We start from the raw sequence: 72,089 nt of genomic DNA on the forward strand, positions 1-72,089 counted from the left end.
TGCATGAATGATTATGTAACTTAAAAAACATAATCATGTTGATATTATTCAAATACGTTTTAGATTAGATACCCCAAATAAATGGCAGCTCTTGGTTATTCAACTTTAGGCACTAATTCAAGCTTTATTCCTGACAGACAATGGAAGCTTTTGGCATTTGGGAAAAGATATCATGCATGCTTTCTTTACAGAGGTGTTGAAATGGATAGACAGTAGATTAACATTACAGTCAACATATGATAGTCTGCAGGGGTTATTTGTTGGTATCGTGGACAAGATTTTTAGCGGATCATTCGTATGCAAATACAGTATAAAAAGTTGAGAACAATCAATGAAAGTTATAGTTATTCTGAGTAAGGCATTTTTAGAAAGTCCTCGTTGCATATACGATTTAGATTTAGAAATGTTTAAATCGTGGTGAAGATGGCTAAACTGTTGTTCTAATTCCTGCAGTATTGGACAACTGTACCATACCTAGAATTCTAAAACCACTTAATGTGTTTGACATTTCAGAAAACGAAAGCACATGGCTTTCTAAACAAGACTGAGGTATAGAAAGTAATGATAGATTTAGTTCTTTTGCAGAAGATTACAGCCGAAGTGCAGAAAACGAAATAGAGGAAGCAGCTTCATCATTATGTCAAAAATTGGGCACCAGTTTATGAAGTCTTCTCAATTTTTTTTAGCAAAACCAAAAGCAAATGATCTGTTACATTTTTTTGTCACAACACTCAGACTTGAGATTTTTTCGTCTGCCATGAATACTTGTGGTATTACATTTAAAGATAATCAGGTATCTTTAACTATGAAAACATGTTCACAGTTTATAGAGAAGCCATATCAAATAGCACATTGCTTCAAAGAATTTACTAAGAAATTAAACATTAAAAAAAGAAGTTTAATTCTGGAAAAACAAGCCAATATTCTACATAGAGATGATATCAAGGAAACAAACGAATTTGATTAACTAGTAAGGTGTGTTCTAAAGCCACCCAAGAACGAACTTTGGGGTATAATGTGGAAGATGAAAGGAACTGAAACTAAGACGATCCGTAACGAATGTAGAAGTTTAGTTCATGATGCACTGATAGAAAATCAAAATATACAAACAGTTTCCCATTCGAAATTCATCTCTAGATGCAAGAATTGATTTGTTTGTGAACTGGCAAAAAAATAAAGAACCCAAAAAGGAAACGTTGGCAGGAGCTGGCTAATTTTATGACCCTAAAAATACCATTCTTCGTTACTTTTATTGCGATGGTGTGTCATGGGATCTCAAACCTGACGATGGGCAAGACATGCAAAGTGGTATTTTAACTGTCCATACGTACGTGCTTCTAAAATGAAGAATTTATAAATAAGTGTAGATTTTCAAAATTGAAACAAAATGATGTTTACAATGTGGAGTATAAAGAGCATGACAACCGATTGAAAACATTTGATAACTGGCCAATTAAATCATGTCATTACCCAGGTAATTTGGCAAGAGCTGGGTTTTATTTTACACATTTAGAAGATAAGTGGTGTGTTACCATTGTGGTTATGGTGTAAGAAACTGGAAAAAAGATGATAATCCTTGGTATAAACATGCCTGGTGGTCGCCCGATTGTAGTTTTCTTCGTCGTTACAAGAGTAGCAACTTTATTGACAAGGTTCGGGAAGAAAGAGCAAATTTAGAACCATTGGACATGTGTATTTTAACATACTATCTTGATATACGGGAAACTAAATAAAATATTTCTTTTTATTTTTAATTAAGAAAGCATAGGTTTTGCCTTCTTCTAGTGAAATATTCGTCTTGTAGTTTAAACAATGTATGCAGACAATAATATTAAGGGAGCAGTCTAAAAAAAGGTAAAATGACAAAAATACCAAACTCCGATGAAAATTTAAAACGGAAAATCCCTAATCAGATGGCAAAATAAAAAGCTCAAACACATCAAACGAATTCATAGCAACTGTCATATTCCTGACTTCATTAGTACAGACACTTTCTTATGCAGAAAATGGTTTGGTATACCTAATTTTATAGCCAGATAAACCTCTCACTTGTATGACAGTCGAATACAATTTCTTTATATTGACAACACTTTGTGAACAAACATAAACATACTAGTAGGAATTTCTCGCTACATTGAAGACCTGTTGGTGACCCTCTGCTGTTGTTTTTTATTTGGTCGGGTTGTTGTCTCTTTGACACATTCCCCATTTCCATTCTCAATTTTAGTAATAAGAAAAAATGTCAAAAATAGGGGTACAGCAGTCATCATTGAACACGATTACTCCAGTGTGGATAAACGGAGAATAGAGACTACTCCTACGATACAAGTTATCATATGACATTCATTTAAAAAGGCAACCAATTGTGCACACAATACTGCTGTTTTCCATTCGTTTGATGAGTTTGAACTTCATGCCATGCGATAAAGGACTTTACGTTTAAATTTGTATTGAACACTGGCATGGATTAACCTCTTTGTGAGCGTTCAACCGATGATATAAGTGTAAAACATAAAATAAGAGCAACCTTATCGTCAGTAAGTTCATAACTCCATGACCTGCAGGTATCAGATCGATACCAAGCACAAAACATATGGCGACAAGACAAAAGATATAAAGTAACGATCTGAGAATACTAGTATTCGGCATAACCCAAAGCTAGTTCAAACCTTAATTCTAACTAAAGTAGAAATCAAGTATAAGAATGCGGTATCAAATATTGTTAAAATTAGTGATAAAGGGAAACATATAATGGGAAGTAAAAATTATTTCAATTGTTAGTTAATGTGTGTTCTTATTATGTTATTTGAATGGAAACAACTTGTGTAAGTAATTGTGGTATGTAATTGTGCTTGCATAATCTGGACATTATTTTAACATTTCCTCTCAGTCAACATAAATCTACTGAAATTGCACAAAACACATACGAACGTCGGCAAGTTACGATAGAGAAAGAGATTCCTTGATTGCAGGAAGAAAACAAAAACAAAATCAGCACCTTACCGCCCACAAAACAACAGAAACTACATTTTTCACCGAAATCTGAAAACAGAATTGTAAAGAATTATTAAGAAACAAATGCCTATCAATAGTTTAGGGTGCATTCCGCGGGTGACATTTGATGTCACTCATGTTTTAGATAGGGCTCAAACCAATTTAACTTTTTTTTTAATTACAGACTATCGTTTGTCTACACATCCGTTTTGTTATTGTCTCTAGACATCTTTGGTGCCAATAAACGGTTTTGTAAAATAGTAATCACAGGTCACATAACTTGTTATTTTGCTAGTCTCATAAATAAAACCGGTTTTCCCTCTTTAAATAGTCTGTTTTTCTGGGTTTTTTTTCAAATGACTAACATGATCTGAATGAAAAGAAATGTTTAAATTTGCAAGTTCGAAATAACATTGACTTTGCTATCAATTGGTTACTCTTGATAATCTTTCTATTTCACAATACTCATACTGAAATATCAGTTTTCTATGATCTTATATATTTATTTTTTTTCATATGCAAATACGCATGGTGCTATGTCTTTAAAATATCCATTGATATTATGTGCATGCCATGACACACCTTATATTTAAAATTTCTCTAAATATATCGTCCACGTCTGATAATAATATGATAAAATATTGACGCATAATTAAATATTAAAAAGTAAACATCAACTAAAACAATTTAATACAACATGTAAATTTCAAACGTCCGAGGCGCTTTTCTGGATTACCTTCATCAGGAACACTCAAAGCGAAATATATGAAAGCCAAGGATGTATAATGATCGAAAAGAAATAAATGAAGAACTTTGTTATTAAAAAGTAATCAAAGGTACCAGGATTATAATTCAATACGCCAGACGCGCGTTTCGTCTACATAAGAAGCGAAATATTTGAAAGCCAAGGATGTATAATGATCGAAAAGAAATAAATGAAGAACTTTGTTATCAAAAAGTAATCAAAGGTACCAGGATTATAATTCAATACGCCAGACGCCGTTTCGTCTACATAAGAAGCGAAATATTTGAAAGCCAAGGATGTATAATGATCGAAAAGAAATAAATGAAGAACTTTGTTATCAAAAAGTAATCAAAGGTACCAGGATTATAATTCAATACGCCAGACGCGCGTTTCGTCTTCATTAGACTCATCAGTGACGCTCAGATCATAATAGTTATAAAGACAAACAAGTACAAAGTTGAAAAGCATTGAGGACCCAAAATTCAAAAAAGTTGTGCCAAAATATGGCAAAGGTAAAAGGAACCTAAAAATTCGCCTAATACACTTAATGTAAACTTTTCTGAGGTAGTTGATCAAATATCCGTTTGAAAATATGGCAAACACCCGATTAACTTCACGAGAAAGCTGTATTGGCGTATTAATCATGTCATTTTATTATGCTTCCATCCAATCACACAACCAAAATATGAGATCTTTCCATACCATAAAGAATTAGAGTAATTTACCTTCAAATACTTCTCTAACATATGTTTGATATATCAATTTCCTCTTAAAAAACCAAGCACCATAATGAGGAATAAACCCATCTAGGAACAATAAGTGTTGCTTTGACGTTGAAGTTAATCAGATGTTTGATTAGCATATCTCTAGCATACATGCCAATTCTGATCAATTTTATGTAAATGCATTCACGACTGCTGATTTCGAATCCCCAAATAAAGAATTAAATTAGTCCAGTTTATTGTTCATAGAACTACCAAATCTATCCTCTGTGTTCGGACCCATAAAGAATCAATAAATATATATATACAGAATTTATTTGACCCGACCAAATGGTCGTGATCAATCACTTTACTTATATGGTAAGCTTTGGAATTCTTTGAAAGAGGAATCTACTGAAGTAAAAGTGATATATGAAAATTGTATTCGAAATTCGTCTATGAAAACATACTTTGCAGGAAAATAGTATTGAATAAGTTATTTTTCGTTTTTAAAAGTTTGCCCCTTGATGATAACAACAATCAATATTCTGCGAACAAAACACTTATCGGTATTTATTATATCGTTTGGTATAAGCCCTTTTCAACATCTCTCGACACCTACAATTGAGAACGACTACGACAGGTAAAATGTGAAGGGTCGTCTCAAAAATAAAAAAAAATTGAGATCATTATTGATTTATTGCTTTCAATCATTGACAATAATAAAACTTTCCTACAGAGTCCAAATGACATGTTTTTTTTAAAATTTATTATAAAGAAAATGATAGACTTTAAGTCACATTTCATCTTTTAGACGTTTATCTTCTAGCTGTTCTGGTTGAATTTGGAAAACGAAAAGAACAAATCATGTTTTATTGTAGTTGATATTTATTAAACAATGATTATGTCGGTTGACAAGGGTGGCACATGTCTGTTAGTTTTGGCCTTGAATGCCTCCATAATGTACTCAATAATTTGTATCATTTCAATTCATCAATTTGGTGTTCCACTAGAATTCTGTATTCACCAATCACTGCTTAAATGTTGTAACATTAAAACGAGGGGTCAATTAGTTATTGGCATGCGGCAAATATTTGGCGAAAGACTCACATAATCACAAAAGTGAAGAGAAAATGGGTTAGGGTTTTGAATGATTGGAATATTTGTTTAATCAATTTAACATGAAATGTCGTGCAGATACATACGAAATAAGAATATTATATGTATGGTGGACGGATGCGGACGTTTCCCCTTTTCGTGTTTTCGGGGAATTCGAGAAATCGAGAAAGCGAAATCGAGAAATTGAGAAATCGAGAAATTGAGAAATCGAGAAATCAAGAAATTGGGAATAGAGAAAGCAAAAACGCAAAATCGAGAATTCATTTCGTGTTTTCGCGTTTTCGTGTTTTCTCTTATGTGTTTTGGCGTTTTTGCTTTCTTGATTTCTCGATTTCTCGATTTCCCGATCTCATCTATTTCCCAATTTCTCGATTTCCCTATATCTCGATTTCCCGATTTCTCAATTTCTCGATTTTGATTTCTCGAATTTTCGAATTCCCAATTTCGCGTTTGCAAAATGAAAGAAGAAGTAACGAAAACACGAAAAAGCGAAATAAATGGCCGCATCCGGCCTCCATACATATATTTATTTATTTATTTGGTTGATATATATTCTTAAACTATATAGTCAAAACAGTATAAAACAGCCAATCCCATATGTTAAGTAATGATAATCATGATGATTTTTTGTCTTTGAGACGACCCATCCATTTTACCTGTAAACTGTAGGTGTCATTAGTCGGTGTCGAGAGATGTTTAAAAGGTCTAATAAATTAATATGTGTTTAGAATTAAAGTCGCTAAATTTAATCACGTGATCAATTTATATATTTTGTTATCAGATCATGGTAACATAAGTTTAGATGAAAGTAAATATACATTCTAACAATCAGGAAGTATTTAAATTGAAATCGCTTATACTGACAAATGGATAACATGTTCGTTTTCATAGTTTTGTGTTTTACATTAGTTTATCCGTATAGAAATGTGCTTGCAAAATGCAAATTCACAGGAAATGTTGCTAACAAGGAAGCTTTGTGCAAATACCAAGGATATACATCAGTTCCGAGGAATTTACCACGTGACATAAAGAAACTGGATTTAAGTTATAATCGACTGACAAGACTGGATGCCGACGAATTTTATAGATATAAATATTTAGAAGAGCTAATAATTGATAGTAACGTCATCAGAATGTTGCATTCTAATGCTTTTTATGGCTTATCATTATTGAGACATTTGTCTTTGTCCAAAAATAATCTAGATGTATCTAAATCGTATCATCATAAAGTGTTTGAGTCTCTACAGAATTTATCAGTTTTAGACATAAGTAAAAATATGAAACGTTCAAAAAACAGCCCGTATAAAGTTCCTATCAGTAAACTCAGTACATTGCATGAGCTGAGTATCGATCTTGTATATAATGCAACGTTTGGACGGCAGTTCAAGAAGTTGTACAATTTACAAATATTGAGATTTGATTATTGCCATGTAAATTATTTATACAATGAAACATTCTTAGAAATGCCGATAAATTTAAAGGAATTCCACATGACCACTTGTAAAAACTTTGTCGTCATTGAAGGTGGCGTCTTAGTTCCATTTCAACATCTAAAAGTCCTGAATCTTACTAGCAGCAATATTCACTTAACACAGGCTCTGAATATTTTACATCCATTTCAGAATAAATCCATGGACGCACTTCTCTTTCGTGGAATAACTTTTGCTGATTATAAACATGGATTAGACGCAGTAATTCTTACGCCTGAGATGATGAAATATATAAAAAACATATGTATAAAAACAGTTGATCTTTCCGACAATGACATTATACTAGTTAAAAACATGTCGTTAATAAGTTTTCAACATCGACAGTGCTTTGAAAATATTATGTTGTCTGCGAACAGTTTCAGTTTGGATAACTGGGCAGTTGATTTCTTCATTTTCTTATTCACGCTGACGAACATTAAAATGATTGATTATTCATATTTTCCATTACGGTTTAAAAATCCAGTTTTCCTTGACGTCATAACAAGAAATAATCATACAACAGTGGAACATGTTCAGGGCAAATGGAGGCGAAAGGTCATACCAATAACAGTACTCATTCCGAGTCAAATTCAGTTTGTGAGAATAACGCATGTTATGGGTATAAATGCATTTAGGGAAATAAAAACAATAAACAGCTCTCTTCGTCACCTTGAAATATCCTACTTTGAAACACATATCTTTCCACTCTTAACCGTTGATGGATTCAATAGTTTGGAGCATTTAGATTTGTCAGGAATCAGTTCAGTATTAACTATTGGAGAAAGCAAGATTCCAGTTTTAATCCATCTTGAAACACTTATCTTGAAAGATACAAACTTGTATGACATTTTACAAACTAATACAACAATATTCAGGTTTTGTCCAAATATAATGAATTTGGATATATCATTTAATTATATCTGGAAAATCAAAGCAAATTCACTTGGGCAACTTCTTAATTTGAAACAGCTCAATGTATCTCATAATTTGCTTGAAACTGTTCCGGATGTAGTTACATCGTTTAATAACATGGTCGAACTCGATTTATCATACAATCAATTAACAACAATTGGAAAGAATATACTAGAGTGGATTAATTCCCAGAATCACACACATGGAACGTTTAAATTATATCTAAGTCATAACCCATTAATATGTTCTTGTGACACCAGGCCATTTCTACGTTGGATTTTGACAATAAAAGTATTAGATTATAATGGTAATTACTCTTGTTGGGTTTCTTCAAGAAAAAGTATCAACTATACAAGAAATGTCGCTGAAGACTTTCATCATTATTTCGTTGAATGTGATACTACCGTCTGGATCAAGTTAGGCATGTCATTATTAGTGTGTGTCTTATCTAGTGTACTTTGTATTGCTCTTTTATACAATTTTAGATGGAGAATAGTTTTCTTTTTCTTTCGAAATTTTCGGAGATTTGCTGAGAAAGGTCTCGAGCTAACTTTTGATTATGACGTTTATGTTTCATATTCCGATGACTGCGTTTCTTTCGTGAAAGAATTACAAGAGAAGGTAGAGAACGAATGGGGATTCAAAATCTGCTTTGAAGATAGAGATTTCATTATAGGCGAATCAATTGCTAGTGAAAGAGCTACGTCTATTAACAGATGTAGACACATAATATTTCTAGTAACGCCGTCAATTGTAAAAAATGAATGGACTCGATTTGAAATTGAGCGGGCAAAGTATGAAAAGTTTACCAAAAATCTGCAAAAGATTGTTGTTATTACAAGAGATATCCCTTTAGATGATATTCCAATGGAATTTTCCGCTATTTGGAAAGATGTACTTTTAATCCAATGGCCGATCGAGAAGGACGATGTTCAAATGGCTTGGCAAAAGCTTCGACTTTGGTTCTTTTGAATAGTGTATGAAGAAACCGGATTTAACAAAATGTTTATTATACGTCGCATAATATACTTATGAACTACTTATGTAATTGGATTACATTCGTACATTTTATTTATTTTAAGTGTCTTCTCTCGTATGTTTTTTCAAGTAAAGCTAGATAAGAATGCACATAACTGAGTGTATTGTAGATTCTTCCTCAAAAGCGTTTTTTGTAAAGACATGATGCTCATGAGATCTATTTTCAATAATTGATAATGAATCATTGTAGATGCTCTGATTTCATTGTTTTACAGTGAGTGAATAAAAAAGGGTTATAAAATATTCCAGCCAGATAAAAGGGTGACATAATAAACAATAAAAGAATCAGAAAACCATGAATAGTAAACACACAGCACAATCACCAAAAATACCATAAGTATCAAATTTTCTTTTTTTTATTGGATACCTATAACAAAGAGAACAAAAATATTGCTAGAATAACACATATGGTTTTACCACTATAATTCTGAGTTATTCCATATTGTCCGACGAATATCACTTTAAACAAGTAAAACTGACGAATAATGGAAAAATAGAATGCAGTACTCAGCGATCCTTTCGTGATCATAGACGAGAACTTTTGGAGAACAAAATTTGATGAACATAGTTCCTTATCTAAACGATTGTTATGGAATCGCATTTCTATTTAGCAACATGTGTAGTGTATACCGCCCAGTTGACACAATACTTTATACCTTGTATTTCCTAAGTGATTTTCTTGATAGAGGCTTTCTGCTCATAAGGAAGCTGACAAACCAAGAATTTCAGTTGTTTAAGTTTAAATCCTACCTGACAATTTAACGGACTACATCACGAGTTGGTTATACTGCACTCGTTCTATTTGAGCAGTCAAAATGCGTTGGCTGTATATTTCTATGTTATATACAGTCACTGACTCGATGTCACTTTTTCTCATGAATATTTAAATAGAAGTTGCCTAAAATATTTAATAATGCATACGTCCTCTTCAACCTGTTCTTGTTTCCAATGTATACAACGACTCGAACTGATTTGTTTTTCAATTTTGGGAAAATCATATTTCATTGGTTAATATGTTTTGTTTGAAACCTATAAATCATTATGTTTTATGCTTACTGTTGATATTTTACTCCATACTAAAAAACGAATTCGTACACCATCGATTGCGGGTTTCAACAGGTAATGTACATTTCATTGTGTTGTATATTTCTCCGCTTGGTATGAGGCCTCTTTAAAGAGAATATTTTCCCAATATTTATATCAAATAAGTAACATTAGCACATTAAACAACAATTGAAAACGTTTTTTTTTTCTAGATTGCAGTATAAAGACAATACTAGTGCATTGACTTGACATATCAACGGTTATATAAGGTTTCGGCCCGAAACCGAGAAAAAGCCTCGCATTTCCCCGTTTCTAAGCCTCATCCTTATATCGTTGATATGTCAAGTCAATGCACTATTATTGTCTATATACTTCACAGATAACGACGGATATGTTCAAATTGTCATACCCACAATACCACACTCTTTCCCTCGAATGATACCTACTGAATTAGACTCATCACTGGGTTTTTACTCAATTGAGGTACACGATTGGTGCAACATGTTGAGAAGGACCCGCTTTCACTCCAAGAGAAGAGACCATCCCCGTTACTTTAAGGATTCGTGAAGCTGAGTTTTAATCAATATTGTATTTTGTATACTTTTATTTGTCTTTTGATCGTTTTCCTTTTTTACCATGGCGTTGTCAAGTTTATTTTCGACTTAGTTTGAATGCTTTTTAATATATTTTGTCTCGTTTTTTAATAGTTGAGTATTATATGGAAGTCCTCCGAAGTATTAATATTATAAATCCTTGATAGAGGAATGCGTGATGTGCTGAATGGTTTCGATACGATGTTTGAACTAATCCTTTTAGAATGAAATTCAAAACAGTGTAGCTGTGGCCATTGATTGACACATTAAATTCATTCATTGACTGGGAAAATTTAGGTAAACGTTTGTATGTAACGACCACTGCTCACTATGTACATTTTAAAGACACTTAAACTATGAGGTCACCAAAGGTTCTCAACACCTAAATAAAGTAATTCGAAAAATTAATCAGAAATAACACGATGTTTTAATTAACATCAATTATATAAATCAAAACATAAAGGTTATTCCTGATTAATTTTTCGAATTATTTTATATTTAAAGGCGTTAAGAAACCTTTGGTGTCCCCACAGTTTAAATGTCTATCGTAGGTACGTCGTGAACAGTGGTCGTTTCAGACAAACGTTCACCTTAATTGTCCCAGTCAATGGATGAATTTAATGTGTCAATCAATGGCCACAGCCACACTGTTTTGAATTTCATTCTAGTTAGCACAAGTAAGGGACGACATCAAAAGTTCAATGTAGGATAAATTAACTTAATTCGTATAGTTTTTTAGTTACTGACCCCCGCCTACCCCCTACCCTCCTCTTAACTTAATTTGGGAAAAAATGATTGACCAATAAGATTATGTAAAACCGATGTAAGTTAAACAAAACTTGCAGCAATTTTTACCCCAAATTATTTGAATTAAGTTGTAGTATCCTTCATTGATGTTTTTTTTTATCGTCCCTTATTGGAAGAGTTATATCATTGTAACGTGTTTTGGAAAATCTAACAATCCATGTGACACGGTATTGTTGTAGGATGATTGGATACCGTACAGTAGAGGGTAAACTGTTATCTCTAGAATATTCTCAGTTATAATTAGAGGAACAGAATTCCGGAAACAAGATGTTGAGAAATTTAGAATACCCCACTTAGTAAGGGTTTAATCACCGGATTAAAGAAATGCAAGAATAACTAAATGTCTATACCTTAATCAACCCTGTGTTCCATGGCCAAAAGAAAAGATAGGGTCACCGTGCGCTTTTTTCGGCTAAAAATCAAAAGAGCAAAATTCCAAAAATGCGCGGTGACCTATCATTTTTATTATATGTTTGATCATTTATCAGTATACACTACGTTTTGTCAAAATATGAACAAATTCCATCATTTCTAATTTAGACTTCCATACCACCTTAAAAAGCGTGATGTGATTTTTGTAATGAATTGATTAAAATACTTATAGATCGTCGTTGATCATTTCAACGAGATTGATTTTCTTGCTTGAGCCAGTACGGCGAAAGCGAGAAAAGCACTCGAGTTGAGATGACCAATGATAATCTGCTTATCGCTATTTTACCCATGACGACGTTTTCATGTCAATTTCATTAGCAACGCCACGTGCCACCTTAGTTTCTAGCGATAATTTTCCATCTCAAGCGAGTAGCATGATATTAAAAAAGATCATAAAAAAAGATCAAAGGAAAAATGCACAAAATGGCGATAATATATAATATCGAAAAATACAGATACATTACATAAACAATAAAGACAATTTTTATTAATTAATCGATTGTTTCCTGCTCCAGCTTGACATTTTGGCTGGGTGTGAATTGTCTTGGCGGTTGATGCATGCACAGCAGAAGACACTTTCCCAGTGTTTGTGCGTTACCTTTAACGAGATTTGGAAATCGCCTTACTATAATATAGTCTTATTCAAGTTTATATGCTCGATTTATTTAATGCAATCTCTGCATTTATTTTGCAGAAATCTCCCAAATGTCTGAATTAAGCTTTAAAGCTTGAGGAGAATCGCTGGTGACTAAAAAATCGAGTTTATCTCATTGCTTATTCAACAAACAAAATACACAACATAAAGCTTTATGGCTCTGGCAAGTCTGAGATTTCGTGTTACTGCATTACATCTATAGGATGTATTATTTTCTATCACAATTTAGGCAACTGTTAGTGTGTTCCTACATTTGATAATATGCATTGTAAGTGTGGTTTCTGAAAACGATAGAAATTCAGTATGGAATCCATACATGTAAAAAATAAGTTATCATTCAGCAGATATCTAGTAATTAAGAAATGGCTTTCAATATTTATAGGTTTACATGCATTTTTTATAGAACAATTTCCTTGTTAACTTTTCCAAAGTGTCTTTATTATACATTTCTTTACGAAGCCGTTGGGTGAGATAATTTTTTTAACAAGTAACCTTGATATATTTGGGGCGGAATTTCAAGATATGGGATAGACGTGCAAGTGATAATATTCTACATGTAAAGGAGTAAAATCTATATAATAACTCTGTATAAACGCCCAAGATCTTGAAACCAAGAGCATACTCGTACCACGAAGGATCCACAACAACCATGTATAGCACACAAGGTTAGATCCAATTGCAACAAATGCAAACATTTTATTAGTCCAAGGGCAACAACTCTAATATGTTTTTGTTTTCATTTAAACCGTTAAACCTTTTTATAAATAGGCGTGAGATCTCTCACAATGATTACTCCTGTAAAAATGGTTGGACAACACTAATTTTCAATCTCGTCCAAGAAATTGCTGATACAAGCCTTTGATGGTATAAATTTTATAAAAATAAGACAAGAAGAAAAGGAGCTTAGAGAACACATACAATGCAATTTCCAATAGAATTAATATTCCAAGGGACATCAAAAATTAAAATTAGTCCAGGAAATTGCTGATATATCCTTAGATATCAATTTAATAAAATTCAGACAAGAAATTGAGATTTGAGAACGCTTGATATGAAATGTTACATACACTATGATTAACATAAAGTTACATTTCCATTGGCACAACTTATATTTTTTAAAGTATTAAATCGGCCCCGATATTAGAGCTTGTTCGAAACATTGCACAAAACCATCTGTGTTATTGATTTCTTAAACATCTGACACTGAAGATTCGTACACGAAGAGCGCTGGCAAGACCGAACGGAATGACGCTTGCACAGACGTCCAGTATCTATGTCCGTCCCACCTGCAAATTAGTGCGGCGCGGGTGACAAGGCAAGCACCCAAAATCCATAAAAAGAAACAAGTACTGTTTATCTTATTCTTTGATGTGTAAAGGCAAGGGGTTAACGTGTTTACGAATGCTGCTATTCCCTTTAATTCATGAAGCAACTGCGGTAGTGGTTATTTTAACCACATTCCTGTCTAAACTTAAATTAAACCTCTAATGAATTTTGCACAGTAGATACCACTTCGGTGTTGACATGAATATCAATTATATGGTAATTTTAATAAATTTCCTGTTGACAAAACTTTAAATTTTTCGAAAAAGTAAGAATTTTAGTATCCCAGGAATAGATTACTTTAGCCGTATTTGGCACAACATTTTGGAATTTTGGGTCATTAATGCTCCTCAACTTTGTACTTGTTTGGCTTTATAAATATTTTGATCTGGGCGTCACTGATGAGTCTTATTTAGACGAAACGCGCGTCTGACGAATTAAATTATAATCCTGGTACCTTTGATAACTATTAGAAGAAGAAAATGTATGATTTTATAGACGTCATGTGTTTTGCTTGTTGAATCACTGGAAAATCGTAAAACACTCGAGGTTTTTTTCGTTGTCATTTTCCGTTCTAAACGTAATAGTTTGAAAAGCTCAAAACTGAATTATGGACTATAATGGGACTGTCTAAGATATGTAATTAGATATAGGAAGATGTGGAATGAGTGACAATGAAACAACTCTCCATCCAATTAGATATGGGAAGAAGTGGTATGAGTTCCAATGAGACAACTCTCCATCCAAGTCACAATTGACATGAATGTTTCTCAGCTTTTTTCAAAATTATTATTAAACGAATATATTTGGGTATACGTAAAAAGAGATAAATTTAAAAGGCAACGTATACGCAATTTGGAAATATTTCGTATGTTTATGAAATTGTGTATACATCTAAAACCTGAGAAAAAAATATATATCAATAATGACCCCAAAGATATAAAAAAAATCAAGATAAAATTTGTAAAATGGATCTTTAACTGTATTTTATTATCTTTAAAAAGCGTTTTATCGAAAATCCGTCCTCAATATGTATTTAAAACAAAGCTGGTATGGTTGAAAATATGTAGTTTTAAATAATCATGAAAATATTGAGGATCTCAATATTCTTAAACCTCTCACTTGTATGACAATCGCATGAAATACCATTATATTGACAACGATGAATGAAAAAAACCAAACAGACATAATAAGTAAAAAAGTAAAAAAATAGGGGTACAGTAATCAACGTTGTGATATTATCTTAATCACTATATAAAAAATAGATATACAAACAAACATTTACCATGACAGTACACAATGACGGGATGTATAAGTACAGAGCCACGTCACATGCAAGAAAGAAAAACACAAAAAGGCACACAGACAAATCACATTTGCAAAAACGAAAGACAAGAATACAGAAATGTATCGTAGAACAATAACACATGAAGGGATGTTTAAGTACAGAACCACGTAATATGTAACGAAGAAACATAAAAAGGCATTCAGAAAAAGCATATTAGCAAAAAGGAAAGACAAGAATATAAAAGATATCATATAACAATAACACAATGACGGGATGTACAAGTACTGAGCCACGTCAAACGGATACCTCCAAAACAACAGATTAAACAGTAAAAGGATTGTAAAACATATTTATAAAGACAATCATGCTGATAATTTTTATTTTTTTCAGTTTTTTTTCACCTTACAACTACCTTAAAGGATGTTTACAGCCAAATCGAAAGCCATGTCGCTCTTTATTCCGAATTGGTAAAATGAAAATGTCAACAGCTCCGAAATTTTGTGAACTCTTTCTGTGGTCGAACAAATAAGAAATATCGCATTTAAAGTGAAGGAGACTGTAGATGCAAACGGCATCAACCGCCATACGCATCAATATATATTCTCAAACAAAATGTCACAATAAGAAAATAGCCACTCGATTGAAGTCTGAAGTCATAAAACTTTGGAGCACAAAAATAATGCTTGAAACATGAAATTAAACATTTTGATTGGTTGATTTTACAGTATGAGTACAAAAAAATGACTCGAAATGTTTTATGACTTCAAAACCAGACTACTTTTCTGAGATCTAAAGATCTCTAAGACCGCGAAAAACATGTCTTTTGTGAATCGAGACAGACACATCGTATCGGTTAACCATTTCCGGTTCATCCTCATACCATGCTGGGTTGTAATCGGCTTTGAACTAGCTTTCGGAAACTGCAAATTCTCTTATTTCGATGTTTTGTGTCCACTTTTTATGTTAGTGGTTTTGTGTCTCGTAAAGATCTTTTTAGTCAAATTTCAACTGATTTTTACACTTTGTTTTGCTGTTATAAAACTATCCCAGGTAATTATAAGGGGTGAGCGCTCAAAAAATAGGTTTACTCCGCCACATTCTTTGTGTGTCTTTCCCAAGTCGTGAATCTGTAGTATAGAGTTTGTCATTGTTTCATGCCGTCATATTTGCTTTCGTAAATGTTTGTTATAAAAGAGGAACAAGATACCAGAGGGACAGTCAAACTCATAGATTGAACTCATAAACTGACAACGCCATGAACTCATAAACTGACAACGCCATGGCTATATACAAATAAAGACAAACAGACAAATAATAGTACAGAAGACACAACATAGAAAACTAAATACTAAGCAACCCCACCACAAAATGGGGTGATCTCAGGTACTCCGGAAGAGAGACATATAGGCCATTAGTTTCCTTGCTTGAATTGTTGCACAGTTTTCATGTCGAGGCATTTTAAAGTCGACTTTACGGTACGGGTTTTTCCCATATTTGAAGGTCGTATGATGGTTTACAACTGTTTACCACCACTTCATTTTATCTCTGGTGGTTAGTTGTGTCATTGGCAATCATACCACATCTCATTTCTATACGGAACTGTTTTTTTAAACAAGTAGAGCCCTATTAATACAGGGATTATAATGTATGACCAAGTTGCGTTATCTGTGACATGCATGTACGTGCTATACATATATATATGTTCTTTTTTTGTGTTTACGCCGGGGAGTCGGATTTTGGGTGTGATGTTTTTCTGTCAAATATCTTTAAGATAACTCTGATTATCTTAGATGCGTTAATCATTCATTTATTGTTTGCACCTGTCCTAAGTCGGGAATCTGATGTTCAGTGGTTGTCGTCTATTTATATGGCTCATAAATGTTTCTCGTTTTTTGTTTTTATATAGGTAAGATAAGACCGTTGGTTTTCCCGTTTGAATGGTTTTACATCAGTAATTTTTCTGGCCCTTTATAGCTTGCTGTTTGGTGTGAGCCAAAGCTCCGTGTTGAAGGCCGTACCTTGACCTATAATGATTTACTTTTGTAGATTGTTGCTGGGATACAGAGCTGTCTCATTGACACTCATACCAAATCTTCTTATATCTATTTATATCTACATAACGTTGTTTTCTTCATTTAGCAGTTCAAACTTAACGCAATGCATGAATGCATGTCGACAGATGTGCATTGTTGAATCAGATATCGATGATAGTGAACTAATCTTGTCTTGTTTACACTCAATGAGGTGGAAGAATTTGTATAAATATAGTGGTAGTTAAATTATCTCTTAAATAGTTTAATTTCCACAAGGGTGATACCGATTGCAAATCACAAAAAAAAAATAAAAAAATATCTCGATAATTGGGCACAATTGAAGGAAAGTTGGCAGGAAGGTTGGAAAATTACGTGAAAACAAATTGTTCACATAATTTGTTCACATAACTTTACTTGAATGTAATATCACCATAAATATTTAGAGTTTGGTCTTATTAATTATCGTTGATTAATTAGCGTTTCAGGTTACACTATTCACATACTGACCTTTATCTATCCTTCAAAGCAGTTAAGTACAAGGACAATAAAATCATTATAAGTAACAGCACGCAATCTTTACTGTTGTGACTTTTGCAGCGTTAACGTTGGGTAGCTGTCTCAATTATCATCGGTTCAATAAACATACCAGAGACATGTATATCGTACCATAAATGTCTGTTTATATCTTTGATGTGTTTGTTGTACATACAAGGTGTTTTATCAATTTAATAATCATACATCGTAGCTGTTAAATTGCAGATATCTGAGTATTACCTGTAATTGCTACAATCACAAGAAAATGACTTTGAAAACACGCGAAACAACAAGACAGTCTTGTTAGTCTATATTCAAAATAAATGTTCAAAAGTTGTTATCAGAATAAATTACAAAAAAAATTAAGATCAAATAGAAGAAGAATTGTAGCAAATACCGACTAGAAATTAGAGATAAATGAAGCAAATACACCCGTTATGTTTTGGTAAGGGGTACGCCTTTTGTATACTTTTAAGGAGGACGTAATGACAAGTTCACGTCTCTTGAATGAGTTCTTATTTCAGTTTTATATTTCAAATTTTATTTCTACTGTTTAAAAATATCTTTAATATTTTATCTAATCAGTTATAGTGAAAAACGACATCCTAAATGAATGCGATTGATAGTTTTGAAAATATTTAACCAAAAATCCTGTGTCAATTTCACATGACGACGACTATAAACAGAAACCCAAACTCAATAATTCATAAAAAAAAAATGCATCCGTATGGAAATCCGATACCCAACCGTAGTTGATTTATATTTAAAAGTTTCACTGAATTTTCTCAAAATGTGAGGACAAGAAATGTTTGTTATTTATCAGTTGTGGTTAATTATCGAAATAAAGATAATTAACTTATCTGATACCGCTAACTACATGATTGGGTTTACAAATTACTATAGGGTACCGACGCTACAATCACTCATCAAGCCAGGTTGAAATAGTTTATCTTGTCAAAGCGTAATTACTTATCTTAGCGGGGTATAAAGGGTAGAAAATTTAAAATAAACATACACGACTCTAACGTCGAGTTTTAATCTGGTTAAATCAGATTGTCTTTTTAATACGGTTAAGGCTTTCGCTAGAGTACGTTATCAGACTTTCCCTAATTCTTATAAAAACATTGGCGTTCCAGCCATTTCATTTGAAACGGACATGCGCCAGTCGTACGGCTTAAATATTACTTTAATTTTAGAGTACTTTACTACTCACTCTTTGACAGCCAGTGAGTAATATATGTGCTGGTAGTACCAATATCAATTAGTGATCTTCAAAACTTCCGATAAATTAAACCTTTATTTAACATCAAAAGTTTGTTATATCACAGAAGAAAGTTTTATGTACATTTTACACGTTGGATTTATGGGATTGTTATAACCAATCAAAAGTGTCCGCTTCAAGACGATCAAACAGGATTAGTTAGATCCATTGTCGCGGTTCAGCATTATTTGACTATAGGACTTGAATAACTAAAATTATAATATTTGACTATTTATTCACCGAAACTATATAGATCAGACATTTGTGGAATATACAAGTAATATACTACATGGACGCTTTCTTAAATGTAATTTTCAAGCTCTAGGATTGAAACCTATTAGTGAAAAGGATTTTTAGATTTATTTAAATCAGTGGATGTGATATACTGAAACAAATGTCTTGATTTAATGACTTAAATTAAAAAATGTGAATATATACTAAAACAAGAACTAAATGTGCTCGTATCGGAAAAAATGAGGCCTAAACTACAAGACTTCCAGAGAATTCTTTTTTTCTTTATTCTCCTAATAAAGACAGTTCAACCGTCTTGGTGGTAAGTTAACACTTTTAAATTACTTTATCTTTAAACGTTTAAAATGTATCAATCTATTTTTAATCACAATTGAGTCCGACATATTTTTTCAATAAAACGATCTTATTCTTGAAAAATACTAATAAGTAAAATAAATGAATTGTACATTGACAAAATAACTTTTGAAAGCGTATCATCCAACAGAAGATTTTATTTAGTAGAGAGGACGTTTAACGTGTAATTTATATGAAAAAGCGTTTTGATTTTTTTGCAGTATAGTGAATTGTTGAGTTTTATCTTGAATACTGATTAATTTTTTGAACTACACTTGGACTATTTGTTGAAAATCATTGGCACTCAAACCACATTTTCCTATATATATTAATATGTATACAGTCTTCTCTATTCATTTCAATGAATTTTCCGAAAGACTTTTTTGCTGGTATTGCCAGATTTTTCGGTACAGACTTATGTCATCCAAAATTCTATTATACTCTTGTCCTTGTTTTTAATTATTTTTGTCAAACCCAATAAATATTCTCTATGTTGAAGGCTTCTAATTTTTAATTTTAATTGAATCGGTGATATGGGTTCCTAATTGAGGTACTATTGGTACTCTTCACTGATATAAACCATCTTGAAATTTATAAAGCAATATTTCAAGTACCCCTTTTTCAAACTTCAATGTTAATGAAATACGTCTAAGTAAATTTTAATCATTGAAATTGTATTAAAAGAAAGGTGTGAATTCATTTTATTAAAATATTTTGAAACTAACATTATTAAGATATTGAAAACATCTAGACCTAGAATAATAAATATGATATGATAACTATATTATCATAACGCCTAAACGAATTATTAATTAATAAACTGGACTATGTAACATTCAAAATAACAATTGAAGTGCAATTCATAGTTTAAAAAAGGCAATTTTTAAATGTGAATAATAATTCAAATGAAATTTTAAAGTTTAAGATGCAGTTTTATAGCATCAATCATTTTTGTCTATAAAAACACCTGTAAAATACAGGAAAACGTGATAAGTTAAGACTCTAAATAAGATGAAAAATTGTATGCGAATTTAACACTAAAATATAAAAAGTTTATCTCAGAATAATGGCCATTTGTTGGTAAATTTCGAAATATTTTTCGTGACTTATTAATTTTGAAATTGTATCGTTATTTAATGAATGCTTGTGAACTTATTGGCTTTTGAGATTACATTTCTGGCAAATGCACTACACATTCTGGCTGTCTGCACGTTATTCAAAATATAGATTAACATTTGAAATCTTTGAACAGATGAAGAAACATGTATAATTTCTCTTTCATCTAGACGTTTCGCTTGTTTCTGCATCAAAACAACGAAACCAAATACGCTGTAATTACCAATTACCAAAATAATATTTTCATAATCTATTGAAAGATTCCAGATGCAAATACTATAATGTTTTATCAAATTATTTTACCAACGGAAAATAAAAAAAAAAGCATGTATAGTGATAAATGTATCGTATGATAACTTTTCATAATTATTTAAGACTCCATAATTGCAATGGTATGTCCTGTGTTTAATTCATAAATCCTTTCTTCGTGGGTTTCATAATTCTTTAGCTGTAACGAGTTATCATATTTAATGCGACCTAAGATTTGCCAAGATAAGATTTGGAACACTCCAATATAAAAGGTAAAAAAATGTTCCGTTTTCCTATTCATCAATTATTTTTGGATTGAATGGGGTCTAGTTATCATGTTACTCTGAGTTTAATGAATCGACAGTAAGACCCACACTTAAGAGGGTCTTCCATTCGGTTGGGAAGAATGCATAAGTATATATGCATTCACGTCTTGGCAAAATTAAGACGTATAATGTAAACTGTCAGAAAAGTTTGGTAAATTTAAGAAAAAGTATTCAAAATTGGATCATGCTGTTGTCATTTTTTACTCATACGTTCTTTGAATAGTACATATATATATTTGAGATCACAGCCCCTCCCCAACCCCTCATCACAATGTCGGTGACGAGCCTCTCAATTTAATGATTGAATGCTGCTAGCTTAATGTCCAGCTGCAAATATTTCATGTACGTTTAAGAAGAGAACGGTTAACGATGAATGTAAAATTTATGCGCTTTGGAGGATAAAAGGGTGGGTAACTGGTTTCGTTTACTTCATAATCTCAAAATAATCCCAAACGTCAAGCAAAGTGGAATTTTGCCAATTGAAATAAGGTTCCCTGCACATTACCCGATCATGAATAAAACAGACTTTGAATTGTCGCGTGTTTTGAGGGGAAGCCATGATTTATCTTAAGACTACCTTCAACTTTTTTTTACTTAAAAATGCTAAAGAACGCGATCAACGCTACCAATCTGCCTCAGGTTCCTGTCGACAAACACTTCAACTTTCCCCCTGATAAATATTGGAGTATATTGTTTATTTCCATACATATATCACTATAATATAGATAAATTAAACAAATAGATTTATCACACAGAAGCCGATATCATTTTACACCAAACCGGGTATATTACAATAGTTTATTTGGAATGTGCGATATAACAGAATTATTGGATTATGAGTTATGTAATATAGAAGGGATGATAAGTTCTTCAGGGTAGTTTGTCAGATGTATAGACCAAAGGCGACAGTCTTGTGTAAATTTGTTTGAATGAGTCGAGATATACCCGTCGTGAAATCAAATTAAAATTATGCTAGCGTTATTTCAATGCTGGTTTTGCAAGACTGTTCTTGACTATTTGAATATGTCAAGAGAACTTATCATATGTACATTTGCATGATTACCATTAAATTCCAATTATGCTATCAGATAACAATATTTTTATAATATTGTAAATGCCATCTTGTTCAATTTAAGACTATCGATAATATTTTCCCACACTGAATAAATATCCATTAAAATGTCACTAACATGTAAAAATAGGATTAGGTAATCCTTTCCTTCTTGTAACAATAATCCATTAAGTGATTAATTAAACTTTAATTCTTAACTGAAATTGACACTTTTTGTTCATTTTCAAATTTGTTGTCGTTTTAATTAAAAAAAAAAAAAGCAAATTTCTTTAAAAGCATAATCTAGAAGTCTTCAGAAAGTATTAAAAAGGGGAAGGGGTGTCAAATACAAATTTCTTTTAAAAGCATTTTCAAGCTTTCTTCAGAAAGTATTAAAAAAGGGGGGAGAGGGTACGAAAACATAATTAATTAACACAAGGAACCCCTAATGACAGAAGACATCCAAAATACATGAAACGAACATATAATCATTATTACAGCAAATTTCTTAAGTGGCAACAAGAAGATGGATGGACCATTCTCGTAATAATCAATCAATTCTTTAAAACAGTTGTACAGATTTTGATAACAAAGCCAGCTGCATACAATCTGGTTGTTTGTAAATTATCAATCATCCCGAAATCAGACAATTACAGACATTTATATTTTGAACATCTTGATGAAAATAAACTAAACAATACCTGGAATATTGTTTTAAATTTCGTACCTGTCTATCATAAGAAATAGGATCGTTAAAATATTATTTTTCATTTTCTGTTCATGCATTTAAAACACACGCGAACATTCAAAACATTTATTTCTGTCTGTGTTTTACGTTTCACTTTTAAGTTATTTTGCATAATTTAGAAACATGCATTATTGCTGTGGTAGGAACATTGCCTACACATGTTAAGATAGGAACAATGCAAAGACCAACATTATTCCCATTTCTATATTGTCGAATTACACATATAACATCAAGATTAACTCACAGGTAAGGGTACAAAATACAATCCAGTAGATCAAGCAAGAAGAAAAACACAAATTTAACAAAATTAGAAAAGGGACCTGATGTTGGAAAAACTGGTATAATTTTTTTATGACATTTTTTGTTGAATCGTTATTGTTGTTTTATCATACATCTTAATAAGAGATTAAAAGTACAATTCTACTATCAACACACCATTCCTTTATTAAATAATACAAATGTAAAGTAAAGAACTAGACTGCCTTTAGTTTACATGGTATCAAGTATTGTGAATAGAATATGACCATAATATAAATGATGCCTCCCACTCTTAGTCTATAACACTCATTTAACTTCATATACACTATGCAACTCATAAGACTTCATGGTCAATGTTTTCGTATCATAAGAAGTACCCCAACCCCCACGTTATAGGTTAAAATAGGACTGGCAATGGCCTAATTACTATACGTATAGGTGAAACACTAAATAAGACAACGCATACATTTTAAGTGGTATAAAGACCTGTATCTTTTGCTGGTTAAGATGTGTTATCGATGTCTCAGCCGTTGAAAATTTAAGACTTGAAATTTAAGACTTGCAAATATATCTGTTGCTTCTTCGAGGTTGCTTCTCCGCGGCATTAAAGTGTCAGAGCAAAGACTGTTTCACTATGAATCACTGAACAATATAAGTTCGGGTATATCTAAATATATATATAAGACTACTTGTCTTTTTGTGGACTTAGATTGTGGAAAGGCAAGTAGAAAATCTTTTCTTATCGTGTTCGTCTGGGTACAAAACAGGCCGATTCATATTCATTTGATATTAATCCTTATCTAAATGTTATATTTGTCACTGGACATTAAACACCGATATATCAGTAACGCTTATTTTTCTCAACTCTATTTCTATTGGAAATGTACTACTCATATGTACTTAAACGAGACATTAAAAAATGCATTTGCCTTAATTTGATATGCATTTGCTCTAGTTTGATAATGCACTCCCTTCCCGACAAAATCTAATGTAATTAAATTACAGCATATAATTCTAACTCATGAAACAAATAGCATAACGTTTCATTTAAATTATTTTCTTTTTTGTACAGGGACGTTTTTATTGATGTGGGAGGTTGAAACCGAGGTTGAAATAAAACCGACACACTTCAAAATTATTTGATTTAATAAACCAGTACTGATACAGAAAAGCTATAAAGTAAAGTTTTCTAGTTATAGATGCCAAAAATTTCACATAAAGAACGTGTAAATTAACAGAAGATTATTGTCAAATTAATATCATTACAAGGATACTATCTTTTTTCAAACAAAAATGTATGTGTTAAAGTAAATTAGATGTTTTACTTTGTAAATTAATAAATTATCTTAAAATTATGAAATTTGAAACTCCATGCGTTCATTTTAACTCCACGAAGGGTAATTACAGTATAGTATAATTAAATTTTATACGAATGTACCTTAAAGTTACAACAAAATGACGACCATTTGTCCAGGGGGTTAAAATGATACATATTAAAATGGACTAATTTTAAATTTTTGCACCTGGCCATAAAGGTGAGAGATAGGAATTGAAAGGTAGATAGCACCTCTCGTGTTAAATTATTAAATAATTTCAAAGGTCATATCAAATTTCCCTTAATAAATCAAAACCATGACTGCAGGGTTTTAGTAACTCTCTGTTAAAGAAAATGATCAATTAGAAATATAGGAAACGAAATAAATTTAATAAAACTTCAAGGTAAAATTTAGTTGCCTCGTTTAATCTATAATAGAACACCTCTGAAGAGACCGGAACTGCACTTTTTGACTCGATTAATGTTAGAAAAAAGTACAGTCTGCAAAAGTGCAATTCTTCCTGAAATACATTTTTAATAGTAGGATTTTGCTTTTATCGAATTATATTGCACCGACCATTCATCCTCTTAAATTTATACACATACATTAATATTGAGGGGGAGGAAAGGGAAGTTGGGTTGATAAACATGATTAGGTCGGATTAGGGCCTGATATTTTGAAAAAAGAAATATTTCAAAATTGAATGAAAAAAATAGTTTGTTTCTATTGAAATTAATTAAGCACAAAAAAAAAAGAAAAGAAAATGGTTTAAAAATTAAACATATTCTTGTATGTTATTGAAAAAAAGAGTTTTTGTTATACATTCAAAATGAACAAAAAAAAAGAGGTTGCCCCTAGAAAACAACTGAAATTAAAAAAAAAAAAAACAGCACTCGTGTTGTATATGTATAGTTATTTGGAATGTTGATGATACAATATGTAGAATTTGGTCAGTTTGTCGGTTGGGAATGGCACCCGGATAGCCTGCACGGTTGCTAAGTTACCAAGGGATATTCAAACTAGTCCAAGACGCTCTTGAAACGCAGCGACAACAGGCCACAAAAACAACATAACAACATAGAACACTTAAGATTGTCTTCGTTCATGCTGCATTACAGGCAAAATCTTAGCGCGTGCAGATCAAGCTGTTTAAAAAATTTATCTGATAAAAAGTTTGACAAATATTGATCCCTCACAAGGCGTTAAAGGATATGATAACAAAAGGATATATTTTCACTTCATTCTGCGTCATTGAAAACTTTATGATAAAGATAGTAGGCTTAAATTTTATTTATATTCTTATTTTATGACTCTACTTAAACCCTGAAACTGAATTGGATACCAACATGAACTTTATCAATGTTTAAGTTAGTTAAGATTTTAATAAAATGCAGATTGCTGGTCAATTGGCCTTATTGAGTCAAATTTAGCTGTTTCAGAATCTAATAAATTGCGGGTAAACAATAAAATTATCTGTAGTCCGTTATACATTGTATTCTGAAAACTGTGATATTTCACGTGAATTCTCATTTATGCACTCAATTGTACGTACAACCTCATTGGTGCAATCGGTTGTACGTGTGCCCGCTTTGGTGCACTCGGTTTGTGCGTACGACCTCATCGGTGTACTCGATTGTACTCATATTTGGATTATTTTCTGAATTGAGTGCTTATTTTCTGAATTGAGTGCTTATTTAAGTATCTGCATACATCATACAGAAATGGAAACCTTTCATTGAATATGTTCTTTCTGACAAAAAACATCGGCTTAAACAGCGGAAACATAAGCACATAACCGGAAATGATGGTTTTTGACAGACACTATGTTCCAGTATACAACGCTATTCATTCGGCAATTACATATTGAAATAAATGTCAAATATAATGGCATGATAATTTGAGGATATCCCATTTTTACTCGTTCTGCCATATAAACGTCATGTCAATTCCGAACTCAGAAACAAAAATAACAACATTAGCAACCTTCATAAAATTGCCGAAATGGTCGTAAACTCAACTACTGTCGAGGGCTGATATGATAAAACGATAGTTAATATTATTGTAAAATAAATTATAGGAACACATGTTATGTGTTTCAGCAGTGAAATTGTTGCCAATATTTTTGACATTTGATTGTTGATGGTAATTTTCTGAATTAGTCGAAGCATATGTTGTTTAATATTTTCAATATCAGAAAAGTATGAAAGAAATCCGTTTAACCGATATTTATAAACTGAAGATCTCCTTTTACAACATAGATATTGAAATAAGGTGCGTTGCACTTTAGACCCCACACCAAACACGTTAATCGTCATATATAGCTTAATCGAAAAGACATTCATTTATTGAGGGAACTTGAGAATTTTCTCGTACTGAAGGTTAAGTGCACCGGTGCTTCATATTGTCCGAATTCCTTCTCATTAACCAAAGCTTACAAACGGTCATTCTGACTGATATAAAATTCTCTTGTCGACATGATGGGCACTGACAAGTCCTGTCACAACATAATGTATTTTTTTTTTATTATTATTTCACCTCTATTCTTTCTATGAGGGGATAAAATAAAATAAAAATATATATTGGAGGGTGCATGAAAACAGTAAGAAGGTATCTCTGTATACACCGAGAACAAGCAAATCCCTTTTTTTAACAGAACATAATAATGATGATAAAAAGAGAATTCACAGTGACCTACATATATCTATGAAAGTATTGTTTTTTTTTCTCAATTTCAATCTATGATGGATGGTGCTCTTTCATGAAAGTTGTCAGGCATCTTTGCTTTGATCAATCTTATACGACATTATCCTTTAGAAACTTTATTTTACATTAATCAATTTTTTTAATAGGTCAGAAATTGTAAATCTGTATAACAAGTATAAACTAAATCTCTTGACACAGTTTCCGTGCTAGAAAAAAAAAAGCAAATTGTTAAATTAAAGAATTGGCAAACTTAGTATAAGGGTGATCAAAGACCTTCGCCACTTAACGGGTTCGACCTTTTTCACTTAACGGGTTCACTTTCTTAACGAAAAATGACCTTTAATATGAGAAACAGATGTTCAATAATTATTACAACTTCGTGTTTGATGATACATTTTCAAACGACTTTCAACGCAGTTTTTAATTGTTTCTTTTTAAATAATGAATGAACTTTTTCTTGAGAACAATCGTTTTACATAGAGATATAATTGATAACCGTCATGTTTTTTTTAATGAATGGGTTACTGCTAATTGTCCTGAACTATCCCTTTCTGATATGAACCATCACTCAAAGTAAATACTATCTCGTCTCCGGATAACTCAGTGTTAATTTCAAACGGTTCAAATATCAATGAACAATGATCTTATAGTTTCTAAATGAAGATTAAATCGAAAGCTGTTGATTTTTATGATACAATAGATGTGTGCACTTTAAAAAATATCCATTGAAAAAAGGAAGACCTTTAATTCTTTCACTTTTAAATTTCAATAAACCAAAACATATATAAGTATTTAAACCAAACGATAGGCTATGGAGGAAATTTAACTAACCACTCCTGCATTATACAATTGTGTAAAAAAAGAGGAGCAGGTACACATATTTTTTACGTGCTGCAAATCTGTAATTATTTACCAAAAATAAAGCATCAACTTCGTCCGATGTGTGAAAGCTCAATGCTATTTTCATAAACAAACAAATAAAATACAAAAACTGTAAAATATTTGTTGTGTTAATTCTAATCAAAACATAAAGAGTCTCTTAGCATAATTGTTTTCCGTTGAATTGGAAAATGGTTTATAATGATTGCTGCCGATGCAATATGTAGTTGAAAATAATGTACATGATTTTCATTTTACTGCTTATTATATGCGTATCATTTAATTTAGCTTGATTAGTGAAACGTTTGATGTGCTATTAACCTCTCACCGTCACAATACAATCCACTTCAAGATGGCTGCCTAATTTCGTCTTTCTACTTGAATCTGTCTTGGATCAGATAGTTTTAATGTAAGGTTGTGGTTTTACAAGATCTTTTCTTGTTCTGAAGTGTGTAAAATGTTAAGTGAACATAAGTGTACAAAGTACCATCATATTAAAACGAGTTTGGCAGAATGCGACGTTCCTCTTTAAGAGGTGGTTATTAACCGAATCGCAAAAAAAAAAAAAAAAAAAAAAAAAATCGGTATGCACTCGAGTCCCTATCTTGGCAAACCAGTTGACAGATGTCGAAGGACGACACAGTTGTCAGTAGTACTCGATGGTGCTGCCATTGTTTACCTGTTTTTAGGGTGATGACTGATTAATAAGTTGTGCTATCACACATGCGTTTTCTTTAACCTTTCTAACGTTATTTAGTAATGCATATAAAGTTAAACAGATATATACATGTATAGTAAGATAAATATTTGTGACGCACATACCGCACCATACCTAAGTCTAGGATTTGGTAAATATATAACATTTCAAATGAATGTATGCTAACCTGCAGCAAAATTGATAGATTATCATTATTTTATGCCAATCTTTATAGAAAGATTCCCAAACCAATACACTTTTACACAATGTGCAAGAAAAAATATTCTTGCCAAGTTTTCATATTCTAAATTTTAAATCGAACACTGCTCGGTGACAAGGATTTCTTTAATTCTGTAGTTCTTAAATTTTACCCAAACTGACTGATATTGAAATTTATAAATTCATTAAATTGTTACAACCATGCAATGCATATTTAGAATATTTTACCAATAAAGACAAAAAGGAAGAAACTCAAAGGTTGACGGAAAATTCTTAAAATAATAAAACAAAGAAAGTTATGCCGTAACTTGAAAGAGATATTGCATACACAAGTAATAAGATATATTAAAATATACCGTTACAATAAAAACAAAAACAAAATAATTTAAAATTTGACGGAACATTCTCATTAGTTTAAAACAAAGAAACTTATGCCGTACCTTGAAAGTGATATTTTAATACATAAGTAACAAGATACACTAAAGAAAGAAGAAACGAAACATACTTTAGATTCCTATGTTTTCAAAAACAGTTAAAAGAGTGTAAATGTAACTTAACCATCCGAAAGATAAACCCCAAAGTCTACAGATAAGCCCAGGTTTCTTTTCTCAGCAAACTTTTCTTCTACTATACATAGAATAAAGGTTGTCGCAGAAAAACGCACGTTAGTGATATAGGTCATTACCGTGTTAAACTTTCAAAAGCATGAAATGTTTTTAGAAGATAACTAAATATTTTCTTTGGATACGGAATTGTAACAAAAAAACTAAGATAGCTTAACATGTGTTTTATGTTCACAGCTATATGTATTGATATAGGAAGAATCTTTGTTGAAAGGATAATCACAATTTATAAGAACTTTTTACACTTCTGCACTTGAGTTACTGCTCTGCTTCTATTCTTGTAAAATTCTGTTAAAACATTAAGAAAGAGTAATGCCAATCTTTATCAGTCGCGGATTCAGTATTTGATGTTAAAAAGGGGGAGGAAAGAGGACCTTTTTTTTTTTTACACAAATTCACTTCAATTTTACATTTGTGTACAATTTTTTCGGTTGCGCTTCAAAACGAATCCGCTCCTGAATATCAAGAACTTCATTTCATACGCGAAACCTTACAATCATATCGTTTTCCATTTTTGTTTGAATATGAGATTTGGTGCAATCTCTTCTTTATATTCATATTAAAAAGTTCATTTATTGTAAAATTTAGATTCAATTAGTAGTAGAAACAGCATTTTTCCTTTTGTTGTTTAAATCTATACTATAAAAATTAAAACTTTAAATTAGCCAGCAAAGTGACTTTAAATGTATCTTTACGTTATCAGACAAATGTTTGTATACTTTCACAATAAATATTAATTCGAGTATAGATACCTTTAAAATTTTGACATTATTTTCATAAGGTATGAAAAGGTCTTAAATGGGTTTACTATTGAATTGAGAACTGGATTAGTTGGGAATGACATTCGGAAAATATCTTAAGTGGGTTGAAAGCTTCATAAGTACTTCTAAGGTTGGTAGGTGGTCAGGCTAGAAAAATAACAATGATCATAGCCAAAAGTCAATATTGACTTATTATTTGGTTTAGCGTAAGTTCTTCTAGTGCGTGTTTTTACTTCGACTAAAAACATTTTCTGAATTTCACTCATTAAAAATATATTTGTAAAAATAGTTAAAGGAAGTGGATTGTTTTTATATATCTTTCCTTATTGAAGTTAGATAAGGAAAAAGCCAAGGTCTTTATACAAACTATGAAAATTAAGGCATAAGATAAAATATAGAGATAAGTATGGATTTAAAATATACGTACATTATCGGTAAACAAAAAAATGTTTGAAAGAGATTACGAAACAGGAAAATTGGGAATGCATGCTTCTCGTGCCTTTCAACTCAGTCAGGATTGTACTTCGTCAGAATTATCTCCCCATTACGCCAGTTCATTTTCACAGTCGTAGAAATGGAAGCTATTGTAGGGATGACGCGCTACCAATTTTGCTCTTGGAAACCGATAAATTTATCCACATTGCACCATTACGATCCTTATATGTCAGTTGTATTTTAAAAGACAAATGTATCAACTAGCTAATAAGCGTCAGTTAATGATATTGTCTGGCTGTCTGCATTGATCAACTAAAAACTATTGTCTGATCGGCTGTCAGGTGGAAATTTTGAAAATTCATAAACATTTAAAAAAATTCTAATTAAAAATTTCGTGGAAGGGCAGACTAGATTTTTTTTAGTGTATAAAGACTATAAACCCTAGTTTTCACACACAAAAAATAAAATTTTTCAAAGATATGCATTTTCATCATCCAACTTGAAAGACTGTCGTCAAGTACTTTCAGTAAAAAAATAGCTATTCGAACACACCTTCTCTGTTTTTGTGACTCATTAGATAGGTATTTCACTTGACCCATATATTTCATCTTTTAATACTGTTATATTTTTGTGTTAAGTGTTATAAAGTCAATCTGTAGATTTGATATATAAAAATGATCGAATCTATTGCGAGACGATGTATGAAATATTCTTACTTTGTACGATATCAAGACAAAATATTCAACTCAAACACACCCTAACATAAAAAGGTGCACTCGATTTTCTCTTTTCGATACAATTGTTACCCATTTTTAGGAATTTTTTCTTGAGTCACATAATGGAAGGGCAGACACGAAAATTTTTGAACTAATAGATTGATATGTTTTCCGTCCGTGGTAATTTTTTCAAAAAAATCAGAGGTTATGCATTTTCTTCATCCAACTTTAAAAAAGATACCCATGTCGTCGACTTGAAATCTAATTGTTCTGCTTAACTATGTACTAGATAAATTGAAAACTTATGCAAATGGTGTTTTTAAAATAAAACATCTCGTAATTGAGAAGAAAATTGTAATTTTGTTTGTTTCTATTAACTTTTAAAAATTTTGTCACTATAGTAAACAACACAGTACACATTTATCGCCTTCTCTAAGATCCTCTAACAAAGAGTTTCGATTCTTTAGTTCTATTTCAGCCCGGTTTCCGACTGAACTGTAGTATTAATAAAACAAATTATTACCATTTTACTACACACACAAAAACGTATCCCATATATGAATAAAATATAAATGAACTTGAGGAAATTTGCTAAACAATACGAAATCTACTACATAAACTTTACAAAATTTACCAATGGTTCTCGCAACAAGTGTCTTGGTTTTTGTTATGTTTATACTTTCATACTTAACGTTGCCTTGATATTTATACCCACGTGAGGAATTTGACACATCCGTAGCACGGGTTTTGTGGACAGACTGTAAAAGTCAGCAATTCACATATTCTTACAGCAGCTTCACTTAGGGTACACATACTGAATGTAAAATACCAGTATAAATCTTTCAATCAAAAGTACAGTAAATCTCGCATGGTCCTAAAATCTGCAAGTTTTCTCGTTTGAATTGTTTTACATTGTCTTATCGGGGCCTTTTATAGCTGACTATGCGGTATGGGCTTTGCTCATTGTTGAAGGCCGTACGGTGACCTTTAGTTGTTAATATCTGTGTCATTTTGGTCTTTTGTGGATACTTGTCTCATTGGCAATCATACCACATCTTCTTTTTTATATTTAAAGTGTTAACCTCTATATTTATTTTGGTTACTTTTATAATTAATTGCCTAATCATTGCTGTATACCCCAACATTTCTTTTTATTCATATTGCAAACTTTTATTGTATTGTAGGTATCTAGGACTGATCAGCAGTTCGCAGACAGATTTGCCCAGTGAACCACATAATGAGGAAGATGTTGACTGTTCAAATTTTAAATTCTTAGCACCCAGACAGAAAGAACTATGTAGTAAAGAAGTACAGCTACATAAAGTCATAGGCGATGGCGCCAAAAGAGGAATAGCCGAATGTCAAAACCAGTTCTCAAACAGAAGATGGAACTGTTCCACATTTAATACCACTGATGTTTTCGGGAAAGTTTTACAATTAAGTAAGTAAATGTCCAAAAATTCAAACTACATGTATGTGTACTGCTGGTTTAATTAGTTATTGTTGATCGTCTTCCTATTACCGAGTAGAGTTATTTTACGATTAATCTTACTGTGCTGTAGTTGTTAGCATTATTTTAAGTGTCGTTCGCCCTGAAAATGATTGAAATAGTTACCACTGGACGTTAATAAACCAATAATCAATCAACCGATCTATTTGATGCTGAATTTTAAATTTAATTTCGTCTGAAAGGTTAAAAATAACCACCTGAATTAATTATAGTAACTGTTGTGTTCATATTTAAAGATTAGCTTAAACAGCACATAATGTTTCTTCAAAGTCATACCATGACATATATAAGCATAACTGCATTGAGTTGAATATATACCTTTTTCCTGCAGAGACGAGAGAAACAGCATATATCTATGCAATCCAGTCAGCTGGTATCATGTATGCTGTTACTAGGGCATGTGCAAGAGGAGATTTAGAAAGGTGTGGCTGCGATACAAAAGTGCGTCAAAAAGACACAAATGGACAGTTTGAATGGGGAGGTTGTTCAGAAAACACAAGATATGGTGGTAAATTTTCTAAAGAATTTGTAGACACCAATGAACACAGAACATCAGAAGATGGACTTATGAATTTGTGGAACAATGAAGCTGGTCGAAAGGTAACCATATAAAATGTTTAAACCTTGCAAGCATAACATGTTAGATACAACACGTGTTCATTGTAGGAGATTGTAAATCTTATTTTAATAGGGGCTTTCGAAATAGGAAAAATCGAAGTTCGCTGCAAGTACAGTTTTATTCTATACTTTCTGCCAATAATGCAATATATTGTTTATATCCTGGGAATTTAAAATTACATTTTAACGATTAGTTTTCTATTCCAAGGCGTTGGTGTTTTCATTCTTTCGAAAAGAATGCGACAATACTAACAATGAACTTTTACGTAATGATGTTGCTATTGTTGTATGCTCAATCGGGAACTGAATACCAGGATTTACTATAAAAAAAAGAAGCAAATTGCAGTACATTAATATACACTGTATAACACTATGACGAAAAAAGAGGTTCAAAACTTCATCTTAGAAAGTCAGAAGTTTCTTGGGGCTGCCAAAGAAAATGGAAACAATGATATTTTTTCAACGAAAACACTTTGAGCTTGACTCCCATTATCTTGAAGTAATTTTTATTCGTTGTTTTGTACATGGACGTTCTTGAAAAATAACTTAACATATATCTTTATTTGTGTTTTTAGGCCACTAAATCACAGATGGATTTACTATGTAAATGCCATGGAGTATCCGGATCCTGTAGTGTAAAAATTTGTTGGAAAAAATTGAAAAATTTTCAAGCTATTGGAAAAGCACTAAAAGACAAATTCGACGGTGCAAGTTTAGTCCGTTTTATTAAAAATAAAAGAAAACTAAAGCGAATTAATAGAGATATGAAAAAACCTACGAAAAAAGACTTAGTTTATCTTCATGAATCTCCAGACTTTTGTAACCAGAACCCTAATTTTGGGTCGTTAGGCACTCAAGGACGAAAGTGTAATAAAACAAGTTTCGGACTTGATGGATGTACCCTAATGTGCTGTGGAAGAGGGTATTATACCATCGTAAAAGAAATCAAAGAAGACTGTAACTGTAAATTTGTATGGTGTTGTCGAGTTGACTGTAAACAATGCACGCAAGTTGTGGAAGAGAATTATTGCAATTAAGTATACTAAAACAAATTATGTTACGTCAGTAGAATTAACTGCAGAACCACAACTGCTAATGTATATGTGCTATAGATGAAACTGCTGATATTTTTTGTAAATGAAGACATTTTTATATATGTAAATACAGTCATATAAATTCAAAATAATATATTGAAACGGGTACGATTTTTTTCTAAGCGCATTGATGTTTTTGTATTTGGTGAATTTTCATGTTTAATAATTTGCCTACTATATTGAATTTTTAGTGCACTGCTTATGTACACTTTGTGTTGCATATATACATTCGTCATAATCTGAGGACATCGTTTCGTCTTCACTTTTTGCTCTAAATGTGGGTAACATCAACTGCTTGTGTTTCCCCGCTAAGAAGTAACGCTGCAAATATATATATATATATATATATATATTGTACACCTGCTGGCACCAGCAGAGATCAAGCTTAATATAAAAAATGAATTAGACTTTACACATAATTTTACGTAGACACTTGTATACAACATTTTGTGGTATTTTTCACATCAATATATAAAAGTGTTCAGTATATATATTTTGTTTTCATTCTTTATGCGATCACTTAGTTATAATTCCCTTAATTAAAGTTCCTTTGATGTTAGAGGTACATTATTTATGAAAATGTCTACTGTTACATTAAAAAATGCAATGAGCAATATTGTTATATGAAATTGTGCTTTTTGTGCATAAACTGTAAAAGTAACAGATAAATTACATTATCTTTCACATATTTGCTCATGTTTTTCTTTCATTGTTTTAATTTAATAAACTATATTAATGTTTATGTTGATTCTTTGCATTGATGTACAGTAAATATATACATTAAATGCGTTTGACAAAATTAAACGTAAAAGTAAAGCATTATTAATGAGAAGAGTTTTGTTTAATGTGGTGCCATAGAAAAATGATGAAGATAGTCGTGAATTGAACAATGTACAGTAGCCAATATCGTACAGTATGCGTTCATTATTTAGAATAAAAGTGAAATAGTTAAAAAAAAATAAAAAATAACGGATTGCTCTTTCGATGTAGATGAACAATAAAGATTATAAATTTTGAACGTAAAAGTAAAGCATTATTAATGAGAAGAGTTTTGTTTAATGTGGTGCCATACTCCGGAAAAATTGAAGATAGTCGTGCATTGAACAATGTACAGTAGCCAATACCGCACAGTATGCGTTCAATTTTTAGAAAAAAAAAAATAGTGAAATAATTCAAAACAAATAACGGATTGCTCTTTCGATGTAGATGAACAATAAAGATTATACAAAGAAATATAAGTACAAGACAACTCAAGATCCAATGGTTTAACCTCTACATGTAACTAAAATGGAAATTAAGTCAGCTTGTCGCTTATGTACAGACAATATTCTTACTAGAATAATACAGGTTATGTATAAAATAACAAAAAAAGAAAAGTATAATTTTATAATAGGAGACACTAATATTCATTTATCTTGTCCATACAACTACAACCACAAAAAAGCTTCATCATTAACAAAACTTTCAAATTAAAAACATAAATACAGATTAATTTTAAAATCTAATGAAAAAATAACAAAATAACTGAATGCGTTTCTTTTCAGGTCAGGCATGTTGATTTTAGGAATAGGCACACACAGCCTATCATTTCAAAAATCAATTTTTGTGATGAAAAGGTATCCACTCTTTTCTTTAAGGATCAAATATTCTATTAAGTTCACAGGTAGATGCGAATGTAGATAAGAGGTAAATTATATGTTATTTTGTTGTTTTAGTTATTTTAGCAAGTAAGTTCTAAGTTCAGTTTATTTAGGATTTTGTTCCGTCTTTGTTCCGATTCGACGCGGCCTACGTTGATGGATTACCATATCAAATTATAATTCAAATAGGAAGTGACAATATTGTATCTATACACGATAACAACACTGAAATACGATCTGCTAAACTAAACTTGACGTTGAGATATTTGAAAAATAGTTTTAAATGTAACAATCCCGTTAATAAATTTGGTATAAAGAACAAACTACGGGGATGTCTCCTCGTTTATATTTTTTTCTGAGTAGAGTAAAGTTACACAATTAGAAGATTTCTTTACTCAATTAGTTCATGGGATTCCTTTAGTTGTTTTAAGTTATTAATTTTACAATATTTGAACATCGGAACATCGAAAAATTACGACTGTGTCTCTTACTCACTATCTTATCCTTTCATCTTCTGATATGAAATGCGGTATAATTTAAATATGTCAGCGGACAGTATCTGAAGGGGTCCTTGAATTTGGGATAGATACAATATCATATTGATTGCGCATTTCAACTATTTTAGTTGAGATCTCACCTCTATAAAGTACTCTGAGATACACATAAAGCTCATAGCATAGTTGGTAGAGTAAGAATTGGATATACATGTTAGAAAGAGCAGAAAACTTTCCAACGTATGCTTGTTATACTATTGAACATTGCGTAGCACCATGCTTACTAGTGAAATATTAATGCACTGCCTTTTTTCTAAACAACACAACTTGGCAAAAGTTTGTTAACTTAATGATTTTGATAAGATCTTGATTATTTTTTAATTACTTCTAAATACTGTTACAGTGACTAATGAGAATATTTTCATTCCACATAAAAAATAATTAAAATTTCGGTTCAGAATGTTCATAGTGTTAAGATATTAGGATTGATAAAGCAACACATTAAGCCGATCACTGCATGTTAAATTTGAATAAATTGGTAACACCATGAATTTGTTAGTGTAAAAAATAAGAAGCTAAATAAAAAATTCTAATAATACAATTCCATTTACTCATGCCATGATTTAATAAGAAAACACCTGGACACATGCATCTGTAGCAAACATCAAACATCATTCAACGAGATACTAATGAAACGAATTTAGTCGACGTTTATAGGACCTCCACAGTCGTGATCAGTGAAATTTTACCCAACAGAAACAGTCCTATCATACTCATCATCTCATCTAGATTGAGATAATAGGAAACTATTTTGTCTTTTATAAGTCTGCACTTGTGCCTTTAATAAGCCATAACGTTAACATCAAAAGTTCTTATTATCAAAATCCACAAACTCAATTTGAAACTTATTTCCAAGTCAAACCACCCTTGGCGACCCTTTATAGTAATTTTGTAACATTTTTAGTTTTCATTTCGGTTAATTTGTGTTCTTTGGTTCGTCTGAATTGATAAAATTTGTTTCTGGTACAGTTTTCTTTGGCAATCTTTAGAAATTCGTAATAATATAAAAACCCATTAAAGATGAATGATATAAATTGAGACATACCAGGTTCAAGTTACTTCTTTATAATCAACAAAAAAGTGATAAAATATTCCCAAAAGTATTAGATTGATGGACATAATCTAATTGCTGACCAACACTAATTTGACCAACCGTTTACGATCAATTCCAATTTGTTTATTTTTCATTTCCACTAGATATTGTCCCCTAACTACCACTTGACAGCTAATACTAGAAACGTAGGAACACATTAAAATGATATGAAATCTTCACTTGTGTACCCAGTATGAGACTATGATTAAAAATACCATGGAAGCTGCTTCATTCAATTCAAAGCTGCAGGATACATTATGCAGAATAAGATTGAAACAAGATTTGTCACAAGTTTGCCTTTTGTTTGAGAAAAGATGTATAGTAACCGCCGTGTACAGAAGCAATTGTAAAATATGTAAATATATATAAAACTTATATTTTATTTGATAATGTATCGTTTGTTTGACCTGGCATACTTGTACTCCGATTAATCACATGAGTGTGCTACAATATAACAGTTCGCCAGACAGTTGTGTCAAAATAGAGAAGCTAATTCATCCGTATGTAAGTTTAAAAAATATACTAGAGATCTTTTGTTTCTTCCCACAGAAACATAATTTCAGACTAAAAATGTTTGGAAAATTGTAAACCAGTTCCAGAGAAGAAGAAATTTATAAACGATACCATAATGTTCAATAGGTATCCTGACTGATTGTGTGTTTATTTGCTTAATTGTGGTTTTCTGTAATGCCCAATACATTTTTAAAATTTAAGTCATCCTTTATGTAATATTCTGAAATGCTAGTTGAAACATCTTTACATATATTTAATTATGCAAAGATCAGTTACCTGCTGATAGGTTGATTATAATACAGATGTATAGCACTTATGTATCCCGTATAGTTATACTGATGTTCATTCGAGCTGTGTACATATTGTCGAGTTGAGAGATATTAATGACATTGTGCTTGATACTATCAAGGAGGTCATACAACCTCCATAGTAGTATGTACAGACACTAAATATGGCCATTGTAGATTAAAAGAACCATTCTTAGAGTAAATAAAACTGTTTCTCGTTTCTCGTTTTTTATATAGATTATACCGTTGTTTATCTGCTTGAATGGTTTTACACTAGTCATTTTTATGTACCTCTATAACTTGCTGTTTTGGATGAAGGCCATACTTTGACCTATAATAGTTTACCTTTATAAATTGTGACTTGGATAGTGAGTTGTCTCAGTGGCAATCATATCACATCTTCTTATATCTATAGGGAGTTGTATAGGAAAGGGATGGAAATACAATCTCTTGATAAAATATATGACAGATTGCATTATGTGGACTTAACTTGACAAATGATTCTTCTTCCTTTTTCTGAAATACTGAAATCTTGACGTTTATTTACAAAGACAAATGACACCTCTAGAAAGAATACTTCCAAAATAAAAGGAAACCTATTCCAAAGTTACATAAACGGAACATCCAAAGTTAATGCCAAACATTGAACTCATATAGGTGACAAATTTGAAGATAAAAACTATAGAAATTTTATATTAGCTCTACCAAGGATTCTTGTCTCTACCAATAGCTCTATCCAATGAAGCTAGTAAAATGAAACTAGTAATTGTTGATGCAAGTTGCTGTGTAACCCAACATGAATTAAAAAAAATTACAGGATGCCCTGAAAGTATCAAAACACGTAAATCACAGGCAAAACAATGAAAACAGAAACTAGAAGATCAACTGCTCCTTGAAAAACCAAGGATGAACTCATCTACTTAAAAAAGTAGTCAATTTCTACTTTAAATAAGAATACACAATGAGACATGGCAAATGTAAAATATATGAAGAATGATTTGTGAAACAAACATACATGTAATGTCCAAACTAATATTAAGATAAGAGAGAGGACGTCTCCCTTTTGCCTGTTGGTTGCCGTTTTAAATAGTTTCCTCCTCGGTGCCAACTTTGATTTATACTCATTGAACAATTTGAATTTTCAGTCAGTTTCTTTTCTAGATTTTTTTTAATATCCAAATATATTTATGTAAATCGTTCGTTTTGTTTTGCTTAATGTCCAAAGGAAAATATATTTTTTTGCATACGTGGCGAGAACAAAATGAATAATCAATCGATTTCATAGTTCTGAAAGATAGATTGCCAGAATAAAAAGCAGAAATAATTAATTGCCAATGACAAAAGAGAAGATGTACGGAGAAGAAAATTTATCGGACCACAGATGAATTATCACGTTGTGATTGGTTAAATGCCGTCACGTGGTGACCCCCTATGAGACCGTATGGGGTTAGTAAGTTTCATATGGGGTTCATGACGCGTTAATGGCGACGTCATCTATTAATGTTGTTGTGTTTCATTGATTATTTTTCAACAAAACGCCTCCGGCCTCACCCCCTATGGATTTTACTAACCCTCTATGGATCCATATGGGGTCAGTAGCGAACCATATAACTTATAGTGGTATGATTGCCAAATGAGACAATAGCACTCGAGAGACCAAATCCTATATAGATGTTAGACACCATTTGTCACCGTACCGCCCTTTCAATTAGCAAAACAAATTCACCATAGCAGAATATATTTAAAGACCCGAGATGACAAATTGTATACGAGATTTATGTACAAAACTATAAACGAAAAACAAATATTATATACAGCAACAAGCTTCGTAAGTATATATATCTATATCTAGAGTCATTGATTATTAAAAACAAATCCTCAAGGTAAGCAAAAATGTTGTTGAATTTATCAATGAAATAGAATTTAGACAGATGTTTATAAAAAATAGCAATGCCTTGCGATTTAAACCAACTGCTACTATAAAAAGGGCGCAATTGGTTACCATATGAATAATACAACCTTTCGATTTATAAACCTTATTTCCGATGTCGAGCGTGCGGAGAACAAAAGCTCACCTTCAAATTCATCAAATAGTTATTGCAAGGTCACTGTTTCTTTTACGTGCAGAAAATTAATATTAAATTCGCTCAATACATGACACTGGATTTAACATTCTTACAGAACGTGGATGGGTATTTATACATCCTACACTGCCAAACCATCTATGCTAGTGGTGTCCTAGTTTGGTTATATTTGGCCAAGTATAGTTCCAGAGGAGAAAATAAGATTATAAAAGTTAACAGACGAAGAAGCTGTATTTGATATAAAAAGGTTCCGAATGGCCCCGTATCTAAAACAGTGGCAAATGTTCAACAGAAAAGTTCATCCACTATTACAACTTACAAAATTCCATAAATGTTGAAAACATTAAGACAGTGAGATATCAACCCACAAAGCTTCGTCAAATGAAGTACATTTTTGTACATGTACTTTGTTCTTGTTTGGAACTATATTAATGTCTTGAAGAATATTGATAAGCTTAATTAGTACGTTTCTTCGAGGTGTTCGTTAACTATCTTTCAAAATGAATGCTTTCATAATGTATCACATCTATGTAAAATGAACATGTAATAAAGACATTGCACAATTTAATCTTCTATCATGAAAAAAATATTTATAAACATGCTTTATTAGCCACCAAACGAGATATCCAAGTCTGCAAATACAACCATTCATAAAAGATACAGTCAGTATATTGTAAAAACATTCCATATAATTAATTTTCTTGCATTTCATTTACAGTTTTTCAAACATCAAAGCCTAATAATCAGCAGTAAATATTGCATCTGACATTTTAACATTATTGAAAAGGAAGATTAGATAAGTGTACATATATTAATACTGTTTTTTTTTTTTTTTATGCAATCGAACTGTTTTTCTGGATTTTCCTATACTTCCGGTGTTTGTGCACGTGTTGTCTTAGTCATGAGTTAGTCTTTGTATTGACGGGTGTGGTGTCTGACTCTTTTGCTGTTCTCTGGATTCTCTGAATTTTGATTCCATTACAAATTCGCTTCGGTATGGTTTGTATACATCTGGGATTGAAAAAGGAGAAGCCTAAATTAGACTAGTGTGAAGCTAGCCGGCGTTAATATTCATGAGGCTTGCCGTCAATAATATTCATGAGATGAAAACCGCGTTCGATGAATTTTAATAGACCATTACTTGGTTTTATATTTATGGAAGCACTAACATTGTTGTTATTACATTACAATGTTGTTTAAAGACGCAGACCTTGCAGAAGACCCAAAGTTGATTAAGTAAACGCGGACCTCGAAGAAGACACCCATGGACATGCCTGTTTGAAGCAATATCAAAAATAAATAGGAACGTTATTTAATCATATAATGATCGTTCATAGTTTCTAACAACACTTCTTCGAACGCAAGTCATCTCATGAATATTATTGAAGGCTGGCCTCATGAATATTAACGCCGGCTGCTATCGACGGCTAGCTTCACACTAGTCTAAATTAGATATGAAAAATTATCTCAGAGAATAAGAATATTTGTTTTAATCTCAGTAAAACAAAAATTATCACATGAAGGCTCTAATTTGGAAGGAAAATTATAAGTTTTTTTTTCCATTTAAGTAAAGCGAAATCTTATGTCTTATTTAAAAAAAACCAACCGAGTACACAGATTTAATAATTCGAAATGCAGGTTACCGACCCGTTTCAATCATTGTTAGTAAATGAGAAGTGCGAGGATGCAAGAAATAAGAAATACATCAAGTTTGCAAATATTATGTGCTACAAAACTCCTTTTTATTTCTATGGCCATGGAAATTATTAGAGGTCCTCCCTATGTAATATGTAAAAAACAATGGAAAAATATAATTGAATAACTAAAACTAAATAAGGTAAGCATTTCTACAAACTTCCTATCTGGTAATAACAGTCTTTTTTCATTACTTTTATACTTTCGTCTGACGATATTTAGAAACTAAGGGATGCAAATAGAGGTTAAAGACAATTGGTTAAGAAAATAAGCAAAATGGACTTGTGTAAACATATTAAATCCCGCCAAATATGTACGTGCATGCCCAAAGTCAGGATCCTGTGATTAAGGGGTTGTCGTTTGATACCGTATAATATATTTGAATTTAGTTTATTGTTTTATACATAAATCGGCGCTTTTATTTTTTCGTATGAATTGTTTTACATTTGTGATTTCTGGGCATTTTCTAACTGAGTATATGGTCTATTTTTTTGCTCATTGTTGAAGGGCGGTGGCCTGTATTTGCCAACCTCTGCCTCTGGTAAATTGGCAACCATATCAATAAAATTGTGAATGGAAATGGGGAATGTGTCAAAGAGACAACAACCCGACCATAGAACAGACAACAGCAGAAGGTTAGAACTTACAAATATGTCTTCAATTCAGCGAGAAATTCCGCACACGGAGGCATCCTTCAGCTGACCACTTAAAAAATATCTATACTAGTTCAGTGATAATGAACGCCATACTAAACTCCAAATTATACAAAAGAAACTAAAATTAAAGGCTCCTGACTTGGGACAGGCGCAAACATGCGGCGGGGTTAAACATGTTTATGAGATCTCAACCCTCCCCCTTTACCTCTAGCCAATGTAGAAAAGTAAACGCACAACAATACGCACATTAAAATTCAGTTCAAGAGAAGTCCGAGTCTGGTGTCAGAAGATGTAACAAAATGACAACAATACATAAATAACAACAGATTACTAGCAGTTAACCGACATGCCAGCTCCAGACTTAAATTACACTGATTGAAAGATTATGCATGTATCTTCATCATATGAATAAAAGGCACAATCCCTGGATAGTTTAGTATCATACCATCATTACATATATGAGAAGAACATAACCCGTGTCATGCCAACCACTGGTTTTGAAATAAATGTGTTTAGTTCCGATGCAAAGACCATATAAGTGAATCAATATTAAAGCCAAAATAATGACCTGACAACAGTATCGTAACTGTATCCCTTCTTAATAAGTCTATTTAACGGTTTTGTTAGCTTCTGAGGTGAATACTGACATTTTGGTGCTTAATAAAGAATATTACCATAAAAAATTGGATGTGAAATACCTGAACGTATAAGGAAGTCTGCATGTTGAGCTATATTTCCGAATGATGTCCTTGTACCGAAGATAAAATTTAGTAAATTGACTAGTTTGTGATATTGAAAACCCTGGTGTAATAATTTTTCAGTAATACATAAATTTCTCTCGTTAAAATCTAAAACGTTGTGACATACACGAGCGAATCGTACAAGTTGAGATATAAAAACACTGTAAGATGGTGATAAGGGAACGTCACCATCTAAAAATGGATAATTAACGATAGGAAATGAAAAATCATCTCTTTTATCATAAATTTTAATATTAAGATTTCCGTTAATGATAAAGATACTAAGATCGAGGAAAGGACAGTGGTCATTGTTAGTATTAACTATATTTAAAGTAAGTTCAACAGGATAAATTTCTTTAGTATACAAACTGAAGTCGTCAGAGAGCAAATCTTCTTATTCTCATATGCCGTTCTTTGTCATTAACATTTTAAATTTAAAGAAATATGCGTTTAAAAAAAATGTTTTGCTCTCCTCTGTAAAGTACGAAAAGAATAAAAAAAAAAAAAAAAAAAAGAAAAAGAAGAAAGAATACAAAAACATTACTCAACTTCAAAATAGATGAAAATGAAAAAAAAATATTTGGATGATACGTTAAACAAAAACCCCAACGTCATGACGCGGTAAGCAAAATAGTTATAGGAAACGTTAAATGCATCTCAAAACATTATTAATTGTTCCCATTTTTACTGTATGTGAATTGATCAACCGGTTTAATGTGAAAATTGGTAATTATTGAAAAATATTAATACAGAAAACAGCGAAGAATATTCAGATAAAAAATAGTACATTATTTGACTGATAACGGGAGATATGTGGAAAGTAAAATTATCACAGGGTGTAATCACACAACAAAAGTCTAGACTAACATTTTTTCAAATACAAAATGTGAAAAATATTTACAAGAATAAAATTATATTTGATGTCACTAAAAGTCGCTTTTGGATTTCCATACTAATTCTGATTTATCCGTTTATTTGGTCTTCTGAAAAAATTACAAGATCGTTAAAAGATACCAAGGGGATATATAAAAAATCAAAGTCCTTGTCAAACTTATAACGCCATGGCAAAAGATAAATACGACCATAAGACAATCAACAATTACAAAAGTAACCTACAAAACTCACCGAAAATCGTGACAGGGGCTCTCAGGTTCTTCAGAAAGGTAAGCAGATTCTGCTCTCCATGAGGCACAGCCATGCATGTTTTTCCTCTTAGACTGTATAAATATCAAACCTCTTTTTGATATAACCAATTGTTTAAAATATTATAATAGCATAACATTAGATATTTTGAATAAATTTAAATAAGACAATTTGGAACTAATGCACTCATTAGTTTCCTTTATTATGTACAGGTGTAGCACTCAGCAATCAATTGTCATATAATACAAGACGAGACTTTTCCTATGATTTCTAGCTGGTTAGTGCATCGATCTCTCTGATTTTTATTGTGTTTCGTTCCTTTACTTTAAATTATACTTAATTTCATGTTACGATTTTCAGATAATGGGCTTTGAATACTCCTTGGTATATCTGGTATTTTATGTGACTGTCATAAAGAGGGTTATCTAGCTAAAAGCAAAAGGTATGATCCACCATTTCTAAATAAGAAAATGCCTGTACCAAGTCAGGAATATGACAGTTGTTATACATTCGTTTGATGTTTTTGAGCTTTTGATTTTGCCATTTGATTACGAACTTTCCGTTTGTAATTTTCCTCGGAGTACGGTATTTGTGGTATTTTACTTCTTTTCTTTTTGCATTAAAATATTCTTTAAAAGAATAATACCTCGTCCATTCTTAGACAAACGGCTCACAAGAACCTGATATGTCGTATTTCGTTTAAGGGTCGTAGATTTTATTCCCAGCCTTTTGGAAACCAAGAGTTTCCATTTAAGACCAAAAATTAAAAAAAAGTTTAGTTATACAAAATGTATACTTTTTTTTTATCAGTGACGAATTTGCCGAAGAAAATTTGTTCGTCGATACAATAGCAAACACCTGTTTTGCATCTGTGTATATGTAAACAAATGTTCTTTATGAAGATACATTACCTGTAGGAATGTTCATATATACAAAAACTTTCAAACCGTAAAACAACAGTTTATAGTTTGTTGATGTAACAGGCAGTTAATAACTGTCTGATTTATCAACTCTGAAACATTTCAAGACAGACATTAATTAATCATAAGATTCCACCCACGAAAAATTAACATGACAATGTTAAATGATTGCACCGAGGTATGTAGATGACACCAACTGAAGATTGACACTACAGTTTATGTATGATTATGCCATTCTAATAAACTAGCTTTGACATGTATAAATGTTATAAGCATTCTTTTACTCTTCTTACTGTCTCATGAATGTTCACCTCACATTTCCCTTTTTTCATACGATTCAAGTGCAAAACTGTTGGGATTAAACGCCAACAGTATTTTTTTCGTTGATTGTTGTAAGTATTATATGTAGGTACTAAGAACTACGTTCATACATACTATTTACACTAAGGAACATCCGTATTGATTAAAAAACCCACAGACTGAACATAAGGCAAAAACGGACCACCACGTGATTCCAGTTAAGCACTGGCTTCATCAAGTACAAAGGAAACATGTAGATTCTTTTTTTTTATATAATGAGCTTACTTGGTTTCTGATCTTCACTAACATGAGTAGGATTAGCCCTCAGAAAATGCTCGTTGTGGTTTTGGAATTAATCGCTGCTTCATAACTTTCCATTGAACATATCCCAGGTGGGGTTGAACGACTGGTCCTAGACTTTGAAAGTTTAGAGGAAACACCGAATTGACGAAACAACTGTCGACCTTTAGTCCTGATCTTCATATTGCAACAGCAAACAGAATATAATGGTTACAAATCAACCAGCAAGAAGTACTGCGAATTCATTCATTTTCGTTGGTATCAATTTTCTAGAATTGAGGAAATCTTGCATTTTCGTTACAAGGAGTTCCTAATATATTCTAAAGTTTTAGCATTGGATTTTCAAAAAATAATATATAGGTTGTCTTTATTTCAGATCAGGATGATAATCATATAACTGAAACTCCAAGGGTTGATTAGATCTGTTTTGGAATGCTTTTCCTTTTCAATCGTTAACTTCACATTTCATAGCAGTAATGTACCGTCGCCCAATCGTATTGCATTTCATACACCATCAATTAATACATTTCGCATGTTCACACTAAACAGACTTCATAAGCAAGAGTTTATTCCTTATGCAATAACTGTTCAAACATATTTCTCAGGAAGAACTACTGAAATCGACACTACATACATTTTAAGGTCACCATCAATAAATACCCACCAAAATTTAACATGACAATGTTATATGATTGTACTGCAGTTTGTAGATGACACAAACTGAAGCTTGACACTACAGTTTATGTCTAATTATGTCATTCTAATAAACTAGCTTTGACATGTAGAAATGTTATAAGCATTTTTACTTTTCTTGCTGTCTCGTGAATGTACACCTCACGTACATTTTATTCGTCTTAAGATCCAAGTGCAAAACCTTTGTGACTATTCGCCAACATTATTTTTTTCAGTGTTTGTTGTACGTACTATACTGAGATAATAAGTACTAAGTCAATAAATCAAAACGTTCATAGCTATTGTTTACACGGAAAAGCATTCGTATTGAAAAACAAATTAAACACAGACTAAACTAAAAGATTGAAAAGGCCACAACGTGATTCCCACTATGTATCGGCTTCCTTGAGTACAATGGAAACATGTAGATTCTTTGCTATAATTGGTTTCTAATCTTCATCAACACGAGTCTGATAAACCGTCAAAAATTCTTCTTTCTGCTCTTCGTTTGCACTTTGACGCGCTACTTTACAACTTTTCCATTGAACATATCACATGCAGGGTTAACACGACTGGGACCTAGAATTTGAAAGTTTAATGGAAACACGTATTTCGCGCAACAAAGTTCGACCATGAATGCATTTACTTTCCAATCGTAAACTTCCTATTTAGCACGTTAATATACGGTCGCACCATCGTATTGCGTTACATACATCCCTCATTAATACATAATGCATGTTCACATTATAGAAAATTCATTAGAAAGAGTTCTTTCTTTACGCAATAACTTTTCCAACATATTTATGAGGAAGTACTACTAAAATTGATACTACATAAGATTTACAGTCATCTTCAATATAATTCCTTGATCGATACAACATATTCGTTTCTCAACTCACTAACACCAAGTTTTCTTATAACTTTAGATACCCGAATTGCAGACTACTCTGTTATTTTGCTTATTATGTTTTTCAGACACCCTTCCGGGTTGTAACATTTTGATTGATTGTGGATTCGCATGCCGGGTGCTGCATTTCTTGTAGGTGACGATTTCCCTGTCGACGCACCAGTCTCGCTTTTTTTGAGCTCATGTGATTAGCTCAATATTGTTTTTTTTAAACTTTAGATTTTTTTAGATTTGATTATAAGTTAACTGCTGTTGGTTTTCTTGAGGGTTGAAGTAATGATAAGATTTCTTTCTATTTAACTAATATATTTAGCAACTTTTGTTTCACTATTTCCACAAACGTCATTTGCTTTTTTCTGTCCATAAGCATAATTGTTACATTCCGATCAAACATTTTTGACTACTACAAACAGCCATTTCATAATCAAAGCTTAAATTGCCGAAACAATATTTTCTGCCTTTTTTTTCGTATAGCATCATCCTACGTCTCTGGTAAGGTTTATTGTTCAGGTGAAGGCTTATCCTTTGCTTAAGTTAACTGGGCGTTTTTGAAACATTTTGCCTGTAAAATCGCAAATGAAATACAAGAGAAGGTATATACGTTAATTGAATATCGTTTTCTCAACATAGAATGTTCGGTTATCAATACATTTCAACTCAGTTTATGACTCCTCTGTTTTGATTCGAGCTCCAATATGCAAGAGTCGTTGGTAGATAAAACGCGCGTGTGGCATACCAAATCATAAAGCATGTACCATGATGAGGTTCTATGGTCTGTTTGTCTCCTTTTCCAATATTGATTCTCCCTATTTCATAAAATGGAGTTTCAGTGTAAATTATAACGGTGGTAGTATTAACTATTCATTTTTAATAACTTAACACATACACATGAACCAATCAATATTTGATTATGCAAAGAAAGGATTCAAGCATCAGCTTTTTCTATCTCATTTATATATGCTCGTTTAGACGAAAAGTGCATAGTTAAATGACTTGCTGTTATAAATCACAGATAATGGTTAAGTCCTATAAGGACTGAATGAAACACCTCTGACTGGGAGATATTTGTATGAATACTCGCTTATATTTATTTTATATAATTTTTTTTTTTACAAATCAAAGAAATTGATAGCTTAATATGTTGTATATAAATAGTTACGTGCATTTAGCTGGTATAATATGTTAACCACTAAAACAGAGAAAGCTGAGGATAATATGTTGACAACAAAACAGGGGAAGGTGAAGACAATATTTGACCTCTTAAACAGGGAAATATAAAAAAGAAGATGTGGTATGATTGCCAATGAGACAAATATCCACAAAAGACCAAAATGACAGACATTAACAACTATAGGTCACCCTACGGTCTTCAACAATGAGCAAAGCCCATACCGCATAGTCAGCTATAAAAGGCCCCGATAAGACAATGTAAAACAATTCAAACGAGAAAACTAACGGCCTTATTTATGTAAATAAATGAACGAAAAACAAATATGTAACACATAAACAAACGACAACCACTGAATCACAGGCTCCTGACTTGGGACAGGCACATACATAAATAATGTGGCGGGGTTAAACATGTTACCGGGATCCCAACCCTCCCTCTAACCTGGGACAGTGGTATAACAGTACAAGATAAGAACGAACTATAAAAATCAGTTGAAAAAGGCTTAACTCATCAGATGGACAAAAATACAAGTGGACGTGGCCCGGTACTTATACATCCCGACACAAAATGACACAATGAACAGATCTGAGAGTACTCGCAGTTATATGACAGCTAGTTCAAAGCCACTAACAACTAATAAGGGAAAGTTGAAAATAATATGTTGACTACAAAAAAAAGAGGAAGCTGCCGACAATATTTGACCTCTAAAACAGAGATAGCTGAAGACAATGTGTTGACCACAAAAAAAAGAGAGGAAATTGAAGACAATATTTGACCTCTAAAGCAGAGAAAGCTATCAGAAGACAATATGTTGTCATAATAATGACCACAAAAGAGGAAGCTGAAGACAATATTTGACCACTAAAACAGAGAAGGTGAAGACAATATGTTGACCACAAAAAAAGGACGCTGAAGACAATATGTTGACCACAAAAACAGAGAAGCTTAAGACAATATGTTGATCACTAAAACAGAGAAAGCTTAAGACAATATGTTGATCACTAAAACAGAGAAAGCTAAAGACAATATGTTGATCACTAAAACAGAGAAAACTGGTGACAATATGTTGACTAAAACAGAGAAAGCTGGTGACAATATGTTGATCGCTAAACAGAGAAAGCTGGCGACAATATGTTGACCGCTAAAATAGAGAAAGGTGGTGCCAATATGTTGACCGCTTAAACAGAGAAAGCTGGTGACAATATGTTGACCGCTTAAACAGAGAAAGCTGGTGACAATATGTTGATCACTAAAACAGAGAAAGCTGTTGACAATATGTTGATCACTAAAACAGAGAAAGCTGGTGAAAATATATTGACCTCTAAAACAGAGAAAGTTGGTGTCAATATGTTGACTGCTAAAACAGAGAAAGCTGGTGACAATATTGACCGTTAAAACAGAGAAAGCTGGTGACAATATGTTGATCGCTAAAACAGAGAAAACTGGTGACAATATGTTGATCGCTCAAATAGAGAAAGCTGGTGACAATATGTTGACCGCTAAAATAGAGAAAGCTGGTGACAATATGTTGATCACTAAAACAGAGAAAACTGGTGACAATATGTTGACCGCTAAAATAGAGAAAGCTGGTGACAATATTTTGACCGCTTAAACAGAGAAAGCTGGTGACAATATGTTGATCACTAAAACAGAGAAAACTGTTGACAATATATTGACTGCTAAAACAGAGAAAGCTGGTGACAATATGTTGACCGCTTAAACAGAGAAAGCTGAAGACAATATGTTGACCGCTTAAACAGAGAAAGCTGGTGACAATATGTTGACCGCTAAAATAGAGAAAGCTGGTGACAATATGTTGACCGCTAAAACAGAGAAAGCTGGTGACAATATGTTGACCGCTAAAACAGAGAAAGCTGGTGACAAAAATAAATATGGAAAAGAAAAACAGATTTACTTAACACTACATAAAAGCTAAGACTGCGCAAAACGAAGCCCTACCAAAAATTAGGGGGGGACCTGAAGTGTTCTATATTTCTTATTTAATAAACCCCAAGGCACTCTGATTAAATTCACCGCCAAATAAATGCAACGGTAGTATACCGCTGTTCAAAAGTCATAAATCGATTGAGAGAAAACAAATCCGAGTTACAAATTAAACTGCAGGAAAAGTGATTAAATTGTAACAGTCAGTGATGTCCTTTTGGTGTAAACAATATTTCATTATGAATTATATATACAAATTCACGGCCGACACTCGGCTAACCGAGAGATTGGTCGGTTAATCTACATTGAGTATGCGGCTATATGGGCGATTGGTCTGTTAATCGGGTTGGTTATACGTCTGTTAAGAGTAAAACGCTTAATTTAATGTTAAACTCTATTAAATATACAGATTTTTGGCATGTTATAAGAACCAAATCAAAAAAAAGAAAAGTGTCTGACAAAATGATATCTATCATAGAACATTTTGCACTTGTAAAAACATTTCTTAGTCTGCGCAGTTTTCAGTAAAACTAAAAGGCGTTGCGCAAGTATGTAGTATTTATGCTTATACGCATAGCAATTTTTGTAATAAAAGGCGAAACAAACAAATTTAGATATCATTTAAAGGACAAAAATAGTACTATGGTTCTAAAAAATAAATTGACATTAGTAAATATTTCATAATTGTAAAATAACGTGAATAATACCACGTTTTAGTGAAAAGTATGGGAATAAAGTCTGTTAATGGGTTGGACAATTGAAATTGTGTCAGTTAAGAGTTATTTAGCCACGACAATAATTGTGCTATCTTTATATTTTCCCCTTGAAAAATTTAAGAATGAGATGTTCCTGAGTAAACACAAATGACACAGTATCCTAGAAAGAGCATTTATTTTTTGACTTTCTTTGCATTTTATTGAAGGGTGTGTCAATTCAATATAGCGTGATATGGATTGGCCTCTGGAATATGCATGAATTTTTTATTGACGTTTTCAATCAGCCTTACTTTTTGTGTCTGTTTGAAGTGGCACGTTCTCAATTCCGACTGAAAGTGTCTTTCTAATACAACACAGGGTACATATAACGTGTTCTCGTTCACATATGAACATGATATTTGTCACTGGACATTAAACCTTAATTCGTCAGCATCATCCAATTGGTTCTTTTCTTCTATTACTTAATCATTATTATGTTGTTTACAAATTACTCTAAAGAAGTAAACGGAAAGGAGCGAATGCAGCTACATTTGGTTATTTTAAGTTTCAATTCATTTTATTCCGTTTAGTTCCTTTCTACATAAGTGCAGAGGAGAACTACAGTTGTCTATGGTGGCCGGTGAAGTCCATTTCGTGTTTTCGGGATTTCGCCTTTCACATTCTATAGGACGAAAGGGCGAAATCGCGAAGTTGAAAACGAAAAATCGGTTTCGCGCGTTTTCAACTTCGCAATTTCGCGTTTTCGCCATATAGAATATAAGGCGAAAACGCTAAAGCGCTAAAACGCAAAATGACATTAACCTGCCACCATAGTTTTCCGCATGTAAACTTCTAAAATTTGTCACCAATATAAGTACATCGCAATCCGTTACTGTTTCAACAGCCATCGGTGTTTCATGTGTGTATTCTTAAACAAGTATTATTTTTCTCTCGTCTTTAGCAATGTATCACTCTCTACTGTCCTTATATATTATTCTATATTCTGCGTTGCCATCCAGATTCTCGTGTATACCATGACGGTCCGGATTGGGGGTATTGTTTATTTCTGTATTCTTTAAATTGTTATGTCATTTTTTTCTACATTTTATTTATCTTACTCATTATTCTTTCTTTATTTTTCATATTTTGTTATCCCAATATATTTTACTTACTGATGTTTAGTTACATTACGACGTTTAGCTCTGATTTATATACTGGTTACCCATGTAGATGACAAATTTGTGTCATTCATGACAATTAAACAGAATCAACATGATATATGCGATCATTCTTGGATGAAATTAATATTACTTTAATATTACACATTTTGAAACCATTTTTATCAATTTTCAATTTCATGTGTTGTTTCCGTATAATTTATGTTATGTTTCATTGCTCATGTGTTGTTTTCGTATAGTTTAGCCGCTCGTCTTGAGTTTACTCATTTGATCCGATAACACCCCATATAGCAATAAAATTATACTTGTATTGCCATTCATAACTCTTAACAGACCAATTAACAGACCAGGTTTTATACATCCGACCCATTAACAGACCAGGTTTTAAATAAAGATTGATTTATGTCATCAAAATACTGATTTTCGTGTAGATTTTTCACACACTTATATCAATATGGTTAACAAACATAATGCCTTTCTTTTTTCGATGTTTAAAATATTGAATGCAACTAAATTTAACAAATGTGTCATTTTGTGTACATTTTATGTGTGTAAAATGTGTATAATTTATTGATGAGTAACACGCCTTTTCATTTTATAGATCGTACATCGAAGCTAGAAAAATAATAATTACACCACTGAATTCAGTACATTGAATTGTTTTGTTAGACATGAATACATTTTTTGATGAAAATATATTTAGAAAGTTATTCAATGAAACATGCTGAACTTTCAATGTTTTTCTCGATAACACCTGATCAACAGACTTTAGCCAACCCGATTAACAGACCAACCGCCGATATAGCCGCATAATCAATATAGATTAACCGACCAATCTCTCGGTTAGCCGAGTGTCGGCCGTGAAATTACAATAAAAATTCGCATCAGAAACAAGCAACATGTGCTTATATTAATCATGGTTCTGGTAAGGAGTATTGATTTGGTCTCATTTTCCTTCATATATGTCTCTTTAAAATAGCAATACATCGTAGAAATATATTAAAAGAATTAGTTGTTGATGCAGCAGGTGTTAATGTGAATTATTTTGGCTATAGAATATGTTTAATCAAGTGATCGTGTTATTCGCTTAAAGGTAATTTTTCGAATATAGTTATTTACTATTTAGTTGTGCGTTTTACAAATCTGATAATTGCACAGAATTTTTTAGTTTTGATTTCAATGCTATATTATATTATTTCATTTAAAAAAGATAATATTTTAAGACAACGTATAAGTGTATCATAATCTTAAGATTTCACGTGAGCTGGAAATATGTTTATGAATTACCATATACAGTCAAACCTGTTTTAAGAGATCACGTAAGGGAGAGCAACACCGTGGACCCTTACATTTAGGACAGGTGGTCTTTTAATACAGGTTCAATTTATATGAAATATACTACAGGGGAATCTTAAATTAGTGGTGTGTTAATACAGTTGTTTTAATTCAGATAATCTCTGAAGCAGGTTTGACTGTATCAGTAATAAATTTGTCAGGAATATGACAGTTGTTGTCCATTCGTTTGATGTGTTTGATATGATTTTGCCATTTAATGAGGGACTTTCCGTTTTGAATTTTCCTCAGAGTTCAGTATTTTTGTGATTTTACTTTTTTTTGTTCCACTAAACTAATACTTTATAGACAATAAGAGTTTAACATGTTTGAGAGCATTGACACTTATCGAACAATTAAAAACATCTACAGTCAATTTGCAGGGAGTTTATGTTTTAAATTACTGCATTCTCATTTTTCAAATTGAAGCATTAACATTAAAATATACATAATATTTATATGAAGTCAATGCAGATTCAGTGACTACTGGAACATAATTTGCGTTTGATTTGTTTTCTACAAGGAATGTTTTTTTTCTATAATACGACAGATACGTTTTCAGATTTTTTCTTATTTAGTCTTTTTCCCTCTGTGTATAACATATATCTTTAATTCAGGATTGTGAACGTACGTACCAGCTTTTTGTTCAAAGTAAGGAAAAATCAAAATGTGTTAAAAAACAAATATTTTGTATAAGAATAATCCTACTGACCGCTCTTGGTTTTTTTTTATAAACAAGGTATTTGCTGACATTTGTGGGTTGGTATAACAACAAAGATTTGTTATTCAAAGGAATACGTATCGAGTGCCTTTGCTCACCAACTTGTTCTTGTACTCATTAGGAGCATGACTTTAGTAAAGCGATTTCAGAAAACCAAAGAAAATGATGAAAACATAAATATTAGCTCACAAATGTTATGAGTATAAAGTAACATATAAAGTGTATAATAAGTCCACTTTTTTCGTACACTTATTCCAACAATATTGGGTAACACAATATGATTTAGTCACCAAATTTGATCGTAGATGGTCGATTTACCATCACCAATACAAAAAATGTATCTTGGAACTGGTAAGTAGCAACGACATAAGAGACAGTTATAACTGTCGTATTTATCGGTCTCTTTTTAGCCCCCTTTTTACAGCTATTGTAATTAACTTAGTACGTGTTGTATTTATGTCAAAATGTATATTGTGATTTATTACTCATTTAGAGTGATTTATTAGGCTGGATTCTAAAAAAAATGGTTATGTTAATTACCAGATATATTCTCTCTAGTTAACACTGGGAAAACTTCTATTCTTATCGTATGAAATGAAAATAAGAAAAAAAAAAGAAAAAGCGCTTTGGACGCAGCAAATTTATAAAATTCATGCATTCAGGATATCTTCTAGTGGATAGTGGATAAATTTCAAAACGGAATTTTATGGAAAAATTTTACAGAAAAGTAAAATATACACAAAACTCGCATCTGGCGTCCAAAATATAAGTTGAACATCTATTGAAAAGTAAAATCACAAAAATACTGAACGCCGTGGAAAATTCGAGTCCCTAATCAAATGGCAAAATCAAATGACAAAACACATCAAACGAATAGCTGTCATATTCCTTATTTGGTACAGGCATTTTCTTATGTAAAAAATGGTGGTTTTAAAGCAAGCTAAATACATTGAACTGATATTTTAATTATTTTTTATACAATAACCAACGTAATAACACGATACATAAATACTTGAAACAGATTATGCAATTATATGCTCAGTAAACCCTTTGTCTTTTTTACTTATTTAATTATCTGATAATTGTTTGCTCATGAAAACGCTTTGTCTTTTTAGCTTATTCAACTATTTGATACTTGGTGTATTTAAACGTCGGGACACTAGTATAAACCTGATTGTGTTGTTTATTTTTCAGTATAAGAGAATTTAACAATGAAAATATATTTTGCGGTAGGAGTTATGTCAGTTTTGATCTTAGTTTTTCTGTCATACCGGCATCAAAATATATATGGTATGTTTTATTTCATTTAAAATATACTCCTTAAACTTTTGAAGACCTAACGGTGATATGGTTTCCCTTCTTACACGTTTTTATTTCATGTAGATAAAAGATGTCAATCATATGTTTTTTTATGATGAATTTGTGTTGAACTTCAAATGACAATAATACCCCGAATAACAGGGCAAGAACTTTTTAGATAGATATAAATATAAACCCTGCCTGTACAAGACCAACACTTTGAGCCAGATCTTTAACGCGCTAGATCACAAGGTAACAAGTATCATACCATAGAAGAAAGACATGCCTACCTACATTTATCTTTTGGTCATATAGCTACATACTTACTACATATATTTACATCCATGGCTTTCAAATATGTTCGCTTAAGAGTTACTATTATGGACCTAAGACCGATAAGAATAGCCTGTTTTTTTTTTAAACATAATGGTTGCAATAGTTTACATTCATTTATACTCATTTAAAACAATAATGGAAGTTCAATATGGTTTTTAAAAGAACAAGATTTTAAAGTAGTTGCGTAAAATTGTAACAAAAAGTGTATTAGTATTCATATTACGTCTAAACAAGTGACAACTCTAAGACAGTGAAGGTGATACACGGCTGAAAACACTTATTTTATTCATTATTACTCTAATATCAGCAAAACAGAACAGAGAATAGAATATTCGAGTATGGCTTATGAAATTTAAATAAAACGTATTTGAATACGTTAGTACTCATTTTATACTTTGTGTGAAACAGTATTTCCAGGAAAGACAATCAATAGTTTAATTCTTTTATATTATGTGTTATAGTAAAGGATTTGTACTACGTTACTGAAAAACAACTCATAAATACGAGAAGCATGGTCCAACAGAAGAATATAACAAGTGCCAGTACAGATATTTTATTATTTGGTTATATGAAAGGAGAAACCACATTTGTTGGGAATATTGTTGGTTGTAGGGCAAACGTATTTTATTTTTATGAGCCGCTCTGGTCACTTTCTATAGGAGGCTATTTTACAAAAGACAAGGAATGTGGATTCCATGAGAATAACTGCAAGTAATGTATATGCATTGTAACTTAAAATTGATATCGAATAGGATGAAAATTGTTATGGTCAGATTTGCGTTTTCGCGTTTTGTCTCTCCCTCATCAACGATATCTGATATATCATGATCAAAAACATGAACCGGCTGAAATCAAACTCTTTATTTTGAGTTTCATTTCAAGATAAATTCGTTTAAAATCATTTGCTATTGTGGCATCAAATTCCAATTTAAAATCAAAATATTTTTTTTGTTTTATTGAGACAAGCCTCAAATGTTACCACTAATGAAAACTCACGTATTCCGGTGGCATTTCAAATCTTTTCTCTTCGAAAACATTCTAGTAAATAATAACAAAGATGAGAACGATTTATTTGAAACACTTTGGATAATTTGAAGCGTATACAAATAGTTTCAATGTGGTTTTATGTTTGTATTGTAACATTAATACTGTGTCAGATTCCAACTAAGTTATACCTGTATATAATAAAAATACAACAGTATCACATGCACCGGAAGTTCATTCTAACCGTTGTACATACGTCTATGTTTGTATTGTATTTCCTATTCTAATTATCATAAAAATGTCTAACGTATTTCAGGAGTTACAACAGCATTTCACTGAACATTCCAAAACTTCTGAGTTCTTTATATGATTGTTATACTGAAACTATTGAAAAGTTAACAACAGAGGTACAAACAAAAATCACATGTACCAGTAGTGGCAGTACCAGTACAGCTTTTAAAGAAAGGAATATTTCAAAACTAGCAACCATATGTACCTCTGCAAAATTACGAGTGACGAAGGTACTTCGAATAGGAGCTGACTTGATAGAAGGTCTGATTCACATTCGACCTAATTTGAAAATAATATATTTATATCGAGATCCCAGAGCAATTATTCGTTCAAGAACGAAACGTCTGAAAGGGTCAATAACGGCAATGACTAAAGCAGTATGTGGTAAAATGGATACAGATAGTAGAATCATTTTGGAATTAACAAATAAATATTCAGAAAATATTATTTTTGTTTCTGCTGAACGTATAGCAAAAGATCCTATTGGTGTTTCGCAAAAACTCTTTGACTTTCTAGGACTTAATTTTTCCAAAGCACTTGAAAATAAAATTATTAATTTATCATACAGAGGTAGCCGGTATAACAGTCAGAAGAAATCACGTGTTTTAACAGAAAATAGCGGCTTTTTAAAGTCAATGAAATGGCGGACACTATTGTCGATAGGGGATAAGAAAATAATAGACAACTCATGTCAATCTGTATATCGTCGTCTTGGATATCATGAAATGTCGTCAGAGGAATCATTCAGAAATATATATATCTCAAACATAGTTCCTATTGATGAACGTACATCAACTTGGTTATAAGCGTCGTTTAAATCTATGTTAATCATGCAGCCAGACATAGACGGATCCCTTCGACTACTACTTATAAAGGTTCAACTGTTTTTAATAAAAGAATACATGTCATTTTTATTTTTGCTGATTTACTTTGTCTCCATGCCATTTTGTGCTTTTTGTTAAAACAGATTTTCATTATAATGATTTAGATTATGATAAATAAAATAGAGAATGGGTTATGTGTCAAAGAGATAACATTCCGACTAAAGAGTAAAACACACAGCCGCAAATGGGTCTTCAACACAGCTAAAAAAATCCAGCACCCGGAGTCGGACTTAAACAGGCGCTCAAAATGTGTACTAGTTCAGTGAAAATGAACGTCATACTGAACTCCTAAATATATGTTGACTGGTGTACCCTAATTTTTGACATTTTTACTTATGTCTTTTTCGTTTGCTCACAGATTGTTGTCAAATTATAAAATTAAAGGAGAATGTAATACAAATGCGAGTTTTAGATAGTTATAAAACCAGGTCTAATCCATTATTTTCGACATAAGAATGTCTGTAACAAGTCAGGTATATGACAGCTGCTTTCATTTCGTTCGATGTGTTTGCACTTTTAAATTTTTTTGGATTTCGGTATATTTATTATTTTACTTTTTTAATACTTATTTCCAAAAAAACCGTGCTTAACTATGACAGATACTAATGACAACTAAAACAAATGAGCATCGGACCCAACTTAGATTCTAAATTTATTTGAAAAAGAGACAAGATTAAACATTGGATATTTGCCTAAATGACACCAACACCACAAAATACATAACGGTTCCGTTTAATCTGATTGGATTTAATTGTGTTTTCAGGACACAAATTCACCGTCGTTATAAAGGGAAAACAAATTGAAAAAATAACATGTTTCTCAGAGCGACCCAAATCTTGCTGAAAACAGTTGACTATCTAAGAGAACTGTGATACCTATGTTATACAGTGTTATAAGCGCAATACACAACATTCCATGGTCAGTCTAATATTAAGAAACCCTCAAAGTAAAATATATAATTTTAATAACATTGTACAATACACCAATATATAAAAACTGTTTTGGTTTCGCCCTCATTGGTCAAAATTATTGTATTGTTTATGTGTGTTTTTCTCTGTCCTGAATGTTCTTAAATTTATTTGTACTGGAATCCTGTCATGTTAGTAGTATATTTAAAATTGCCATACAAGTACGAGGTTTGACTAGCCGCAAAACCAGGTTCCACCCACCATTTTTTCTTTATATTTCCTGTACCAAGTAAGGAAAATGGCAGTTGTTATCTTAAAGTTCGTTTCTGTGTGTGTTGCATTGTCTTTTGTTTTTTGTTTCACTTCAGTGTTTCTGTTGTTTAATTGTTTTCCTTTTATAGTTGATGTTTTCACCTCGGTTTTAGTTTTATTTTCTCTCAATCAATTTATAACTTTGGAACAGCGGTATACCACTGCTGACTTCTTTTTTGTTATAACCCAAATGATGTTGATCAGTTTGAAACTATTTTAAAACAAAACAGTGTTGTTGGTAAGAATTTGAGATGTGATCATAATTCTTGAATATTTAGTCGTAATTCAAATCTCCTTGAATTTGTGAATTGATACTTCCAAATGTAAATTATATTCGCCATTGTTATACGCATCTTTGAATAAAATAATCATAGGTGTCTCAACTAGCAAGACATTATTTCTTTGAACAACTCATACAAAGTTAACAACCTTCAAGATAATGACCTTCGGTAGATTTGGCACACTTGTCTGTAATTTTCGGATTTAGTACTCACAACTTGGATATTGATGTTGCCTTCGAACTGTTTTACTTCAGCGCGACCGATAAGTATTGTCTAGACTAAACTTGAATCTGGTGTATAAAAAAGACTATAATAACAGAAATACCAAACCCCAAGGTCATTTCAAAAAAGGAAGTTCATAAGAACTTACAAAACCAAATGCTACCAACCAATGTTATGAGTGCAAAACAACTAGGCATGTTGAATGTCTATTGAATAAACGGAACTGATATTTAATCAACTTTTACTTAGTAATCATAATAACACAGCGCACATATAATTGGAAAAGATTATGCAATTGTATACTAATTAAACTGTATTTTTTGTCGAGCCTGCGACTTTTTTTTCAAAAAAGCGAGACATAGTGATCCTACATTCTGTTGTCCTCGTCCAGAAATGTTCACTCTGTGGTTAATTTTTTTGAAATTAAAAACCAGGTGCTCCGCAGGGCGCAGCTTTATACGACCGCAGAGGTCGAACCCTGAACAGTTGGGGCAAAGTATGGACAAAACATTCAAGCGTGATACAGCTCTGAATTTGGATTATGATAAAATTTTTGACATTATATGGGTTTTTTTACACAAAACAAATGTCAAGATTTTACAAATCAATTAAAGATTTCTTCTTCAAACTTATTTAAATCTAAAATTAAATAGTTGACACAGCATAGGTTTCTGACACAGAATGAATGTGGTCTAATGAACTTAAATTTTTTTTTTTGCCTTTGAGCAATTCACTATGCAGTTGAATATTAATCCTCTCAAAAAAATGTTTGAAGAAATTTTCTTTTTATTTATGAAATCTGAAATGAGAAAAATTTAACCCCCCCCCCCCATTTTTTTTTTCACATCAACCTTTCCCTTTTTCCAAAACTGATATCAATTCAAATTTCTAATGGAGTTTGCAACAATAACTACTCTTTTAAATACATCATAAAATATTAAAATGTAAAATAAAGTGCTTGTTATCACTGAATGGTAAAGACTGGTTGGTAGTAAAAATGAATATACATTGTATATTGTATAAAACAATGATTTAATTAAGTTGATTCAACTACTATTCTGAACAAAGAAAGATTCCTAAACTGTTGAAACCAAACATCCCAAAATCAATCCCAACCTTCCTTTTGTGGTCATAAACCTTGTGTCAAAATTTCATAGATTTCTATTTACTTAAACTAAAGTTATAGTGCGAAAACCAAGAAAATGCTTATTTGGGCCCTTTTTGGCCCCTAATTCCTAAAATATTAGGACCAAAACTCCCAAAATCAATCCCAACCTTCCTTTTGTGGTCATAAACCTTGTGTTAAAATTTCATAGATTTCTATTCTCTTTTACTAAAGTTAGAGTGCGAAAACTAAAAGTATTCAGACGACGACGCCGACGACGACGACGCCAACATCATACCAATATACGACAAAAAATTTTTCAATTTTTGCGGTCGTATAAAAATCCTGTTTTTTTCGTATTTTACTTATAAATGGACTAAGTTTCTCTGCCAGTTAACATTACATTCACTCTGTGGTAACAGTTTTTAAAATTCTAATAACTTTATTAAACTATCCTGGGTTAGTATCAAACTTGAACAGATGCTTGTGTATGATCAAAAGCTATTATCTATAAAGAAATTTGTAAAAATGTATTTCCTGTTTTTCAATATAAAACTTATAAATGGAGTTATTTTTTCCCCAAGTTAACATTACTTATAGTATAACTAATCGCCGTATTTGAATATCGAATATAAGACAACGCGTGACCGAACGACGCATGGATTAAACGAGTGCGCAGCACGAGTTTAATCCATAGCGGCGTTCGGTCACAAGTTGTCTTATTTTTTGATATTCAAATACGGCGATTAGTTATTCTTTTTTTACATTGGCAAATGGATTTTTTTTTAGAAATTAATGTAGAAAATGTAAGGAACTATATCTTTTTCCTACGCATTGACAATTTGTTTTGATCCGACGTTATCGACGTCTTGACAATGCCTATTGTTGTATGACGTCAGAGAGTGAAATAACCACGTTTATTTCACATGTGAAATTATCGGTTTTTATCTAACTGGGAAATCAATGTAATTCATTGCAACCAATGTAATAAATACAGTTTGCAGTTAAAGTTTTTAAAACATTTATTTGATTCATAAACTAATTTTACCAAACTTGAATAGAAGCGTCCTACAATCAAAAGATAGTATCTAGAGGACAATTTAATAATTTTTTACCCATTTTTGATGAGCCTGTGACAAACAGCTTAAAAAAAGACGGGACACTAGGATCCCCAGAACCCTTACACTTTTTTTTAGTTTGCACAGTACATACTGTGTCCCTTTATTCTTAATCAAATATTCTAATATGATGTGCTTCTTTCCCTTTGTGAACAAAGCCATTCTCTAAATCCAATAAAATTTGTGTGCACATGCGTAAATTTACTACTGCAGAATAATGTATTTTATCAAATTGGCATGCATTTAATATATTTTATTAACTTAAAACACTTCCAAACTTTTAAATGATGCGCATATTGTTTCTAATTCATTAATTATGGTTGTCATGTGTTGCACTTAGAAATTGACATATTTGACCTAGATACAACAACCGTTCATGCTGGCTGTTCAAAACTCCGCCCTCTGAAAAATCACATGCCAGGCGTTTGCTTGTATACAAACTTAAAAGAGAGGTTCTTGGAAGAGCCTACACAAACGCTCTTCTCTTATGCACATCGGAAATAGAAATTACCTTAATTGTCCTAATCAGAATCGAAATAATCGCTCGGGCAAAAAAAATCACGAATATAATTTACTACCCATGTTAAAACTACAATAAAGTATAGCTTGCATCAATTATTTCTTAATTTGATAATTGGTGTATTCAAATGTGGGCACAGAAGGATGAAACTGAACCAAACAATGCAAATTTATATCACTAGATACTAGTATGTGGTAGAAAGGAATTAAATGTCAGTTTTGATCTTAGTTTTACGCTTACATTTGCATTAACATAGGTGTTTAACTTTAAGTCGCAATTATTACATTTTTGCATATCGGGAGGACAACTTTTTAATGGGATATAAATATGAAGTCTGCTTTGCACTAGATCGACAAGCTGTGCCAATCTCTGGCACAGAGATCATGTCTGTTCTGTTCCCTACTTCAATTGCTATTGATCGTTTTCATACCTTTGACTATCAATGCTAAAAAATGTAATAACAATATAGAACCAGGTGCTTCGCAGGGCGCAGCTTTATACGACCGCAGAGGTCGAACCCTGAACAGTTGTGGCAAGTATGGACAAAACATTCAAGCGTGATACAGCTCTGAATTTGGATTGTGATCAAATTTTTGACATTACATGGGTTTTTTTTACACAAAACAAATGTCAAGATTTTACAAATCAATTAAAGATTTCTTCTTCAAACTTTTTAAATCTAAAATTAAATAGTTGACACAGCATAGGTTTCTGACACAGAATGAATGTGGTCTAATGAACTTAAAAGTTGTTTTTTTTTGCCTTTGAGCAATTCACTATGCTGTTGAATATTAATCCTCTCAAAAAAATGTTTGAAGAAATTTTCTTTTTATTTATGAAATCTGAAATGAGAAAAATTTAACCCCCCCCTTTTTTCACATCCCTGTTTCCCTTTTTCCAAAACTGATATCAATTCAAATTTCTAATGGAGTTTGCAACAATAACTACTCTTTTAAATACATCATAAAATATTAAAATGTAAAATAAAGTGCTTGTTATCACTGAATGGTAAAGATTGGTTGGTAGTAAAAGTGAATATACATTGTTTATTGTATAAAACAATAAAAAAAACTTCATCAGCAACATTTTATATTGGCAAATTTCCAATGAAGTTATTTACATAAAGTTATTGGCAAATAAAAATAGAAAATGACATGTCTGGCAAATGTCCAACATACAATTATCTAAAAACATTTTAGATAAGATAAGGAAAAAAAGCTTCATCAGCAACATTTTATGTTGGCAAATTTCCAATGAAGTTATTTACATAAAGTTATTGGCAAATAAAAATAGAAAATGACATCATAGTCATGTCTGGCAAATTTCCAACATATATTATCAACTACTATTCTATACAAAGAAAGATAACTCCAATTGAAAATTAATTGCTATTGCACAATATTGTGCAATTAGATATTTCTTGCTATTGTGCAATACTGTGCAATTGAAAATTAATTGCTATTGCACAATACTTGATATGGAATCCTGATTTGGACCAACTTGAAAACTGGGCCAATAATCAAAAATCAAAGTAAATATTTAGATAAAGCATATCAAATAAGCCCAAGAATTTAATTTTTGTTAAAATCAAACTTAGTTTAATTTTGGACCCTTTGGACCTTAATGTAGACCAATTTGAAAACTGGACCAAAAATTAAGAATCTACATACACAGTTAGATTTGGCATATCAAAGAACCCATTTATTCAATTTTTGATGAAATCAAACAAAGTTTAATTTTGGACCCCCATTTGGACCAACTTGAAAACTAGGCCAATAATTAAAAATCTAAGTACATTTTTAAATTCAGCATATCAAAGAACCCCAAGGATTCAATTTTTGTTAAAATCAAACTAAGTTTAATTTTGGACCCTTTGGACCTTAATGTAGACCAATTTGAAAACGGGACCAAAAATTAAGAATCTACATACATAGTTAGATTCGGCATATCAAAGAACCCCAATTATTCAATTTTTGATGAAATCACACAAAGTTCAATTTTGGACCCTTTGGGCCCCTTATTCCTAAACTGTTAGGACCAAAACTCCCAAAATCAAACCCAACCTTCCTTTTATGGTCATAAACCTTGTGTTTAAATTTCATAGATTTCTATTTACTTATACTAAAGTTATGGTGCAAAAACCAAAAATAATGCTTATTTGGGCCCCTTTTTGGCCCCTAATTCATAAACTGTTGTGACCTCAACTCCAAAAATCAATCCCAACCTTCCTTTTGTGGTCATAAACCTTGTGTTAAAATTTCATTGATTTCTATTTACTTATACTAAAGTTATTGTGCGAAAACCAAGAATAATGCTTATTTGGGCCCTTTTTTGTCCCTTAATTCCTAAACTGTTGGAACCTCAACTCCCAAAATCAATCCCAACCTTCCTTTTGTGGTCATAAACCTTGTGTCAAAATTTCATAGATTTCTATTCACTTAAACTAAAGTTATAGTGCGAAAACCAAGAAAATGCTTATTTGGGCCCTTTTTGGCCCCTAATTCCTAAAATGTTGGGACCAAAACTCCCAAAATCAATCCCAACCTTCCTTTTGTGGTCATAAACCTTGTGTTAAAATTTCATTGATTTCTATTCACTTTTACTAAAGTTAGAGTGCGAAAACTAAAAGTATTCGGACGACGACGACGCAGACGACGACGCCAACGTGATAGCAATATACGACCAAAAAATTAAAATTTTTTGCGGTCGTATAAAAAAGTATATTAAAATTCGAGTATAGCTTTAATATGAAATATGTTTTTCAATATGTTAAATCTCTGTATAATTAGTGGTCTTCATTCTATTATGTTTTGAAGTAAAGGATTTGTTCTCCATTACTGAAATCAACTCATATTGATACCCAACAACATGGTATTTTAAGCAAAAACTATCGAAGCTAAATTGAACATCAACCAACAAAAATAATGAACAAGAACATAGCTGAAATTATCAGTGCACTCCTTATAAAAGTTATTCTTCATAAATGTTGATTTATTTTATTAATTATTATATTTCTCAAAATATATAGTAGAGATAAACTGTAAACAATGCAAGTGATCAGGAAAAAAGAGAGTTTTAGCCATCAATCAAATTCTGGTCTGAAATGTTTGAAAGCCATTGTAGAAGATGCAAATAGAATCAGGTGAGTGACACAGCTCTTTAAGAGTCCCTATTTTTTTAATGTACTCTTGTACATTTTGTACATATATTTATCAAATGTACCCAGTTACATACTTTTATTGAACCATCGAATCATCAATAAATAGAACAGTTATATATTGCACATTTATTTTCACTCTTTGAATAAATAAGTATGTATATCAACAATGTGTTCACCTTCGTCACAGTTTTTTAGAAAATAATTTCATAAACATAATCATAGATAAAAAGGTCAAGGTTACAATAACTAACATAATCCATATCCACCAGGAACAAGTCTGTGTATGTTTCTCTAAACGATCACTTTCCTTTTTCAATTTAACGTAATTTCCGTCAGTTAGTTTAACGCTTTCTTCTAATTTCTGCAAATAAAAGAAACGATTTAATCCATTAAGTAAAAAAATGCAATAAAAATCTAAAAAAATATATTATTAACTTGAAACAATTACTTGGCAACGGAAACTGTTCATTTCAAAACAAAATGCAAAGAATACAATTATTTTTCTAATTCGTGACAGATGCTTAGATGAGATGATTTTTTTTTAAATGTTCATTTATATAATTTAGGAGGCATCTATTTCACAATAATAAAATTCAGTTTTTAGATTCTATTAAAAATTGTAATTACTTGATGATTATTTATTGAAGCTTAAACTAAGTTTTTATGAGCAAAATAAACATAATGAAACTAAGAAAGTACTAAAAAGAATGTTTTATGGTGTAACACTTTATTTCTAATACATAAAACAAACTACAAGGTTCACCCAGGGTTGATTTTTTTCTCTATTTTTTTGTAGAAATTATATTCTTAAGGCTTTGAACATATCCCACACAAATTTAGATAAAAATCTTTATACTACCATCTTGTTCAGGTGCCCAGTGTTTTCCCAAGAAATTTTTGATCACCCTGACATAAGCATATTATATTCACCAAACAAGAATGTGTCCAAAGTACATGGATGCCCAACTCGCACTATCCTTTTCCATGTTCCATGGACCGTGAAATTGGGTAATTATCTAATTTGGCATTAAAATTAGAAAGATCATATCATAAGCAACAAGTGTACTAAGTTTCAAGTTGATTGGACTTCAGCTTCATCAAAAACTACCTTGACCAAAAACTTTAACCTGAAACTCCCACTTTCATTTTCTATGTTCAGTGGACCGTGAAATTGGGGTCAAAAGTCTAATTTGGCTTAAAAATTAGAAAGATCATCTCATAAGCAACAAGTGTACTAAGTTTCAAGTTGATTGGACTTCAGCTTCATCAAAAACTACCTTGACCAAAAACTTTAACCTGGACGGACGAACAGAACCAGACGGACGGACGAACGAAGCCACAGACCAGAAAACATATTGCCCCTCTACTATCGTAGGTGGGGCATAAAAACTTATTTATTATTATGTTAAAATTAAATATTAATCTCTCGTTGGTATCTATCAAATTTTCATTTGTTTTGAAATCTATTATACTTGTTTTAAATCAAATATCTATAGCTAAATATTAAGATTATAAGATTATAAATCAGATTTCTTTTTTTTTAAATGAACTCAAGTTCCAATCTTTTAAAATGTTTAATATAAAAATTCTTCTTCCTGCTTTTTTAAGTGGATGAGAATTCTTCAGCCCAATAAATCATTAAATTGATTATTTCAGACAGAACTCTCAGCTCCTGTCTAAATGTATAACAATAAATTTAAACAAAAGGCTTTAAAATATTTACTATTCCCAATAATTTCGGTATTTCAATTTTTTTTCCTGTCATTAAATTCTTCATTTTATAAACACTGCTAATCCTAAACATTTTTCATTATAAACAAGTATAATCAATGTATTTCATCATCACCTTGTCAAAAGATTGAGACGTTTTGATAATGACAGTTAACAAGTGAAAGTTAACCCATCACTCTTGGTTGAAACTGCCAGAAAGCAAGTTTTTTGTCTTTTAACTATAAGAAATGTTTATATATATTTGAAACAACAGCCAACACCTCCCTTCCTTTAAATTGCCAAAGTTTTTAACAACATAAACAGTTGACTTTTTATATTTTAATGATCAGCTAATGATCATATAAATGTGACAGATTGAATACATAAATTGGACTAAACACAAAATAAGATGTGAAAAAAAAAAGATGTGTGTCTTTTTCCAAACAGATACAGTTTCTACAAACTATATCAGTCTGCCATGAAATAAAAGTTCCTTCAGAATATAGGTTCCAAGTGAAAGAAATATTCTGTATTAAAATTTTCACAGGAATAGCAATATTAATACCGTATTTGTTCCTTATGCAATAATGTGCAGAGAATTTTTGATCCAACTGGAAGAGATATTAAGGCATTGTTTATAACAAATTTTCATTGGAACTTCTGTTTGGGAACCAAATATACATTGACAAGACCACCTATAGCTAGCTAATTTGTCATATGCCTTTAAGAAGAAAATTTTAGAAGCTCTCATTTTCGTTATGCATGCAAATTTTCAACATGCAAATTAAGTTACTCTTGAGATGTGCAGTTTGATTAAGGTAACACTTAATAAGCTATTATCAAATCTTTCATGGAGCGATGTATAAAAATTTAATAATCAGAACAAATACAATAGGTCTTTCCACAGAAAGGTGGAAAGACCTAATTAACAGCAGATACATATGCAAACTGTAATCACCATATGAGAAAGGGAATATTGCATACCTTTTGTATCTATGTATACCATTTGTATGATTAATATGATTTATATAAAAGAGACTGACTAGTCATGTTCATCTACATTTCTATTTTTCTATTAAATATTTTTCAATACCTTTAACAACATAGGTCAAGTATGTCATTTATGTGATGAGTAAGTTCACTTTTTTTTTTAAGAATTTCAAAACTCAGAATGAGAAAAAGCTTGAAATCAAAAGAGAAGGAGCTTTAATTATTGTAAGATAAGGCAAAAGCAAAAAAGATTGACTTTTTTTTAAAGAAATTCAAAAATAAGTGCCCATATTTTGATAAAGCAAGTTCCATCATTTTGTCCATTACTAATAAATAAAAAATATGAAAATTACAATTAAACTTGTGTAAAAACTTTTTTACAATTGTGTAAACACCATAAAGTTCGCATCAAGCATACTAGAGCAATCAGTGTCAAAATTGTCTTAATCAAAGTTCCATAACTCTGTAATGACAAATCTAGAAATTATCAAGCAAAAGAGAGTTAATCTTATGTTTACACACTTTTTTTTTTACATGTTTCTAGATTCTTTTTTAAAAATTTCAAATGAGACATCCTACAAAAAAACAAAGAATTTGGTTTAAGAAAGACATATAAACATAAAGGTCATGACTACATGCAGCTGCAGTGTACCATAGAGTTAAGTTCCTTGTATTTTTTTATAATTTGCAGACACTCTATGGTTTGACAGCGTGACTTTATATAGCATTAAAAAGCTAAAGAAAAAGGACAGGATTTTCATAAAAAGTCCTTATTCAAATGATCCCTTGGTTTTCTATATTTCACCAGCATACCTTATTATCCTCTCTGACAATCTGTCCTGAGTCTCGTATACTCTCTTTCAAATTTCTGGTCAATTGCAGCATTTCCTCTGCCAGTTTTTCGTGCATCTGATGTTGATGCTGTATAACAATATCTATGTCTTTATCTGTTTTAACATTCCTTTGCCTTAATCCACTATCTAAAAAAAAAAAAACTTAATATATACTTAAGGACGTACTTAGGTGAGGTTTTGGAATTTGTGTCAAATGTTCGGACTCCTTGGAGTTTTTCCATACAATACAATGTAAAATATTTTGCCCCATAACACCTATTTATTTTTTCATATAAGACTTAATAGCTCATGAAAGGTCATTTACCAAAATTTTAAAAGATTCTTGATTTTCTTTCTTTTGTTTTGAGGCCCAAAAATATCAATGCAAATATAAGGTAAAAGTCAGAGTCAGCCTTTTTCCGCCATATTTTAAATTTCAAATATCTCGCAAAGGAGCTCCATGACCTATCAATATTTTAAGCTTATTTTTATCCTTAATTGATGCTCTACCAGCTTATAGAATCAATTTTAACTTCTTAATTTATTAATTTTCACTTAACCTCACCTAAGTACATCCTTAAGTTAAATAGTCTTGGATAATAATCTTTAGAAATTTAGTAAATGGCTTTGCAGAGAGCAACTATGTGTAAATTTATATAAGGAGCTAACCAGATGCTCCGGAGGGCGCAGCTTTATACGACCGCAGATGTTGAACCCTGCACAGTTAGGGCAAGTATGGACACAACATTCAAGCTTGATTCAGCTCTAAATTTGGATTGTGATTAAAAAGTTGACACAGCATAGGTTTCTGACACGGAAGGAATGTGGTCTAATGAACTTAAATTTTTTTTTTGCCTTTGAGCAATTCACTATGCTGTTGAATATTAATCCTCTCAAAAAAATGTTTGAAGAAATTTTCTTTTTATTTATGAAATCTGAAATGAGAAAAATTGAACCCCTCTCCCCCCCCCCCAATTTTTTTTCACATCCCTCTTTCCCTTATTCCAAAACTGATCTCAATTCAAATTTCTAATGGAGTTTGCAACAATACCTACTCAATTAAATACATCATTAAAATGTAAGAAAATATTAAAATGTAAGAAAAGTGCTTGTTATCACTGAATGGTAAAGATTGTTTTAATTTATCAGTTGGTAGTAAAAGTGAATATACATTGTATATTGTGTAAAACAATGATTTAAGTTGATTCAACTACTATTCTGGACAAAGAAAGATAACTCCAATTGAAAATTTCTTGCTATTGCGCAATACTGTGCAATTGAAAATACTTGCTATTGCACAATACTGTGCAATTGAAGATTTCTTGCTATTGCGCAATACTGTGCAATTGAAAAATTCTTGCTATTGCACAATACTGTGCAATTAAAGATTTTCTTGCTATTGCTGAATACTGTGCAATTGAAAATTTCTTGCTATTGCACAATACTTAATATAATAATTTTGGATCCTGATTTGGACCAACTTGAAAACTGGGCCCATAAATCAAAAATCTAAGTACATGTTTAGATTCAGCATATCAAAGAAGCTCAAGAATTCAATTTTTGTTAAAATCAAACTTAGTTTAATTTTGGACCCTTTGGACTTTAATGTAGACTAATTTGAAAAACTAGACCAAAAATTAAGAATCTACATACACAGTTAGATTTGGCATATCAAAGAACCCCAATTATTCAATTTTTGATGAAATCAAACAAAGTTTAATTTTGGACCCCGATTTGGA

General features: G+C 31.7%; 3 protein-coding genes across 4 annotated transcripts in view; 2 read left to right on the plus strand and 1 right to left on the minus strand.

The window, feature by feature from the left end:
- The first annotated feature begins 18,750 nt into the window (after nt 1-18,750).
- LOC143072750 (protein Wnt-4-like) lies at nt 18,751-35,592 on the plus strand. The gene is made up of 4 exons (XM_076247843.1): nt 18,751-19,501; nt 32,815-33,071; nt 33,472-33,740; nt 34,334-35,592. The coding sequence occupies exons 1-4, from the start codon at nt 19,422-19,424 to the stop codon at nt 34,793-34,795; spliced, it is 1,068 nt and encodes a 355-aa protein (XP_076103958.1). The 5' UTR covers nt 18,751-19,421; the 3' UTR covers nt 34,796-35,592.
- Nucleotides 35,593-56,573: 20,981 nt separating this feature from the next.
- LOC143070715 (carbohydrate sulfotransferase 1-like) lies at nt 56,574-59,204 on the plus strand. The gene is made up of 3 exons (XM_076244902.1): nt 56,574-56,687; nt 57,494-57,743; nt 58,333-59,204. The coding sequence occupies exons 1-3, from the start codon at nt 56,609-56,611 to the stop codon at nt 59,111-59,113; spliced, it is 1,110 nt and encodes a 369-aa protein (XP_076101017.1). The 5' UTR covers nt 56,574-56,608; the 3' UTR covers nt 59,114-59,204.
- Nucleotides 59,205-66,928: 7,724 nt separating this feature from the next.
- The window catches only part of LOC143072751 (vesicle transport protein USE1-like), a 13,501-nt gene continuing 8,340 nt past the window's right edge, over nt 66,929-72,089 (minus strand). For both annotated transcript variants that reach the window (XM_076247845.1, XM_076247844.1), the window contains exons 5-6: nt 70,331-70,497; nt 66,929-67,178 (exon numbers count right to left, since the gene is read on the minus strand). In XM_076247845.1, coding sequence (XP_076103960.1) covers nt 66,999-67,178; nt 70,331-70,497 — 347 coding nt within the window. In that variant the 3' untranslated portion in view covers nt 66,929-66,998. The remainder of the gene's footprint in view (nt 67,179-70,330; nt 70,498-72,089) is intronic.

Source organism: Mytilus galloprovincialis, chromosome 4 (assembly GCF_965363235.1).
Source record: "Mytilus galloprovincialis chromosome 4, xbMytGall1.hap1.1, whole genome shotgun sequence".
In the NCBI taxonomy this organism is placed as follows: domain Eukaryota; kingdom Metazoa; phylum Mollusca; class Bivalvia; order Mytilida; family Mytilidae; genus Mytilus; species Mytilus galloprovincialis.

What these genes read in the sequence shown, in the direction of transcription:
- LOC143072750 (XM_076247843.1), top strand. Translation starts at nt 19,422, where the DNA reads ATGAGGCCTAAACTACAAGACTTCCAGAGAATTCTTTTTTTCTTTATT. An exon ending in ACAGTTCAACCGTCTTGGTG is followed by an intron (nt 19,502 to 32,814) that starts GTAAGTTAACAC and finishes ATTGTATTGTAG; the next exon opens with GTATCTAGGACTGATCAGCA. An exon ending in ACAATGAAGCTGGTCGAAAG is followed by an intron (nt 33,741 to 34,333) that starts GTAACCATATAA and finishes TTGTGTTTTTAG; the next exon opens with GCCACTAAATCACAGATGGA.
- LOC143070715 (XM_076244902.1), top strand. Translation starts at nt 56,609, where the DNA reads ATGAAAATATATTTTGCGGTAGGAGTTATGTCAGTTTTGATCTTAGTT. An exon ending in CCGGCATCAAAATATATATG is followed by an intron (nt 56,688 to 57,493) that starts GTATGTTTTATT and finishes TATGTGTTATAG; the next exon opens with TAAAGGATTTGTACTACGTT. An exon ending in TTCCATGAGAATAACTGCAA is followed by an intron (nt 57,744 to 58,332) that starts GTAATGTATATG and finishes AACGTATTTCAG; the next exon opens with GAGTTACAACAGCATTTCAC.